Source organism: Procambarus clarkii, chromosome 82 (assembly GCF_040958095.1).
Source record: "Procambarus clarkii isolate CNS0578487 chromosome 82, FALCON_Pclarkii_2.0, whole genome shotgun sequence".
NCBI classification, from domain to species: Eukaryota; Metazoa; Arthropoda; class Malacostraca; order Decapoda; family Cambaridae; genus Procambarus; species Procambarus clarkii.
In genome coordinates, this window is record NC_091231.1 from 2,649,958 (window position 1) to 2,719,611 (window position 69,654).

At 40.6% G+C, this 69,654-nt stretch overlaps 2 protein-coding genes and 2 long non-coding RNA genes across 7 annotated transcripts in view; 2 read left to right on the forward strand and 2 right to left on the reverse strand.

The window, feature by feature from the left end:
• bsk (mitogen-activated protein kinase dJNK) overlaps positions 1–23,627 on the reverse strand; it is a 242,262-nt gene extending 218,635 nt beyond the window's left edge. Inside the window, exon 1 of one of the 2 annotated variants that reach the window (XM_069315810.1) lies at positions 23,363–23,627. The gene's annotated coding sequence lies outside the window, so the exon portion shown is untranslated. The remainder of the gene's footprint in view (positions 1–23,362) is intronic. The other variant, XM_069315811.1, reaches the window with a different exon arrangement.
• A 9,913-nt stretch (positions 23,628–33,540) lies between these two features.
• On the forward strand, positions 33,541–38,000 carry LOC138358223 (uncharacterized). The gene is made up of 2 exons (XR_011225248.1): positions 33,541–33,732; positions 34,958–38,000. It is a non-coding gene; the product is annotated as an uncharacterized lncRNA (long non-coding RNA).
• On the reverse strand, positions 36,867–56,617 carry LOC123764275 (ankyrin repeat and SOCS box protein 13). 3 transcript variants are annotated; one of them, XM_045751841.2, is made up of 6 exons: positions 55,893–56,617; positions 54,995–55,176; positions 50,091–50,241; positions 45,587–45,727; positions 44,440–44,563; positions 36,867–39,548 (listed from the first exon to the last, which is right to left on the reverse strand). In XM_045751841.2, the coding sequence occupies exons 1-6, from the start codon at positions 55,927–55,929 to the stop codon at positions 39,356–39,358; spliced, it is 828 nt and encodes a 275-aa protein (XP_045607797.1). In that variant the 5' UTR covers positions 55,930–56,617; the 3' UTR covers positions 36,867–39,355. The 3 variants fall into 3 exon arrangements, with proteins under 3 accessions (XP_045607797.1, XP_069171914.1, XP_069171915.1); XM_069315813.1 differs by having other exon boundaries at positions 56,528–56,615; XM_069315814.1 differs by having other exon boundaries at positions 56,560–56,611.
• LOC123764276 (uncharacterized) lies at positions 39,420–42,088 on the forward strand. The gene is made up of 2 exons (XR_011225249.1): positions 39,420–39,556; positions 40,637–42,088. It is a non-coding gene; the product is annotated as an uncharacterized lncRNA (long non-coding RNA).
• Positions 56,618–69,654: the final 13,037 nt, after the last annotated feature.

A 69,654-nucleotide genomic window follows, 5' to 3' on the forward strand; every position in this document is an offset into this window, starting at 1 on the left:
GTCGTCTAGGTTAAAATATATACCATATATATAATAGGAGCAGCAGCAGCAGGCGAGGCAGCAGGAGCTAGAGCTGACTCTCCAGCAGGCAGTGTTAGGTAAGCCACAATAGCAGCAGCAGCAGCAGCAGGTGACCTGTAAGAGGACCTTCACCCCGCAGACACGGCCCGGGTCAACACTTATCGACACCTGCCTTTAATAAAAACTGGGAGGAGAGGCGTGAGTGTTAGTGCCATCCAGGTCCTGATGGCAGTCTCCCCCCCCCCCCTCACACCTGACCCCGGGGGTTACCTAGTCACCCGCAACACACAACCCGTACTATTGCTGGCAGGCAAACGCGCGCGCGTGTACACCAACCCCACCATCCCTGTAGGGTGGCGGGGATGGGGATGGAGCTTCGCGTCACTCCCCTTCATTAACACCATTACGGGTCTTGAAAGCCATCCTCTCCAAACTATCCATCCCTCTCATACCCCACCCACCTCGCCTAGCCTCTCTCCCCCTCCCCCCCTACCCCCAAAAAAATGTTCCCCACAATATGGACGTCGTCAGTCACGACTATAACCCTTAATACTGGTAAGATATGCAGTCAAACTGTACTTGCAAAATTATTGGTAATCTGGGCGTGTGAACGGGTACATACACCACAAACCCATCCCCCCCCCCTCCTCACACTTGCAGGCAGGTACCTGCCGTGTAGCGGCGGGCAGACGGGGCCTGCCGCTACGCAGGCCATTCACAGACAACTATCCGTCTCAGGGCTTGTCCGCCATCCTCCTAACAATGGAAAACGTAACACTGGGAGGCGGAACAATACGGCTCTCATCACCACCACCACACACATTGCTAGTATATACGTGCGTGTGTGTGTGTATATATATATATATATATGCGAACAAGCCTGAATGGTCCCCAGGACATATGCAACTGAAAACTCACACCCCAGAAGTGACTCGAACCCATACTCCCAGAAGCAACGCATCTGGTATGTACAAGACGCCTTAATCCACTTGACCATCACGACCGGACATAATGAGGTGATAGCCGAGGCTATTTGAACCACCCCACCGCCGGCACTCGGATAGTTATCTTGGGCATAGCATTTTACCAAATCACCTCATTCTTTGGGGCAACACGTGAGGAACACAAATGCGAACAAGCCTGAATGGTCCCCAGGACATATGCAACTGAAAAGAATGAGGTGATTTGGTAAAATGCTATGCCCAAGATAACTATCCGAGTGCCGGCGGTGGGGTGGTTCAAATAGCCTCGGCTATCACCTCATTATGTCCGGTCGTGATGGTCAAGTGGATTAAGGCGTCTTGTACATACCAGATGCGTTGCTTCTGGGAGTATGGGTTCGAGTCACTTCTGGGGTGTGAGTTTTCAGTTGCATATGTCCTGGGGACCATTCAGGCTTGTTCGCATTTGTGTTCCTCACGTGTTGCCCCAAAGAATGAGGTGATTTGGTAAAATGCTATGCCCAAGATAACTATCCGAGTGCCGGCGGTGGGGTGGTTCAAATAGCCTCGGCTATCACCTCATTATGTCCGGTCGTGATGGTCAAGTGGATTAAGGCGTCTTGTACATACCAGATGCGTTGCTTCTGGGAGTATGGGTTCGAGTCACTTCTGGGGTGTGAGTTTTCAGTTGCATATGTCCTGGGGACCATTCAGGCTTGTTCGCATTTGTGTTCCTCACGTGTTGCCCCAAAGAATGAGGTGATTTGGTAAAATGCTATGCCCAAGATAACTATCCGAGTGCCGGCGGTGGGGTGGTTCAAATAGCCTCGGCTATCACCTCATTATGTCCGGTCGTGATGGTCAAGTGGATTAAGGCGTCTTGTACATACCAGATGCGTTGCTTCTGGGAGTATGGGTTCGAGTCACTTCTGGGGTGTGAGATATATATATATATATATATATATATATATATATATATATATATATATATATATATATATATATATATATATATATATATATATATATATATATATATGTCGTACCTAGTAGCCAGAACTCACTTCTCAGCCTACTATTCAAGGCCCGATTTGCCTAATAAGCCAAGTTTTCCTGAATTAATATATTTACTATAATTTTTTTCTTATGAAATGATAAAGCAACCCTTTTCTCTATGTATGAGGTCAATTTTTTTTTATTGGAGTTAAAATTAACGTAGATATATGACCGAACCTAACCAACCCTACCTAACCTAACCTAACCTATATTTATAGGTAAGGTTAGGTTAGGTAGCCAAAAAAAGCTAGGTTAGGTTAGGTAGGTTAGGTAGACGAAAAAACATTAATTCATGAAAACTTGGCTTATTAGGCAAATCGGGCCTTGAATAGTAGGCTGAGAAGTGCGTTCTGGCTATTAGGTACGACATATATATATATATATATATATAAGTATATTTTGGTAGCAGTCTTTCCTGTAGACATATATTATTAAATATGACCGAAAAAGTAAGATTAATATTTCTAACACGAATTTTCTCTATTTTTCTTACGTTTCTTTTCACTGTTGATGGTAATTCAAAGATCAATTCTCCAAAATTCATTTTTATTTCTAGTCTGACGCCACACTTGAGCGCGTTTCGTAAAACTTATTACATTTTCAAAGACTTTAGTTTACAAACACACAACTGAAACTGAATAGAGCTTTACACATCTTCGAGTTTATATCTACATTTGGGTGAGGTGGATGAGGTGAAAAACTTTCAACAATGGGTATTGAATGGGTATTAAATTCAAACACAAGACAGAACACGAAACAATGGGTATTGAATGGGTATTAAATTCAAACACAAGACAGAACACGAAACAATGGGTATTGAATGGGTATTAAATTCAAACACAAGACAGAACACGAAACAATGGGTATTGAATGGAAGTAATTGTAGGGATAACGTTTCTACTGACAATATTTTCAGGACCCTTTCCTCCGTTTTATGGGCTGTGGAAAAGAAGTTCCTGTAAAATAGTCTAATAGGGGGTATAGGTGTTGTGTTAGTTGTCTCTTCAGAGGTTGCATGGCGTTTCACTTTCCTTCTTATGATGTCTTCCATGAAACCATTGGAGAAGCCGTTGTTGACTTTTCCACAGCCCATAAAACGGAGGAAAGGGTCCTGAAAGATATTGTCAGTAGAAACGTTATCCCTACAGACAAAAATCAGAAGATACAACTGACGATTTACTATAAAACCAGAAAAACGGCCAGCCTACTCATGAGAAACTCTCCAGACACAAAGCAGAACGCTTTAAAAAGAGACCAACGTCGTCTATGCCTTCAAATGCCCTCTTGGGGACTGTAAGCCTCAAAAAACCCAGTATATAGGCAAGACAACAACATCTCTTTCCAGGCGTTTAACGATGCATAAGCAACAGGGCTCCATTAAGGAACATATAATCTCTTCCCACAAACAAACCATCACCAGAGAAATCTTAGCAAACAACACAGAAATCATCGATAGATACAGCGATAGCAGGCGGCTTGACGTCTGCGAGGCACTACACATCAAGAAGTCAACACCAGCAATCAACAGCCAATTAATGCACAACTATATTCTACCCACTTCAAGACTCCGCTCCAATATAGAAGCATCAAGAAATATGGACCAATAGGCTTTCTACAATTACTTCCATTCAATACCCATTGTTTCGTGTTCTGTCTTGTGTTTGAATTTAATACCCATTCAGTACCCATTGTTTCGTGTTCTGTCTTGTGTTTGAATTTAATACCCATTCAATACCCATTGTTGAAAGTTTGTTTTCACCTCATCCACCTCACCCAAATGTAGATATAAACTCGAAGATGTGTAAAGCTCTATTCAGTTTCAGTTGTGTGTTTGTAAACTAAAGTCTTTGAAAATGTAATAAGTTTTACGAAACGCGCTCAAGTGTGGCGTCAGACTAGAAATAAAAATGAATTTTGGAGAATTGATCTTTGAATTACCATCAACAGTGAAAAGAAACGTAAGAAATTATATATATATATATATATATATATATATATATATATATATATATATATATATATATATATATATATATAATTAAACTTTTTTGTAACAGTTTAAATATATATATATTTAAACTGTTACAAAAAAGCAGTTACATATTGGGTACAAAGATGATTATCATAAGTTGTCGAGTTCCTCCAGCTCCTCAGATGGCAGGCAGGAACCCTGGATGTAGTGTGCAATTCCCCCTCTGTATCGCCACGCTGAGGCGCTGGAAAAAGAAGCTGGCAGCTCTAGGGTCCTTTGTTGTTTCAATTAGCCTAGAACCCAGTTCCTTAAAAAAACTGGTGGCACTCTTACCCCAGGCACCGATTGTCTCAGAAGCAATGACGACAAAATTGTAGTGGTGATCCAGTTCTCTGCACCTACGGGACTTGGCTGATTCCCTGTGTGTGGCAGCGCCATCCGGTTGTGCAACCCTGAAGTCAATGTAGGTGTTAGCCAGGGTTGTTTCACACGTGTAGTCCCATACCAACTGCTTGCTTCAGTCTCTGTTCGATTTCTTCAATCTCCCTGTTTAAATTATTCCTCCTTTGTATGGAAAGTCGTGTCTGCTTCAGTATTTGCGTTAACTTTTTTCTTCTTTTGTAGTGTCGTCTGCGTTCTCTTTCTACGTTCGACCTCTTTCTGGATTTCCTCAAAGGAACATTTTTCGAGTTGAACTCAAGTAGTCATTTGTTGGATCAGTCACACACTCACTCTCTCACCCTTCTACTCTCTCTCTCTCTCTCTCACTGTGTATTTACTATTTGTATCTACAATATCGAGTTATTAGCTCTTGGACCCAGCCTGTCTAATTTTTCCTCTATTTTTTCTACATATATTTCTCTCTAACCAACCTCGACCAGGAGACCTGGTCGAAGACCGGGCCACGGGGACGTTGAGCCCCGAAATCATGGCAAGGTCCCACCCACCAGCTACGAAAGCCATCACCGCCACAAACATGAATAACAAGCCAGACGGCTCAATAACAGTCCGGCGTGCAGGAGACGAGTGCAGTACATCATACAGAAACACCTGTGTAACACCACATGAATCACTACTAATGACAACACAACCAACACCACCACTTACGGCAAGAGCAACACACGCAAGAAGGCCCTTCGTTAAGTACCAATCTCAGAGATGTGTTTTATATCGTGCACCAGCAAGTTTCTCGGCGTGGCACAGTAAAGCGGGATTATATTAAGCAAAGCTGCAACGGCCCAGACGCGCCCTCTGAACACCTTAACGTTTACCGCAGCTCTCAGTACTGCCTCCACACAATACACCTGGTTGATGGGGTTCTGGGAGTTGTTTTACTCCCCAAACCCGGCCCGAGGCCAGGCTTGACTTGTGAGAGTTTGGTCCACCAGGCTGTTGCTTGGAGCGGCCCGCAGGCCCACATACCCACCACAGCCCGGTTGGTCCGGCACTCCTTGGAGGAATACCAGTTGTGCACATGGCAGTTATAACGATACTCTACCACACTGGGCGGTTATCTCCTGGGAAAAGATGTCATCAAGCATCCACACATACAAAAAAGCCTTTGTACACAAACTATATCTTACAAGTTTGTTGTATCATCGGGCAACAGCACGTTGCCAAGGTAACCAATCAAGGTAAAATATTATTGACCCATACGTGGCAGCTCCTATTTATATCGCCCCAAACTAATTCATGGATATGTCTACCCTACGCTTGAAACAATCATGGACTCCGTCTATTATGAAGACTAAACCACCCACCAGACGATGAGACGACCACGACGTTTCGGTCCGACCTGGACCATTATCAAGTTGCTTTTGTCACAATCTACTTGAGAATGGTCCAGGACGGACCGAAACATCGTCGTGTCCTCATTTTTTTTTTTTTTTGAGATATATACAAGAGTTGTTACATTCTTGTACAGCCACTAGTACGCGTAGCGTTTCGGGCAGGTCCCTGGAATACGACCCCCACGAAGATTAATTTTTACAACTAAGTACCCATTTTACTGTTGAGTTAAAGCAGAGGCTACAGTTAAGGATTTGCGCCCAGTAAATCCTCCCCGGCCAGGATACAAACCCATGACAAAGCGCTCGCGGAACGCCAGGCGAGTGTCTTACCACTACACCACGGAGACTGGTGAACGGAGACGCATCATCTTCTAATGTGTGGTTTAAGTATTCATATCTTCAACCACGTTATTGTGACTCATCGTCTGCCTACTTCTATTATGTTACCTGGTAATTGGTTCCACAAATAAAGAACCCTGTTTCCAAACCTCTTATCTTTTTTAATCAGTCGTTCATATGGCACTGTAACACACGTTGTGCCGAAGTCAACGTTCACATCACCACAAACCTTTCTACCATCAACTGCCTCAATTATTCTGGAATTGAATGATAGCAAATTTGTCAAACAAGAGAATCATTAATTTATTTTGTTAGAAGATGAAGACAAATGGTTTTTGCAATTATCGATTCAAGCATCTCCCCCGCCCCCTTTTGGACGTTAAGCTAAGGCCGATAGTTCGACGCAAGTGATCTATCTCCTTTCTTGAAAAATTGGTACCACATTAGCAACCTCCACGACGCTGGCACTGCCTCAATAATGATTTATTAAATATGGTAGACAATGGCTCACAAAGCTCCTCTTTGCAGACTTTAAGCTCCTTGGCAAACACTTCGTCTGGCCCTGGGGATGTGTTTGGCTTGGGGCTTTTTCCATTTGTTTAATAGCATCCTCCCTGGTAACTATTAAACTAGTCAACCTGTCTTCTTCGACGCCAATATAGACTTGTTTGACTGAAGGCATAATGTTAAATTCTTCCTTAGTAAATACAGACAAAGTATTTACTGAAAATACTGTTCATCGCCGTCATGAACAGTTATCTGACCTGTCAGTTTTTAATAACATACCTAATCTTTCCCTAATTTTTGTTCGATATAATTTAATGATAAAAGTTTTCATTGTATTATATATGATTGCGATTTCATGTTATTTGAGTCAAAACGACCATAGAAATTTGATCAAACTAATCTATCTGAACCTCACATAAACTAGCATAATTAAGTCATTATATCAAGTTCCTAATATATTATTATTGTTAGAAAAGAACCAACTTTGAAACAAAATATTTTAAAACACCGAAAATTGTTCTGACCATTATGCAAATTAGGGCCTTACATACTAGGCCAAGTAGTGTAATTCTGGCTATTACGCACCATAATTTATATAAAATAAATTTTATTATATATATATATATATATATATATATATATATATATATATATATATATATATATATATATATATATATATATAAAAGTTTGTGAGGGTACCACCTCTGGTGCCAATGTGGGGACCCATAGCCTCGGCGAAGAAAATAAAAAGTATTCAGAGGAGACCTTGTGGTTTCTCACTGAACACTAATATTATCTTCTACCACCCCCATTCTTTTGTATGTACACATATATATTTACTTTATTTGAACTTTGTTACAAAAAAGGAGTTACATATGGGTTACAAAGATAGGTTGTCATAGGTTGTCGAGTTCCTCCAGCTCCTCAGGATGGCGGGCAGGAACCCTGGATGCAGTGCGCATTTCCCCTCTGTATCGCCACACTGAGGCGCTGGAAAAGAAAGCTTGCAGCTCTCGGGTCCCTTGTTGTTTCAATGAGCCTAGAACCCAGTTCCTTCAAAAAACTGGTAGCACTTTTACCCCAAGCGCCGAGTGTCTCAGAAGCGATGGGGACAATATATATATATATATATATATATATATATATATATATATATATATATATATATATATATATATATATATATATATATATATATAATATTTAGTTTATTTTATATTTAGTTTTCCGTTTTACACCGAGGTTTATATTAGTTTTTGTATAATAATACCTAGTTTAGATTTGATTAGTTTAGGTTAGGCTAGGTTATTTAAACTAGGCTGTTTGAATAAGCTAGATTAGCTAAACTAGGCTACTTAAGCTATGTTAGGGTTTGATAAAAGTTAGGCTAGCCTATGTGTAAGGTTAGGTTTGACCAGTTTTAACACAATGTGTGATGCAGTGTAGGAAATATGTCTTAAAAATGCAGACCACTTGCTCTAATAACTCCCCCTATAGCCTTCCCTTTACCTCTCCCTTTTTACTCCAATTACCAAAAATTTAACCAAGCTTCCTTAATTTATAACATGAATTCTCATAGCCTGGACATTCAAATTAATGTGTCAATTAAAAGACAAATTTAACCATTTGTGAAGAAAGACATGGAACTTTTGTTGACAAATTGTGGTGTGGCTGGCAGTGATGAAGCGACGCCTACCACCACTCACGCCAGAGGTACAACCGCCAGCCCCCTACCACCACTCACGGCAGAGGTACAACCGCCAGCCCCCTACCACCACTCACGGCAGAGGTACAACCGCCAGCCCCCTACCACCACTCACGGCAGAGGTACAACCGCCAGCCCCCTACCACCACTCACGGCAGAGGTACAGCCGCCAGCCCCCTACCACCACTCACGCCAGAGGTACAACCGCCAGCCCCCTACCACCACTCACGCCAGAGGTACAACCGCCAGCCCCCTACCACCACTCACGCCAGAGGTACAACCGCCAGCCCCCTACCACCACCAACCCGTTCTCGCAAATTTAATAAGTCAATATTGACTTATTAAATATGTGCATAGGTGACATACTAAACATAATAGATACCCTTAAAAAGATTCATAGAAAACACCGACCTTACCTAACCTTGTTAGTATCTTAAGATAAGCATCTTATTGCTTCGTAATTACAATTATTACCTAACCTATAATAGGTATAAGTTAAGTAATAATTGTAATTACGAAGCAATAAGATGCTTATCTTAAGATACTAACAAGGTTAGGTAAGGTCAGTGTTTTCTATGAATCTTTTTAAGGGGTATCTATTATGTTTAGTATATCACCTATGCACGTAGTTAATAAGTCAATATTGACTTTACGAATTTGCGAGAACGGGTTGCCACCACTCACGCCAGCCCCCTACCACCACTCACGGCAGAGGTACAGCCGCCAGCCCCCTACCACCACTCACGCCAGAGGTACAACCGCCAGCCCCCTACCACCACTCACGCCAGAGGTACAACCGCCAGCCCCCTACCACCACTCACGGCAGAGGTACAACCGCCAGCCCTCCTTGGTACCTCTACACCAAGACCTTCGCGCTCTCCCTTGGTACTGTCACCACTTCTTTCCCTTGATACCACCGCCTCATTTCCTCCCGGGTTTAAGATAAATTAGCGTTTGATAAATAAAGTTTAATCCTTTCACCCCTGAACATGACATTATATCCAACACGACGCTAGGTTCTGGTGACGGGCGAGAAGAGACGGGGTGACGGGCGAGAAGAGACGGGGTGACGAGTTTTCTCACTTAATCATCCTGAAGCTTTGAACGTTATCGTCTGATTTAATCACACACGACATGTTGGCAATCTTTCACACTTGGCTGAGCCGTGAGGCATCTCGTCTCGCCCTGATATGAAACACGATGTTAAGATAAAAAGCTCTTGCTAAATATGTATGTGTTGAGAGAGCACACATTCCTAGCAACTGCCACAATTTGCCAAGTTGTGAGGCCAGAGGTGTGAGCCAAGCGCACTTCTATATGACAACCCTGTCAGCCGCTCCACAACTACCTCCTCTTCAAACACTCATAGAAATCTGTTATCCCTTACATCTTAAAACACATCTTACGCAAATATCATTAACAAAAAAGGGTTCAAAGACACACTACTAAGACTGCACAAGCTACTATGTGGCTTACGGAACTTCAAAACAAGAGCTACGAGAAGAGGCTTGAGGCGCCAAATATGCCAAAGCTAGAAGACAGAATTAAAAGAAGAAGTATGTTTACCACATAAACAGTGACAAGCAACGCACTTGACGAAGATAATTTTTGCAAACCTGCAACTTCAAGAACAATACAGATATAGATTCAAGCTAAGGAAACAATACGAAATTTCTCTTTTGCAGAGCCAAATACTTGGGCTGGAAGGTAAAGCGACGGTCTCGCTTCTTGCAGGTCTGCGTTCAATCCCTGACCGTCCAGGTGGTTGGACGGTCGGGGATTGACCGCTGAATGATGCCTGATGATGGGATGGTACAGTGGGGATTCCTCCCCCCCCCCCGTCCCATCCCAAATCCTTATTCCTTTCCCATTGCATATAGTCCTAATGGCTTGGCGCTTTCCCATAATAGTTCCTTTTCCTTCTCTTGTAGAGGTATTGACGGGTGGAAGAATTTAAATAAGATAGATTAGATAGGAAAAATTATTAGTACTGTAGCTCGAAAGCGTTATTTTCCTAATAATCTTTGTCATATAAGAACATAAGAAGAAAGGTAACGGCAGAAGGCTTATTGACACACGAGGCAGCTCCTATGGGCCTATGAGGGCTACTCTAGCGCGGGAGACATCTCCCGCCACGCAGGGTGCAGTCGCACCTCCACAGATTTCCAGCATCATCTATTGATACTGGTAATGGCTCAAAAGGACCACCACTTACGGGCTATTCATGCCCGTGCCACCTTTTGGGTGGCTTAATCTTCATCAATCAATCAATCGGCTACTCTAGTGTTCGATTGAACACTGGGCGTAGCTCTCATCCTGTAACACAACCTGTCCTTATCAACGAAGATCAAACCCTCTTTCATTCAGCCGTCTAGTCCCCCCCCCCCCCCGCTCCCGTTTATGAATGAAAAACGCTTTGCACCCAACTGATGGACGTCCTGTCGTCCTCTATTCCAATCGCAAGTCTATAAATGTTTCACCCACATGAGGCATTTACAGACCACCACATAAAACACACAATTTGCCAAGAGAACCAAAACTCTTAACATTTGCTTAACTATACATTGAATTTTATTAAATAATAACATTAATTTATACAAGAACAAGTCTGTCGACGAGTCACAAGGTGGCTGAAGGTTTGATGACCAAACCGCACACCAGGAGACGAAGAACGACATCTCGGTACATCATGGACCATTATCAAGTATCACATACGAATTGATAATGGTCCGGGACGGACCGAAACATTATCGTTTCTTCGTATGTGGTTTGGTCATCAAGGAACAAGCCTATTTTTATTTCACAGTACTGTACATTAAAATTGATGAACGCATCTCTAGGGACGGTCGCTGCTCTACCGAGCCTGGGGTCAGATTCACAAAAGCACTTACGCAAGCACTTACGAACCTGTACATCTTTTCCCAATCTCTGGCGACTTTGTTTACAATTATTAAACAGTTAATGAGCTCCGAAGCACCAGGAGGCTGTTTATAACAATAACAACAGTTGAATTGGGAAGTTTCATGCTTGTAAACTGTTTAATAAATATAACCAAAGCCGTCAAAGATTGAGGAAAGATGGACACGTTCCAAAGTGCTTGCGTAACTGCTTTCGTGAATCTGGCCCCTGGCCTCAGGATAGGTTGCACCACCACCAGCGACGACACAGCTCAGAAAGCTCCAGGATTATCTTATCATTACCTAGATTGTAGTGCAGGATAAAGGTGTGTACATGGTGTCCCAGATACTAAAATATACACCAAAGTCTGTAATAGGAAAGTGAAGTTACAAATATTGAAGACAAAAACGATATACAAACCTGATAAACTTTGAGCAAGCGCTACCAGAAGCAGACGACAATCAACAGTAGCAGACTTGACTCAACCTGTTCTCTCAACAAGAAAATTTCGAAGGTTTAACTGAAGAACAAATAAGAAGGGTTGCTTGGCTGGTTAGTGATTTGCTAAAGATTCATGAAGCAACATTTTTTACTCTATGTACAGTGAATGAAAATCTTTTAAAGTAAAATTGTCCTTCTACAAAGTATTTTGCAACAACAGAAGTAAGTTACTGGCTTGACTGATATGGTAAGGAGGCAGGACCAAATTAAGGTTCTAGTGAAAAAAGAGACTTGGGAAAACAAAAGAGACGAATTTAAAGAAGTTAAACAGAAAGATAGATATATTTTGAGAAAACGTGTATTAAAGCTAGCCAAAATTAGGAGTTCGGCAACAAATTCCTGGGTAACTCTGATGGAAGAAGTTACTAAAGGATAAGAAAAGTGTAAAGAGGAAATAAATGAAACATGCACAAGTCGTGAAGGAGAAAAACAATCCAAGAAGTATGTTTGGAAGTCAAACACAAATGAGCAGTCAGGAACTGACAATAAACAAGCAATTGGGTAAGAACTTGTAGCGAGTAATCCTTATACTCGCTCCATTATCTCATTATCTTAATGGCGTAACTAATTAGCACTAACTACACAAGCTATAATACTATCCCTAATTACTGGTAACAGTTCTCACATCCTCCTATCCTAGTAGAGAAAGGTGAGGTGTAGTCACCAAATATAAGGAAGCGATATCAGAATAGACAACCACACCATCTGGTCACCATTTGATCCTGGAGACATCTCCCGTCACGCAGGGTGCAGTCGCACCTCCACAGATCTCCAGTATCATCTATTGATACTGGTGATGGCTCAAAAGGGGCCACCACTTACGGGCTATTCATGCCCGTGCCACCTGTTGGGTGGCTTCATCTTCATCTTAACACATTCACAAGGGAGACATCTCCCGTCATGCAGGGTGCATTCGCACCTCCACAGATCTCCAGTATCAGCTCCTGATACTGGTAATGGCTTAAAATGGCCACCACTTACGGGCTATTCATGCCCGTGCCACCTTTTGGGTGGCTTAATCTTCATCAATCAAGAAGATATGCCACACTTGGTCCGGGAGACATCTCCCGTCACGCAGGGTGCAGTTGCGCCTCCACAGATCTCCAGTATCATCTTTTGATACTGGTAATGGCTCGAAAGGGCCACCACTTACGGGCTATTCATGCCCGTGCCACCTCTTGGGTGGCTTAATCTTCATCAATCGAATAGACAACAGTACAATTTCCAGTCAAGACTGTAGCACTCGGCGTAGGCAGTTCTAATCGACCCCAAGACGCTACAGCTTCGACACAACAGGCAGCAGACTAGGACCCCATCCAGCTACAACGCTCTCCCACAGAGCTCCGCGACTCTGGCCCACACTCAGCTCTCTGCTCTGCTCCAAGCTCCGTCTCAACATCTATGACACTGCTGTATCCAGGACTATTAAATAAATATGAAACTCACTAAACACTGTATCTAACCTACCCAACAACGTAACATAATCGTACGTTACAAACTGGTTACCAACAGTAAATTAGTACTGAACACTTGATAGAAGTCTATAATAATCTTTGGGTGTTTAGGAGGCGGCGATATTATCTAGAATGGAAAGAACAGCAAAAGAGGAAAACAAAATTTAGAAAATAGTAGATTCAGGCAATGGCCTCTCAAACAAAGGAAAATCATTGATTTTTAGAGTACTGTATAGGCAAATATGTAAAAGGTAAGACTCGCCACATAAGGGTGACGTTAAATGGAGTGAATCAAATGACAGAAGTACTGTATTTGGTACTTCTGCCAGAAGCTAGTGAGATGGTACTTGGGAAGCCGGTGAGATGGTACATGAACAGACAACACAAACGAGGAAAGGGGGGGGAGGCAGGCGCACCGCTCCTGTGCCAGGTAAGTTCACTATGGGCTCATCATAGCCTGTGCTACTTGCCCTGCTCCTGTGCCAGGTAAGTTACGGGCTCACCATAGCCCATGCTACTTGGAACTTGTTCCGAGTAGCTGAATCTATAACAACAACAACGAGGAAAGGGGGAGTGAAAGGCAAAGAGGGAGGGAATATACTCCTGAAAATGCTAAATACTAACATAGCGTAAGGTAAAATAAAAAAATGTGGTTAAATTATATGATACAAGCCCAAGATGCCAGATAGTTACACAAGCAGACAAAACTGCAAGTAAAAATTTTAAATAGGGTGGTATTCCAAATGGCCTTCACCATTTGGAGACATGATGAAGATCGTGAAGGTGGAGGAACCACTAAAGGCAGGATAATTATTACTTGACAACCTTCAAGAAGTAGACATAATGCCAATGAAGATCTCCAATCAGAATAAACTGATGGCCATTACTGCCTACAGTCCAACAAGCAACACATGGACTAAAGAACAACTAAATGACAAAAGAGAGGGGCCCTTACAATAAAGATCAATACATCATTATTAGTGAAAATGAGATCCAGCATGTTCTCCTTCCTAGTTGGTTCTACTATTTGCTGGTTTATGGCAAATCCGTCGCACATCCGTCGCAAGTCATTTGCATGTGACTGTTCATTTAGGCTGCGTCCCAAAATTCTCTCTGATACAACTGTATTAGCTGGTGTCTTCAACCTATGGCACCTGAAGTGGAAGTCCCCAAGCTGGATGATGTTTGGTGCTGGATTTGTGAGGTTTTCTAAGCAGTGTTCTATTTTCATTAGTTGTTCTTTAAACTGCTGATGATTTGCCTCCAGTGACTTGTATACAAGGACAATAACTACATTTAAGATCTTTATTTTGATTATCAGCACTTATATTGGCAATTTAAGTGATTCATTATCCATATAAGGAACTAATAATGGTTTTCTAAAAGCTTTGAAAGTCATTAGTTTATACCAAGTAACCAAAATAATGCATGCCTTGTTTCACTATATTTGCAAAGCATAATCAAGGGCTAAAAAAAAATTCTAATCAAGGGTTAGAAAAATGCAAGTGGAAATGTATCAAAGAAATATATCACAAATACTGATATGAAATTTTCCAATAAATTAACTCTGTATTTTTACAATTTAATAATACAGTACCTACTGTACTTTTAATAACCCATTTACAACATTATATTTACAACTACAATACTTTTCATAGCACAAAGCTGTTGAGAAGAATGTTTATCTGATAATACACTGGTAAGTGCTCTTCAGTATTTGCTAGCACAAGATGAAAAATAAGTACATAAGGATATACAGCACTTCCACAAACATTTTTATTTGCCAACATTCAGGGTATAATAAACATGCAAATCTAACAAAATGCACTTCATAGATGGCCTCTTACATGAGGCAAATGCAGGTGTTTACAGCCCTAATGGAAATTCACACCAAGGACTACCACGATTGTGAAATATGGATTTACGAGTACAATCTTTTCAGATATGACAGGAAACACAGGCTACAGGGTGGGGTCAGCCTGTACATCAAGGACACACTCATCTGCACTGAGCTGCTAAACACCCCAAACGATATGGTGGAAGTGCTGATAATCAAAATAAAGATCTTAAATGTACAGTAGTTATTGTCCTTGTATACAAGTCACTGGAGGCAAATCATCAGCAGTTTAAAGAACAACTAATGAAAATAGAACACTGCTTAGAAAACCTCACAAATCCAGCACCAAACATCATCCAGCTTGGGGACTTCCACTTCAGGTGCCATAGGTTGAAGACACCAGCTAATACAGTTGTATCAGAGAATTTTGGGATGCAACCTAAATGAACAGTCACATGCAAATGACTTGCTACGGATGTGCGACGGATTTGCCATAAACCAGCAAATAGTAGAACCCACTAGGAAGGAGAACATGCTGGACCTCATTTTCACTAATAATGATGAATTGATCAGGAACATAAAGATTATAAATACCTGTTACTCAGATCACAACTTAATTGAAGTTCTGACAAGCATGGGGAATAGACCATTCAATACCCATCCCGATTCCCGGTGGAGGAGATTTGAGCAAATTCAATCTCAATAATAAACAGATAAACTGGGAGCAAATAAACCAAGACTTCACTAATAATAAAGCTGGGAAGAACAGCTAGAAAATGCAAACCTGAACCAGTGCCTGGAAAAAAGTAAGCTCAGTAGCACTAGAAATATGCTCAAACCACAAACCCCTAAGGAAAAAAAAAAAGATGAGATGCAGATTGGAACGCGAACGTCATTCCCTCTATAGGCAAAGAAAACGAATCGTGGAACAACTGGAGAGTTGCACCCTATCTCAAGAACGGCAAAAAAGGTTAGGTAGCGAAATAGAAACAATTGAACTAAAGTTACAAGAATCATACAAAACCCATGAGAGGCAAAGAGAGCAAAAGGCCATCAGTGAAAGAGAGAAATCCAAAATATTTTTTTCTTATACAAAAATCAAGATAAAAAACTACATCTAATATCGGGTCCCTGCGAAAGAGAGATGGAACTTTCACAGATGACAACAAAGAAATGAGCGAAATACTGAGGAATCAGTACGACTGTTTTCAGGGAGCCACTAAACACACTAAAGATTGATAACCCAAATGAATTTTTCTTGGATATGATACAAACATTAAATCATATATCAGATGTCACCCTATCCCCACTGGATTTTGAAGAAGCCATAGACAGTATGCCTATGCACTCTGCACCAGGCAATGATTCTGGAACTATATTCAAGAACTATAAAAAAAACACTACCAGTATTGCAGGCCCTTCACATTCTTTGGAGACAAAGCCTAGATACTGTACTGGCTTTATCCCTGACATATTAAAAACAACAGAGATAGCACCACTCATAAAGGAGGAAATAAGGCAGAGGCAAAAATATTGCAGACCAATAGCACTAACATCGCACATCATAAAAATCTCCTGAGTGCTAAGAAGTAAGATCACAAAATACATGGAATCACAGCATCTCCATAACCCCGGACAACATGGTTTCAAAACAGGGAGCTCTTGCCTATCACAGTTGCTGGACCACTATGACATGGCATTAGATGCCATGGAAGACAAAAAAAATGCTGATGTAATTTACACAGATTCGCAAAAGCCTTCAACAAATGTGACCATGGTGTTATTGCACATAAAATGCGTTCAAAATGAATTACTGGAAAAATAGGCAGATGCATCTACAATTTCCCAACTATTAGAACCCAATGCGTAATAGTCAAAATAAAATCCAGTCCATCAACAGTGAAGACCTCAGTCCCCCAGGGTACTGTGCTTGCTCCAGTACTTTTTCTCATCCACATATCGGACATACATAAGGACACAATTTATAGTACTTTATCATCCTTTGCAGATGACACTGGGATTTTTATGAGAGCAGATAACAGAGGACATGGCAAACCTCCAATCAGACGTAAATCAGGTCTTTCTATGGGCTACAGAAAATAATATGGTGTTTAATGAAGTTCCAGCTCATGCGCTACGGAAAAAAGGAAAATATAAAAATGGAAATCACGTACAAATCGTGTCAAATCAAGTCAAATCATAACATAGAACAAAAAGGCAATGCAAAGGCTTTAGGTGTATTCATGTCGGAAGACCTTATATTTAAAGAACACAATAAAGTAGCCGTGACAACTGCAAGAAAAATGACAGGTTGGATAACAAGAACCTTCCACTCTAGAGATGCTATACCGATGATACTTTTCAAGACGCTAGTGCTCTCTAGAGTGGAATACTACTGCACAATGACAACCCCTTTCATAGCTGGAGAAATTGCTGACCTGGAGAGCATGCAGAGATCCTTTACTGCTAGAATCCACTCAGTGAAACATCTAAACTATTGGGACTGACTAAAGAGCCTAAATCTGTATTCTCTTGAATGCAGACGGGAGAGATACATAATAATTTACACATGGAAAATAGCAGAGGGGCTGGTCCCAAACCTGCACACAGAAACATCACATGAGACCAGAAGGTATAGTAGAATGTGCAGAATACCCCTGTTGAAAAGCAGAGGTGCAACAGTTACTCTGAGAGAGAACTCTATCAACATCAGAGGCCCGAGACTGTTCAACACGTTTTCACTACACATAAGGGGCATAACTGACCGATCCCTCACAGTGTTCAAAAGAGAATTTGACAAACACCTCCAAAGAATACTTGATCAACCAGGCTGTGACTCATACGTCAGGCTGCGAGCGTCGCGTCCAACAGCCTGCTTGACTAGTCCAGCAACAAGGAGGCCTGGTCGCCAAGCCCTGAAATCACCTCAAGGTAACCTCAAATTAAGATAGGCAATTAGAATGTGGTAAGCAATACTTCTATGATCATAAATCTTATATCTGTGAACACTAGATATCCACATATGTGAGCGAGTACCACAGGGTTCAGTTCTTGGACCGGTAATGTTCATTGTCTACATAAACAATCTACCAGATGGAATACAGAATTATATGATCATGTTTGATGATGATGCTAAGATAATAGGGAAGATAAGAAACCTGGATGATTGTCATGCCCTTTCAAGAAGACCTGGACAAAATAAGTATATGGAGCACCACTTGGCAAATGGAATTTAATGTGAATAAATGCCATGTTACTGAATGTGGAATTGGAGAACATAGCCCCACACAACCTACAAATTATGTGAGAAATCTTTAAAGAATTCCGACAAAAAAAGGATCCAGGGATGGTTCTAGATAGAAAATTGTCACCTGAGGACCACATTAAGAACATTGTGCGAGGAGCCTATGCTACACTTTGTAACTTTGGAATTGCTTTTAAATACATGGATGGAAAAATACTTAGAAATTGTTCACGACTTTTGTTAGACTAAAGCTGGAATATGCAGCGGTTGTATGGTGCCCATATCTTAAGAAGCACATCAACAAACTGGAAAGACATGCCACTAAGTACCTCCCAGAACTGAAGGACAAGAGCTACGAGGAGAGGTTAGAGGCATTAAATATGCCAAAACTAGAAGATAGAAGAAAAAGAGGCGTTATGATCACTATGTACAAAATAGTAACAGGAATCGATAAAATTGATAGGGAGAAATTCCCGAGACCTGGAACTTCAAGAACAAGGTCATAGATTTAAACTAACGAAACAAAGCTACCGGAGAAATATAAGAAAATTCACTTTTGTAAACAGAGTGGTAGACGGTTGGAGCAAGTTAGGCGAGAAGGTGGTGGAGGCTAAAACCATCAGTAATTTTGAATTGTTATACGTACAAAGAGTGCTGGGAAGACGGGACACCACTAGCATAGCTCTCATCCTGTTGCTACACTTAGGTAATTACACTTAGGTAATTACTAAAATTAATGCACTATGCTGTATTCTACTGCAGGCTAAAGCTATCACTTCTGAAATCTATTGCTAAAATCAAATACGGTAATTATTATAGAAACTGTACAGTACTGCATAAAGTCTCATATATAGGTTGTAAGTTCAAGTACATGAAAATAATTTGCTGCTGCTGTTTTTGCATATAATATTTACAAATATTTCATATGAAATGTTTTATTTAAACATATTACTCAGGGTTTCTAACTTCATATAAATACATGAATTTATAAAGAATACTGGCTCTGAGTTTTCCGAGAACAAATGCATTTTAAATTTTGTTTCAATGGTCATAAATTTCTATACCTGCATATAGTTTCCTGATGTCAAAGACAGGAAGCCTGTTAAGGTTAATGATTTCCTCCTAGACCAATTACTGATCTTTCCAAAGTTGCAACCCACAACAGTTTCTCCAACTTCTGGGTTCCTCTCCTACTTTCCTGCTAGGTGAACAGAGGCATCTGTTATGATCTGGCCCCTATAGTTGCATGTACGAGCCAGTATTGTATGGAGATCCGAATACCAGATTGTTTACATACATGCTGTAAGGACCCTTAGGTTAATTATTATTGTGATAACATATATTCACACATTACAGGGCTGTGAGAATGGTACTGGGGAAATTAGAGTTAGTTATATAAGCTAGGTTTAAGGAAAGTGTTTTTATGTCTGTAGGGATAGGTAGACATTTTGGCTTCTTATTTGAACATGGTGGGCTGTTAGTCCCTGCCAGATGTAAAATAAGTGGATGCTCCTAGCTAGTTAGATACACTAGCTAGACTACAATAGATACACTTCACTACATTAGATACTACTACACTAAGATCCAAATGAGCCACAGGGGTGTTAGAAAGAATGTTTTCATTGTAAGTAGTTAACAGAGTGAATGCATTAGGCAGTGATATGGTGGAGGCAGATTCCATTCACAGTTTCAAATATAGATAAGATAGAACCCAGTAGGCTTAGGAATCTGAACACCTGTCGATTGACAGTCGAGAGGCGGGACTAAAGAGGCAGAGCTCAACCCCTTGCAAGCACAACTAGGCGAGTACACTGTGGTGATAATTTGTGTAAGTGTATTGTAAAGCTAGGATGTTATATTTATACTAGGAATTGAATGTTGGCAATTTAATATTATATTTAGAGATCAAGTATATTTTTACTGGACGGCGAGTTGGATCGAGCGAGCACCCAGAGTGGTGGGTTGCCGGCCAACTCTGTCTTCTTGTCTGGGAAGGACATCACGGCTGGACGTGGTTAATGAGGCTTCCTCCTTTTTACCTCCTTTCCTCCTCTAGTTTCTCAAGGTTTATTACCAAGATAAATACCTCTCTGTTTACGTGCCACCCTTCTGTTTTAAGGGTGTGTGTATTATCCTGGTTACACACACATCTTGTCTGTGTTACCCTGGTTAGAACCTGGAGATTCATGTAACTAAACCCAGGTCCTGGCCAGAGAAGCATGCGTCTGATATACATCCATATTTAGGGTAAGCGAAACGTAGACTTTACCACTACAAGTAGTTGCTGGTATGTGAATCGAGTCTCCTGCCTATGTGGTGTCATAAGAGTTAACATAAAGTAGATGTGGTAGAGTATCCTGATGTAATTGGGGGTTTAGCATTTTAATAGTGTAAATTTTAACTGGAGTTTATCATCCCCTCCCCCTTTGACTAGGGTTAGGCGATCTGCACCTAGACTGCAGTCTATTGTTTATTAGAATTTCGGGAACTAATTCCCTGTAGGCCGGGCTAGCCTAACCCCTATGTGGTACTCCCAGGTACTCCCAGGCTAGCCTAACCCCCCTCTATGTGGTACTATGTGGTACTATTGGTCCTCTAACAGGTCCCAAATTATAACAGCATCAGGTGTATGGAAACACACACAAAGGCCTTGGCCTGCTCTGGAATCTAATATCAACATCATTTGGTTGCGAGCTGGCTACCATGACCACTGTGCAAAGGTCATCACACAATCCATATTTGTATTACTTGTTAACAATGCAGTAGAGGGGTTATCAAGGCTAAGCACATTTTACATAATGATCAAAACTAGAGTGCCAAAGTTTGTGGCTTGCATAATTATGCAAGCCACTAAAGTCATTAATTATATTTTAAACAAAACTGTCAAATCTAATATAAAACTTTGCATTACTTTTTCTGCCAATCAACAAACATGTACACTTTCAAAGCTGGTTACTCTTAAAACCACACAAAGGTTCAAATGAATATTCCATTCATGTTGTCTACATCATTTAAAATTAACATTGTTATGCCTTACAAACTCACTATACCTTGTACACTGATTGAATCTATCCACATGAAGTGCTTCATACAGCAATGGCCTCGCCTCTTGAAGGATCAGCGATCAGCCCAAGTAGTTGGGCACCATGCCTTCACTACAGCTCAATCCACAATGTATGACAAATATTTTTTCCACCCATAGAGTTATAAACCCATAGAATTTCCTTCCCAATGAAACTGTAAATGCTAAAACATTACTCCAGATGGAAACATCCTCAGGAATAACATGGAAAACCTTCGTACAGGCTGCTGGCTTCCTGCCCCTGTCAAGGCCACTAGACATGCATGTCTAGTGGCCACTAGGTATGTGGGTTGAGTTATTAGTTTAGTAACTGAAATTATAACACTTTAGATCACCACCTAAGCTAAGGTGGTGGTCTAAGGTGAATAATGAACCCTAAGCTAAGGAGTGAACCCTAAACTTAACGAGCGTTGATGTGCTCATACAGTACCGTACCCAATATACTGAACCACAGTCAGGGACAGGACGTCCTGGTCGGCCTAGCCAAGCTCAACATTTTGCTCCCTGTTACCTACCCAGTTAATGACAATACCCCATAAACAATACCCCAACTACACTTTACTAAGTACTGTGCCCATCATGCACCACACCCACAGTTCTACATTATTTAGATACCGGCTCATGGTAACACTGCCATACAGTCTGTTTACATTCACTCCCTCAACCCTCACTAGGTAACCTGCATTTTACAAGCTCTCCATTAATACTCTTTTATATACAGTATGTTTATTTTTTTTACATAAATGAGTATAGCTACTAATGTTTTATACTATATCTAAATAATGCAGTGCCCCCATGGGCCTGAATCCAAATTGCAGTGCCCCCATGGGCCTGAATCCAAATTGCAGTGCCCCCATGGGCCTGAATCCAAATTGCAGTGCCCTCTGTGCCTATATCTAATATACTGTATAAATATTACATATCTAGTTAAAATCACCAGGGAAATTGGGGGACCGTTGACATGCCGCTGGCTTCCTGTCCTCGTAAAGGAAACTAATGTGTTAATGGCCCTCGGGTAAATACACATTTCCTTTAGGCTAGTCAAGAGTTATTATTCCGACGATTCTCTTTTCTCGTTATCGAGAAGTACACAGAATAAATCCTGTATATGAGCCTAACTATAGAAAATTCTATAATGTAGTTAAAAAGATTTTCTCAGTGAAGGAGGCATAAGGAGGATCAAAATACAAGGTAGTGTAATAATCGAGAGGCCCAGTTGGTGGAGGCAACGGTGCTTCACACACAATTACAACCACACAACACTTAAACAATCAAGATATTTGTCAAGACACTCACATAATATCACTGCCATCATTGCTACCAGCACAGTGAGGCGAGTGACTACACAAGTTTTAAGTTTTAGTCTTTAACGTTTTTCCTGCCCGAAACGCTTTGCGTAATAGTGGCTTTAGGCATTGTATGTACCTAGCTCTATCTATAAACCCAGCAATTTTTGTAAAAATCTCTTGTATGTATGTACCTTACCTGAATAAACTATTTATTTATTTATAACCTGTCACAGTGAACTGTCACCACAGGTGTACTGTATAACATAGGTGCAATGGTATTATTGATTGATTGATTGATGTGTTAGGAGGCCCAGCCACCCTTCCCCCGCCGCCTCCCCTCCTCAGTACTAGTGGGTGTTAGCGTGGTGTGTGCACCCGACCTCATAATTAGCCACCAATGAGGGGGTATATACTGTGGTGTGAGCCACAGCCAGTACACGTCTGCCTCCACCACCACAGCTCACCCACCACCACCACACAACTACAACTTCTCACACAGTTATGGTGACAAGCCACAACCACCGAGTCACTCCGATATATACACCCATAAATCCCGCACTTGGCCAAATGGCTCCAATTGTTACATATTGAGTGAGTGAGTGAGTGAGTGAGTGAGTGCGTGTGGGAGAGTAAGGTAGGAGGCAGAGTGTCCCTGGTCCTCCACCAGCACACGCCCACCAACACCCCGCCACACACACACTAACCAACACTGCTATTCATCACCTACCTGACACACACCACTTGACGTGAGAATGTAAATAAAAGGAAATTCACTTGACGTAGCAGACGGCTTTACCACTAACAGCTGAGCCGCCAGGAGACTGACCACCACTTGCCACAAACCTCCCGACTCACTTTCATCACCTCCCTTTTTCTCCACCTATTCCGCCATATTCACCCAAACCGTGCGGCTAAAACAGTAATATTTACTGTAGGTATTGTACTGGATAATTCATGGAGGTTAAAACGAAGCAGTGATGGGTAATATGGGTGAGTAAAATGTGTGTGAGGCGAGCAGCGGCGTGCGTGACGTCATAGTGGGTGCTGCACCCTGGCTGGCCCGCCGCGCACACGCCCGCCAACTTTAAACTCAACTTTAAACACTCACCACCCACCATTGTTAACACCAACACCCCCACACACTCTCAACACCCACCATTGTTAACATCACCACCCCCACACACACTCACCACCACACACTATCACCACCCACTATTGTTAACACCATCCACCATTGTTAACACCAACACCCCCACACACACTCACCACCCACTATTGTTAACACCACCACCCCACACTCTCACCAACACCAACTAGGTCCAGGACTACCTGGACCTGGTCCAGGACAAGCTGCCGCCCAGTTGGGTGGGTGTGGAGCAAGACTAGTAACTGTGTGACTCACTATAGATGTAAAGTGCCTTGTATAGTGACTGTTGTGAGCCTCTTGTTGAATCACTTGTGACACAAAGATTATTGATGTGTGTATTTGTGTGGGTGATTAAATATGTATGTGTATATGTATACGTATGTACATGTATACATGAGTATGTGTACATGTATATATAACATTAATAATTGTGTAACTAGCGTCAAAAGATTGTTATTTGCTTAGCTAAACAAACTAGAGGGTTCAGTTCCTGAACCGATTATGTGCCTCTAATTCTTTACACCACCGCCCACGGGATGGGTATGGGGTGCATAATAAAGACAAACTGAAAGAAATTGAATTCTGATATGAATGCTTCAGTGTCTGCTCGACTTCTTAAATCTCCGTTTAAATTATTCCTTCTTTGTATGGAAAGTCGTGTGTGCTTAAGCATTTCCGTTATTTTTTTCCTTATTTTGTAGTGTCTATGTTGGTCCTCTTTCTGACTTTCCGCAAAGGAACATGCTTCAGAAGTCAGTTTTTCTATTCCTTCTGTAGGATTTTTATTACTTAGAATAGTTTCCCATGAAATGTTTGTAAGTTTCCTGTTTATTTTTTCTCATTCAATCTTTTTATTATTAAAATTGAATTTACTGAATAACCCCTCTCACTTGATCATTGGTTTAGGTCTATTCTGAGTATTGATGTAAATTTGCACTTCAATGAGCTTGTGATATGAGTATGTGGTATCAGAGCTTGTGATATCCCTGATTGTCTTCATTGTTTGTAAAGACCGGATCTAGAATATTTTCGTTCCTAGGTGGCTTTGTTATCTGCTGGATGTGTGAAAAATTGTCACTGAATCTAAGTAGTTCTCTAATCTGTGGTTGGTTATGTCCAGATAGATGTCCTAGTATAATATTATTGTCTGCTATTCTCCATCTTAGACTAGACAGGTTGAAGTCACCTGAGAAGATGGTATCAGTTATTGGCTTTGCCAGATTATTGGTTATTCTCTTATTTTGTTTATCTGTTCTGTGAATTCCTCAGCCGTTGCATCTGGCGGTTTGTATATTAGAATAATAACTAAATATATTTTCTATTTTTACTCCTAGTACTTCTACCACCTCATTTGTAGAGTTAAGGAACTCCGAGCATATAAGGTCTTCTCTAATATACAGACCCACTCCTCCATGTGACCTATTTACCCTATCACATCTGCATAAATTATATTCTGGTATCCAGATCTCATTGTCCAAGAGTTCCCCTGCATGGGGTTCTGAGAAATCTCCAAATACTGCATTTGACTCAGTGAGGAGGCCATTTATGAACGGTATTTTGTTTCATGCTCCTGTTTTTAGTCCTTTTATGTTGACAAAGATGAATGAGGTTACCCTATTTGGGGTAGTTTGACTGGGAGACACTCGGACTGGGCACTGGTCAGAAGTGATTTGTTCTGACCAGTGCTAATTGTTGCAGGGTTGTTGCCTGTCACAGCTGTAGCTCTGTTGTGGGGTGTAATTGTATCTCTGATTCTGGTATGCAAGTGGGTCTTTCAGCCAGATCCATACATGCTCTCTGTTCCAGGAGCTGTTATCACGGCTTCTGCGGATTTGCTCATTGATCCATCACGAGTGTGTGATTACTCTCTGATTATTATTATTATTATTATTCAGAAAATCCATAGTAACCGTGATGAGGATTCGAACTTATGCTGTGGGAGTTCCCACGAACACGCCCTATAGTCAACTAGATCACGACAAAGTCAAAAGGATTGCAACCTGGATTTCTACTGAAATCATGAGGGTTTCCTGGAGCCTGTCCGCCTACAAAAGAACGTCGGTTTTCGCACGTATGCGTTACATAAGGCCAAAAATTGTCGTACTAGAAAATGGAAGTGACTCGCGAAAGTATCAAAGTACTGTCCCATTTTTTTGTTTTAGGTCTTCTAGATTAGTCTGGTAGGTTAGGAGAGGACACTTTAAATTGACGTTTTCTTGACGTTGGGAAACCTTAGGAGGCCGGGCTGTTGCCTGAGGCTTCCACTGAAGCCGGACCACCAGTTTCACTCAATCCCCCGCCCCCCCCCCCCCCTGCACTCTGGCTCTGTCGCCCAGGAATGTTGCAACACCTCAGACTCAGTACACAGTACTCAGTACACAGTAGTCAGTGTACTCAGGTGTTGCAACAACTCTCTCAGTACACAGAGTAATCACACTATCGTGATGTGTCAGTGAGCAAATCCGTGGAGGCCGTGTTGAAGATTCGAACCTATGCGGTGGGTGTTCCCAGGCACACGCCCTAGTCCACTAGGCCGCGGTGAACCAACCTATCCGGTGGGAACACCCACCAAATAGGTTCGAACCCTCAACACGGCTTCCACGGATTTGCTCATTGACACATCACGGCCCCTACAATTTTCTCATTGATACATCACGTTAATGTGATTACTCGCTAATTATTATTATTAATTTTATTATTATTACATGTAACTAGCAATTATGGTCATATAACACTGTTGGAGTGCAAATTAGGTGAGGTATTCATTTATAATTTGTAGTGAATATATAACTCTGAAGAAGTACAGTTAAACTTAAATGAACCTCTTAAAGCTGGTGATTGAGAATGTGCAATAATTTACAAGTTAATATGAGTACAAACTAATATTAAGATGTACTGTATATAAGACTAGTGGGCGAAATGTCCAGTGAGTATTAGTATTGATTTCGAAGTTCCAAATGAAGGATTGTCAATATTAAATTAAAACAAAATTAGAGCACGTCTTATAGTTATTAATGAAGCATTATATTGATGAACGAGTTATAAGTTTATATATGAGAGTGCTAGATACACCTGTAGCAGGTTACCTATTGGGTGGAGGGGATTTAGCAATATACAGTTCCCTAACGAGGCTTGGATAGTTAATAAAACTACACAGGAAGCTACAGGAACACCTGGACAGACTACAAGACGCTACAGGAACACCTGGCTAGACTACAAGACGCTACAGGAAGACTTGGACACGCTGCAACATTGGTCTGACAACAGGAACCAAGAATTTAAATTAAAATAATGCAAGTTGTTGAAGAAGTGGAATGAATTACCATGAAAATGTGTACGTGTTCTTCCTATACACAGTCAAAAGTATTCATACCAGAATGCTGAGAGTTCGAGAACTAATACACCAGTGGATAGAAGTTCAGAGGCGGGAGCCAAGAGCTAAGGCTTTGTGGGTAGACAATCTACTCGCTAGTGTGAATGATCAGTGTAAAGCGGCCAGTGTGGCGCGGCTCGTGGCAGCACCTTCCTCTCTCTCTATTTATAACAAATCCAGGGTGTTTGTGAAGCTTTTAATGCATACCAATTACTTCATGCATATATATGAATACCTTACTAGTTTCTATATTAAATTCTTAATTAAAATGCTATTGACTTATATGACGTTCACAATTATATTTAGATGAGAGGAACGAGAATGCGAATGCGACGAGTTCCTCACTTACATAACTATTAACCTGGATCAAGAGCATCGCGAAAACTCGCCTGACACCCACTCATCAAGGAGATCAATATATTATTATTGTTGGTTCTGACTGAACTTGTCCAGAGCTGAAGACCTAAGGACAGGTCTCCGACAGAGCTGAAGACCTAAGGACAGGTCTCCGACAGAGCTGAAGACCTAAGGACAGGTCTCCGACAGAGCTGAAGACCTAAGGACAGGTCTCCGCCAGAGCTGAAGACCTAAGGACAGGTCTCCGACAGAGCTGAAGACTTAAGGACAGGTCTCCGACAGAGCTCAAGACCTAAGGACAGGTCTCCGCCAGAGCTGAAGACCTAAGGACAGGTCTCCGCCAGAGCTGAAGACCTAAGGACAGGTCTCCGACAGAGCTGAAGACTTAAAGACAGGTCTCCGACAGAGCTCAAGACCTAAGGACAGGTCTCCGACAGAGCTGAAGACCTAAGGACAGGTCTCCGACAGAGCTCAAGACCTAAGGACAGGTCTCCGCCAGAGCTGAAGACCTAAGGACAGGTCTCCGACAGAGCTCAAGACCTAAGGACAGGTCTCCGACAGAGCTGAAGACCTAAGGACAGGTCTCCGACAGAGCTCAAGACTTAAGGACAGGTCTCCGACAGAGCTGAAGACCTAAGGACAGGTCTCCGACAGAGCTGAAGACCTAAGGACAGGTCTCCGACAGAGCTGAAGACCTAAGGACAGGTCTCCGACAGAGCTCAAGACCTAAGGACAGGTCTCCGACAGAGCTGAAGACCTAAGGACAGGTCTCCGACAGAGCTGAAGACCTAAGGACAGGTCTCCGACAGAGCTCAAGACCTAAGGACAGGTCTCCGACAGAGCTGAAGACCTAAGGACAGGTCTCCGACAGAGCTGAAGACCTAAGGACAGGTCTCCGACAGAGCTCAAGACTTAAGGACAGGTCTCCGACAGAGCTGAAGACCTAAGGACAGGTCTCCGACAGAGCTCAAGACCTAAGGACAGGTCTCCGACAGAGCTGAAGACCTAAGGACAGGTCTCCGACAGAGCTCAAGACCTAAGGACAGGTCTCCGACAGAGCTCAAGACCTAAGGACAGGTCTCCGACAGAGCTGAAGACCTACTTACCTTGCTACCTCAACATCCTCGCGGCCCGGTCGTCGACTAGGCCTCCTGGTTGCTGGACTGGTCAACCGTGGTTTAGCAGTCTCCGTGGTGTAGTGGTAAGACACTCGCCTGGCGTTCCGCGAGCGCTATGTCATGGGTTCGTATCCTGGCCGGGGAGGATTTACTGGGCGCAAATCCTTAACTGTAGCCTCTGTTTAACGCAACAGTAAAATGTGTACTTGGATGAAAAAACGATTCTTCGCGGCAGGGGATCGTATTCCAGGGACCATAGGATTAAGGACTTGCCCGAAACGCTACGCGTACTAGTGGCTGTACAAGAATGTAACAACTCTTGTATATATCTCAAAAAAAAAAAAAAAAAAAAAACCAGGCTGTTGGACGCGGCTGCTCGCAGCCTGACGTATGAATCACAGCCTGGTTCATCAGATATTCTTTGGAGGTGTTTGTCAAGTTCTCTCTTAGACACTGTGAGGGGTCGGCCAGTTATGCCCCTTATGTGTAGCGGAAGCGTGTTGAACAGTCTCGGGCCTCTGATGTTGATAAGAGTTCTCTCTCAGAGTACCTGTTGCACCTCTGCTCTTCAACGCGGGTATTCTGCACATCCTGCCATGCCTTCTGGTTATAAGCGATGTTATTTCTGCGTGCAGATTAGGAACCAGCCCCTCTAATATTTTCTACGTGTAAATTATTATGAATCTGTCTCCCCCAGCGCTCTAGAGAATACAGATTTAGAGCTTTTTAATCGGTCCCAATAATTTGAATGTTTCATAGAGTGGATTCTAGAGTTAGTTTAGTTCATTTATTATGCACCCCATACCTATCTTGTGGGCGGTAGTGGAAAGGGTTACAGAGGCACATAATGGGCTCAGGGACTGAACCCCACAATTCATTTAGCTAAGCAAGTTACAATCTTGATGAGCTAGTTACAAAATTCAATATAAGTTATCACATCAACAATGGGTTCGAGATCGACCACAAGTACAGGTTCTAAATTAAGCAACTGACATATGTGGAGAGCTAGTGTCACAATTGATATGTTTGTCCTGCACACCGCCCCCCATCCAGTGGGCAGCGGTGGATAGGTTACAATCACTTAGTTACTACCTACAGTTAGCAAACTGGGGATATTTGGCTAAAATTTCTGGTAGCAGAAAAAAAGTAACATCATTGGTGATTGAAAATGTACCATCGACAAATGTGACCATGGAGTAATGGTCAGTAGTGTGTGTGTGTGCGCACAAAATGCGGTCAAAGGGAATTACTGGCAAAGTAGGGAGATGGATCTTCGACTTCCTAACGAACACAAGGAAGCTACGTGGCCATTTGGGAAGCCGTGGCTACCTGGGAAGCTATTTATATTCTAGTAATTATTTTGAACTCAAAATTTGTTACAATGTACTTTTAAATACTCTTAGTTTATCCGTGAGATTAACGACCTGCCTGACACACTGTGTGTTAGTGGCTTTGTGAGAATGTAAGAACACCAGTGATATGTTCTCTCACAACACAATATACCTTCTTTTATCTAAATATAAAAATTGTACTGTTAGATTTTAATGTAGCATTTCTGTTTGTTTTTGGCACACGCGTGTGTATTCACCTAGTTGTGCTTGCGGGGGCTGAGCTCTGCTCTTTCGGCCCGCCTCTCAACTGTCAATCAACCGTTTCTAACTACTTCCCCCCCCCACACACACACCCCAGGAAGCAACCCGTGACAACTGACTAACTCCCAGGTACCTATTTACTGCTAGGTAACTGGGGCATAGGGTGAAAAAACTCTGCCCATCATTTCGGGATCGAACCCGGGACCACAGGTGTGCAGGTGTCCAGCATGCTGTCCGCTCGGCCACCGGCTCCCTACTGCGTGTGTGTGTGTGTGTGTGTGTGTGTGTGTGTGTGTGTGTGTGTGTGTGTGTGTGTGTGTGTGTGTGTGTGTGTGTGTGTGTGTGTAAATACACGTTCATATTAAGTGTGAGTGCTGTTCAAGGCCACCTTATATGCAAATCTTGCTAGAGCATATAATGAAAGACAAAATTAATAAATAATTATAGCCTAGTGCAAGCAGGGCGATGTAAACACAAACTGTGTACATTTATGTTCATGTCAATATTGACGACGTGTCAATGGCGCGTTGTGGACATCTGTGCCACCTGCACCGTTGGTCCCACCCACCTGCACACACCCCACCATAGGTGCTTCCTCACCTCATCACCTTCACCTCATTACCTTCACCTCATCCCGTTCACTTCATCACCTTCACCTCATCCTCGGGTAAATATCATGCAGCAAGACAATTTGAAATCATTCCAATTCTACCTCTGACAATGTTAACAAGAGTTAACAAAAAGCAATTCTTTGCTTCGCAGCTCTGGTCTAAAAAAGAACACATTAAAAGAGACCAACGTCGTCTATGCCTTCACATGCCCACTTGGGGACTGTCAGCCCCAAAGATCTCAATATATAGGCAAGACGACAACACCCCTCTCTCTCTCTCAAATGGATATTAATAGGTTATTACATAGCTATTAATGGATATTAATAGCTATGTAATAGGCTATAATAGGCTTTGTAATAGCCTATTAATATCCATTTTGTTTCATCCACTTGTTCATCTCAATCATGTCCTGTACCATCTCACCCCAAAAGAATATAAGCTTTTGCAAATGCATGATAAATTTGTCTTTGAAAATGTCAGGAGTGCGTTGCAAAACGCTTTCTTAATACACCTGTAGTGTGAAAAGGAGCTTTGGAGAGTTACATTTTTCAACTTCCCTCAACAGTGAAGAAAAACATAAGAAATATTGAGAAGATTCGTGTTAGAATCATTAATCTTACCCTTTCGGTCATATACGAGAGATACGAAGTACTGCACCTGTAGGATCCACAATAAGCCGATGGTGTTGCAGGAAATCCCTCCCAAGAATGGGTTGTTCCACATCCGCTAGGAGGAAAGTCAACGTAAAGCGACCCAGAGGCGAAATCGGGTCCCATACGTCGTATGACGTCGTATAAAGCCGGTCTGCCAGTAGATGGACGTCAACACTTTCCCACGGGAGACATCTCCCGTTATGTAGGGTGCAGTCGCACCTCCACAGATCTCCAGTATCATCTCTTGATACTGGCAATGGCTCAAAAGGGCCACCACTTACGGGCTATTCATGCCCGTGCCACCTTTTGCGTGGCTTAATCTTCATCATCATCAGATGGACGTACCATTGGCGGCACGTAAGCCCAAACCAGGAGTGCGGGCTGGTTTGATCAGTGAGGGAGTCAATACACTAGCTGCTGCACCTGTGTCAACGAGGAAACGGCGTTTGGTTACGATGTCAGATATGTAGAGTAGTGCAGGGTTGGACTTAGCGGGGGTTACTGGCCGTTAACAGTCCCCGCCGAAGTAGCTTCCCGACCAGGAACAAGGAGCCCTACAGTTGTGGGCTTGGTGTCCGAACCTCTGGTGGTAAGAACAAAGCTCTCCTTGGTGTTCTCGCTGTCGCCTAGAGCCTGATACTGGATTCGCGTGGTACGTCCTTCCAGGGCGGAAGAAACGCCGGTTCTGGAGGACGTCGAGTTGTTGGGTGTCTGTAGTCTGCTGTGTATCACTGAGGTGGGGCATCGTAGTTATCAGACGTCGTGTACAGCCGGCCTGCCAGTGTAGCCAGCTGTAGTAATGGGGTGTCATTATCCATACTGAATAGGGCCGGTTGAATGTGTTTTGGACAATTGTATCCAGAGTGATCGCACAATTTCGTTGGGGGCTGGGCCATGTGCAGTATGCATTACATACTGAATATGCCGCAGAAGCTGGGCTGGTGTTTTGTCTGCTAACCTTTTGTCAGTAAGGAGTTGGTCCCGTTGTTGAATACGGCGTTTCATCGCTGCCTGTAGAAGAGCGGCCTTCAGCGTTGTGCACGTCCTGGTGTCTGGTGATGGGGCGTTGATGACAGCGGAGGCGGCGAGCATGGCCTCCGAGGGAAGTGTTGGCAGGGTACAGGCCAGGAGATACTGACATCCTTCCTCCATAATTGGAAAACTGAGTATGTAGGTGTATATGTATGCATGTGTGTATATGTGTATGTATGTATGGATATATATGTATATGTAAATATGTATATATACATATGAATATGTGTATGGATGAGTATATGTATGTATACATGTGTATATATGAACAACTCGATAAATAATAATATGTATGAACAACTCGATAAATAATAATAATAAAATAAAGAGCCTTAAACAGAACAACATGACATCCATATATGGTGAAACCATGTGTGAAGAACCTCTCACACACTCACAGCTCCCTGACAAGAGGGAGCCAGTTTAGCTTAGCTGCCAACACCCACGCATCGTGTCAGCAAGGCGGACAGCCCGCCTGCTTTCATACCTCTCACTGTATTTCCCACTTCTATACTTCCCTTCACCTATGCCTCTTCTTCCTCTTTACTTCAAAAAAAAAAAGTGGCCAGGTGGGGCTGGAGGCCCCGGGGTGCTGTTGGCCGTGGGGTAGGGGGGGGGGTGCTAGTGGCCCTGGGGGAACCCTGCTGGTGGCCCTGGGGGGAGGATGCTGGTGGCCCCGGGGGGAGGGTGCTGGCGGCCCTGGGGAGGGGTGGCCCCGGGGGGAGGGTGCCGGTGGCCCTGGGGGAGGGTGCTGGTGGCCCTGGGGAGGGTGCTGGTGGCCCCGGGGGATGTTGCTGGTGGCCCCGGGGGAGGGTGCTGGTGGCCCCGGGGGATGTTGCTGGTGGCCCCGGGGGAGGGTGCTGGTGGCCCTGGGGAGGGGTGGCCCCGGGGGGAGGGTGCTGGTGGCCCTGGGGAGGGTGCTGGTGGCCCCGGGGGATGTTTCTGGTGGCCCCGGGGGAGGGTGCTGGTGGCCCCGGGGGGGTGGCCGGGTTTACCCCAGCAGGTGGGCAGTGATGGCGGCGGCCCCCAACACTCACCTCCGTCACCACTCATCATACAGCTTATACTCTTACTAAAGCTTACATGACTGTCATATTGGACCACAGCTCACCTTCATGTGTTCACTTTCCTCCAGTTGGGCACATGACGCGGCTCAGGCTCACGCACATGCCCCATAGCCACTGTTACTACGCAAAATGCCCTTGACATAGTAAGTAAATTGGGCTAAATTTTATTTGTGCACATTGTCAGTCATGTTTGAACATGGAAATAACACGTAACACGGGGTCCGTCTAATTACCACAAGCGACCACAGGCTACACAAGCTTCAGAAAGCTTCCTGGCAATACGTTAGTAATGAATAAATATGATATGTTAAGTTAGGCTGACCTAACCTAACTAAACCAAACCTAACCTAACCTAACCGAAGCTTGGATCGTCGACTTGATTTGGCGTCACCAGCTTTTTATTTTCGTCTAATTTCTTTATAAAAAGATACTTTTTCAGATTAAAATTGTTTTTTCGTGTTTTACATTCAGCACCAACATTATAATGAGTAAATATATCATATTTATTCATTACTAACGTATTGCCAGGAAGCTTTCTGAAGCTTGTGGTAATTAGACGGACCGATTGTAACCTATCCACCGCTGCCCACTGGATGGGGGGCGGTGTGCAGGACAAACATATAAATTTTGACACTAGCTCTCCACATATGTCAGTTGCTTAATTTAGAACCTATACTTGAGGTCGATCTCGAACCCATTGTTGATGTGACGACTTATATTGAATTTTGTAACTAGCTCATCAAGATTGTAACTTGCTTAGCTAAATGAATTGTGGGGTTCAGTCCCTGAGCCCATTATGTGCCTCTGTAACCCTTTCCACTACCGCCCACAAGATGGGTATGGGGTGCATAATAAATGAACTAAACTAACTCTTTGACTTTAAGGAAAAGGTGGTGGTGGTGATTCAATTATATAAATCTCTGGTGAGTCCCCACTTGGATTATTGTATCTAAGTAAGACTTGATCACCAGTTAGTTTTTAGTTTAGTTCATTTATTATGCACCCCATACCCATGTTGTGGGCGGTAGTGGAAAGGGTTACAGAGGCACATAATGGGCTCAGGGACTGAACCCCACAATTCATTTAGCTAAGCAAGTTACCAGAAAGACAGCTCCTATAGAGAAAGTTTAAAAATCATTTCAAAACTAAGTCGACTCTCACACCAGGAACGGTTGAGGGTCACGTGGCTAAACAGGCATGACAGGGCGGATCTCATCGAAACTTTTAAAATACTGTACTGAACAATTTGGAGGATGTTGATCCGGACAATTTCTTCAAAAGGTCAAATGTCACACAAACAAGGAGAAACGGTTTCAAACTCAATAAGCCACAATGTAGGACTGAAAATAGATGCTTTTTCATCCACAGGGTTGTAAACCATGGAACTGCCTACCCGCTGAAGCTGTAAATGCCAAAACTATTCCATTTAAAAAAATAAAACTGGAAATGATCAAGACAAATGGGGGGAACCTTTGACAAGCTGCTGGTTTCCTGTCCTCATTAAGGCCACTGGTGTTAATAGCCCCCAGATAAGTAGTACATTCTTGCAAAGCCACTAACACACTATAAATGTCTTGGCATTTATGCTCTATATATATAGACAATACTCACAATACTGCAAAAATTATTAGGAATAATTGAGGGGACTTTCTAACAAGATGCTGGCTTTCTGTCCCTATTAAGATCATTAGCGATGGTCACCCTTTGGTAAATTTTGATAATTTTAAACACTTAAAAAGCTAAATTTTCAATGACACTGAAAATTAGAATATTCTATGAGAGGTGCCACTATTAGTGAGGCAATGCAGTTCTGACATTAAGATACATATCTTTATTTATTTATTTATATATTTATATACAAGAAGGTACATTGGGTTTATGAGCATTGATGTTTTTACATTCTTGTAAAGCCACTAGCACGCATAGCACTTCAAGCAGATCTTTGCTCCAATAAGCACCCACGAGTTAATCTTATGGCCGTACAGTACTTAGTGGAACAAAAAAGAGAAGCAGGTTCAGCAGAGACTACATGTGCTGGGCTTGATGACACAAGGCAAAAGAGTGAGGGGAAAAGAACCAGGTGAAACCTTCGGTGATGTGGGCTGCACTCTGATGGCAGTTAGACACATCAGTCAGCTCATGATGGGTATTGGGTGCATAATAAATGAACTAAACTAGAGGGTCAGAGTATATACTGTACCTTGCAGTAATGATTGATTGTTTACCAAGTGTGCTTAATTTCCTTAAAGCAGTCACAGGTTTAATACTTCATTGTCAGGGATCAGACAGCCACTTTATATATACAGTACATGTTAGGCTTATATTGAGGTTCCCCCCCCCCCCACCAAGGGTCAAATTACTGATTCTCCCACAGGATGCAACCCAACAACAAGCTGACTAGCTCCTGGGTACCTATTTACTTCTAGGTAAACAGGTGCATTAGGCGATAGGAAAAGCGCCCAACTATTTCTGTCTCACTCGGGATTCGAACCCAGAATTCTTGATTGTGAGTCAAGAACAAACCCAACTGTACTACTAGCTAAGCTCACTTATCCAAATTGTATGGGAAGGACCCCCTACTGGATAGGCCAGACATTCAGATAAGCAGAATTCTACCAGAAGTCCAAAAATTACCGTATTTTTAATTTTTTGTATCACAACCACCATAATTTTTATTTCCACACACACTATAAATAAAAAATATAATTAAAAAAAAAAAAAAATTGCTGCTTTGTTGTAGTCTCTTTTCTTGTGACACTGTAGTCTCTGGTCACCTGAACTTCTGTCCGGATACGGCGAAGTTTTGTAGAAAATTATCTGAAGCCGATTTTGGTCAGATAACCCAAATATTTGGTTTAGAGTGCTTTCTATAACCGAGCTCATACAGTACCTTGTTTTGTTTGTACCTGAATCTGGTTCAGATTCTGGTCCTGGCTCCTGGTAGGCAACAGATTATTAATCTCGCAGGCCTGGCGTGTTAAACTAAGGCTTGGTGGTACCAGATATAAAGCTCAAAAACTCAGGAAACCACTGAGGTCCCTTCCCAAAAACAAATTGTGAGAGTCTACCCAGTAATTAAAATTTAAACATGAGGAAATGGTATATAATTTGATATTTCAAATATGCTTCGTTTTGTTATTACTTACACCAGAAATTCCAGAAACAAAACCTTGTGAAAATTTTACTGATAGTTTGTGATTTATACAGCTTTTTCCTGTATTTAAAGATAAAGATTTATGTGGCATTTTAGAGGCTAACAGAATAAATACTATTGATACAATAATACAAGTGTTTATTCAGTCTACTAAAGTAAGATATTATTGTGGCACCTGCTTTATTGTAAATGGAAATCTCAAATTTCTACAATCTAAGGAGCAGTTGTACACCTGGGAATTTACTTTTATCTTCTACCAAAAGCTATTACATACTGTATATGTATACTATAATGAAAGTACAGTACTGTACCTACTTAATTTTGTTTGATAATTTCTTTAAAATCTTGGCATCAGAACTCTAATAAGCATAAAATAATGGCTGTAGAAATGTCATAAATAATATACCCTATACTGTATATTATAGATCATCAAAATATTTACATTGCCATGACACACACATCCCAGTGGGCACCGTTAGTTGAAAGCGACCAATGTTACATAATGTTTACTATGTAACGTTCGGTTGCTTTTAACCAATGGTGCCCGCTGGAATGTAGCATTTGCCATGAGTAACTGCAGTGTGAACAGTAACTGGCAGTAACTATATTTGAAAATGATTGCTGGCTAATCAGGTTTCATATTTCAGGGTCTGAAGACTCCTCCTAGGCATCCCAATGACAGGTATATGTGTGTCAACATCTGGTAAGTACTCATTGCTTTAAATCAGAGGTTTGAGGCAATGAGCAAGACAGCAAGCCTAGGCAGGCTAATATAAATAAATAAATAATTCATATAAATAAATAAATAAATAAATAAATAAATAAATAAATATAGAGCACTTGCCCTAGGAAAAATGTAAGAGATTCATTTGGTCTAAGATACTTTGTGGACACACTAATTCCTCATGACTCGGTAGGATGCAGAAATGACTTAGCAGACACTTGAGAGACTAGGACTAGGTTATACCCAAGTGGTGAGTCTGTGGAGAGTCATATTTCCCCATTAGTTGCATGAAATTAGTAGTGCTTTGGCTGTGTCCCACATCTCAGGAAAAGAGCAACTTTATAAGCATCACGGACAATGTCTTCACAACTGGAAGCAATCTAATAACTGTAGGATGTGCTTGATGACCTTGCCCTTTGAGTCAAGCACACTCAGTGTGTTTGTGACTTTGGGACACTACAAAATGAAAAGTTAACGTGTGTTAGGCGAGTGATTGTGCATACACTATACTGTACTTGAAGGCTTAAGCATTTTTTTATAAATGGATTCAGTCTGTATAAAGGCATTAAGTCAGTATTCTGGAATAACATAGGGGATTTTATAGTCTGTGTGCCATTTTACATAATGGCTATACTTCTTTCCTTTACAGGGATTACATTACTCTAGAATGTTAAGGGATGAGGAGGAGTGCAAGGATTTTCTGAGTATTAAAAGATGCAATATATGGTACTCATCCTAATGTCTTAATGTGTGTGACAGTGCAGCCTCTCTGCTGCACTTTTGCACCATTTACTACCAAGTACTGCTGTCTTGGTACAGTAGTACCAAGTACTACTGTACTTGGTTCTATTTATGTCTTTAATTCCCATCCTTTAGCAAGACAGTGCCTAACAGATGCCAGGGAAGTGTGTTGTGACTTTGACTGTTGGTATATTTCCATGTTCTTCAATAGCTTTACAACCAAAGGTCCACACTCTGTAACATTACAAACTTAAATATTGCTGCTGTGTGTTCCTGGCCACCATATGTAGTTTTCCTCATCTTACATTATAGATGAGAGTCTAAACACCATTGTGTGTTGACTCTGGAAACACCAAATATCATTTACATACATTTTGGTAAAGCTTATTTATTTTTCCACATGCAAAAAACTTATAAAACTGAACTCGTGTTTGTTCTGATTCAACCTTGATATAGTTTCCTCACTGAATTTAGTTTCAATAACACTAAAAGTATTTGGAAACACGACAAGTTGAATAAATGTCACTATAGAAGCAGATAAAGATTTGACAGCATTTCAAAGAAACAGGACAATCACACTTCATCAAATCATCCACAGCAACACTTCACTAATTTCATAACATTAGTGACTATTGCCTTACACACACACACCAGGTCTGCTCCTCTTTTCCTTGGCCTGCCACTCTTTTCCCCTCAACTCAGATTTAGTCCAATATACACACTTCAAAACCTACACCATCATTTAAATACTTTCTTAAAAAAATATCATTCCATAATACTCATGGTTTATGTTTTCTTAGTTTAAATTATGCTGGAATATGTACAATGTGGAATTTTATGACTTACCATAATCGAATCATTCAAGGTGCTCCCCAATATTCAGTCAGGACTGGTGCAGGTGTATTTGGTGGCCTGGGTAAACATTCAAGCTTTGCACCCCCCACCCACCTCTTCACTGTATAACAAAATTTGTGTTGTTTCATAGTTCACAAACAAAATTTTGCAGCTGCCTAGTTTGCCAAGCACTTGCAAAGTACACATACACAGCTTTATGCTTAGAATATATATTTCACTATACACTTTATATTCAACAGAAATCTTTATTCTGTCCTTTTTAAAACATTTACAGTTATCATGCTAACAGGAACTACTGCAAGAACCCAATCAAAATAGGTGGTGCTTCTAATTTGTTAATCAACTGAAGACGGCTTGGACCAAGTTGTGAACGTATGGTAAGTCGACAACATTGAGTTAAGGGTCGAGGGTCCTTTTCATTTGCAACGAGAAGATGTGCCAGTGCCGAAGAGGGTCCAGCTATGTCTCGTGCAGTACGTCCCAGACTGTAGTGGTGAGATTTAGTTTAATATTTGTTTATTCAGTATAGTATTTATTTATTTATAAACATGGTCATGCACACACACACACTCTATCAAAAAAATTTAGAAAGTTTTCTTTTGCAAACAGAGTGGTAGGCAGTTGGAACAAGTTAAATGAGAAGGTGGTGGAGGACAAAACCGTCAGTAATTTTGAAGTGTTATATAACAAAGAGTGCTGGGAAGACGGGACACCACGAGCATAGCTCTCATCCTGTAACTACACTTAGGTAATTACACTTAGGTAGTTACACACACACACACACACACACACTCTGAGATGGAAGGTTGTGTCTGTTGGCTCATCAGACTGGAGTAAAGATCTAACTAAAAACATAAGATCAATTATGTTTGCTGTTAGTGTTATAATACCTACTAAGATCACTGTGATCAGTTAAAAAAAAATGTAAAAAAGCACAAAATTAACAAAAGAGTTATAGCCATCAGGCTCACAGAGTAGGTGAAGGCCTTCTTTGTTTACAATAGAGCCAAAGCAATACATGAATGTGTCAAAGTATGGAACAAAAAGGAGAACTTCAGAGCATTGGAATAGGACCATGGGCTGCAGGAAAATGATGTCAATTTAATGTATGCAAAATTTTGAGAGATACAGTACTGTACATGGAAAAAGACACTCAGCTGTATGTACTGTAGCGAGTAGATTATCCCAATAATATACTCGCTCCAAATATAGTGTTAATATTCCTGTCAACCTTTGGAGATGAATGAGGTGAGGCGTTGCCCGGGCAACACGGTGAGGTGTTGCCCGAGCATATAAGCAGCAAGAATAGCAAACATTAACTAGTCTACTTTCAAGTGTGGTCTAGAGCAGACACTTGCGAGATACTGTACCAACGCTCAGTGCGCTCAACTCACACCAACGTATCACCTGTGTACTTCTGTATATTCGACCAAATATATATATAGTATCTCAGTGTCTGTGTTTATTTGTCACCATACTTTACGTAACAATAGAACCGTTACATTGGTGACCCAGTGAGTGAAAAAGAACACCTAGTCACAAACTAGATCTTCGTCATTGATTTATCTACCAGGTTTCCAGCATACAACATGGACTCTCACTGGACCTCCACTGCTGCTGCTTGCTGTGGACCGCAGCCACCTGTCATGGAACGTTGCCAACACCCTTGCCACAGCTATGATTTTCATCGCGATCGTCTCTGCATTTTCATCTACTACGGCTTGCTGCTCCACGATCACTACTCACTCATCTGGCAGCCTTATCAGTAACTACATAATGTGTGATCTACAGCCTGTCCTGCCGACTCTCCGTCGCTGCCAGGGCACTGCTTGTTCTACAGGGGCGCCCACGAAAGCTGCTCTTTCGTCAGATTCATCTACACGTTCACTGCATTCTGATACTCAGCCGACTCAAGCACTTTGCGCAGTACAGGACTTACAGCTTGCGTTTCCGACTCTTCGTCGCCTCCAGGACAATTCAGCTCTAGCAGTGATTACCTCGTTGTCCTAACTACGTGCCTACATTACCTCCTAAATGTCCTGGTGCCCGAGCCCATCCGCCCCGGATCTAAATGCTCCACCAGCGACCCAAGGACGCAACAATTATGCACATTCTTCTCTCCTGCTACACCGAGCTTGTCCACACACTGCCTACATCTTTTGGTACCAGACTAGAATTTCCACAGTTAACAATGTAGTACTCGGCGTGTACAGTCCTAATCAACCCAAGACGCTACAGCTTCGACACAGAGCAGACAGCAGACTACGACCGCATCGAGCCGCCACGCTCTCGCTCCCCGAGTTCAGACACTCACAATTCTCAATCGAGCCGCCACGCTCTCCCACATAGAGCTCCACGACTCCGGCCTCACTCAGTTCTCTGCTCTGCTCCAGGCTTCGTCTCAACGTCTGCGACACTGCTAAAGCCAGAGACACATCCGCCGACTACGCAGTTCACTTTTCGACCACAGTTACCAGCAGCACCGCCACCTACGACAACGGACGATCCTGTACGACCTCCCATGTTACAACCCCAGTTACCAGCCGCACCACAACCCGATCCTACGACGATGGACGATCCTGTACGACCTCCCACCCTACGACCCCAGTTAGATGACATCAGCGAAGAGGAGGAAGTTAACTTTGATGGTTATGTAACGCGAGCAGGGCGTACAATTCACCGACCAGCTAAGTTCCTTGATCAAGTATTTTTCCTTTCATCCCCTGGGAGGGGGAGTTCTGTAGCGAGTAGATTATCCCAATAATATACTCGCTCCAAATATAGTGTTAATATTCCTGTCAACCTTTGGAGATGAATGAGGTGAGGCGTTGCCCGGGCAACACGGTGAGGTGTTGCCCGAGCATATAAGCAGCAAGAATAGCAAACATTAACTAGTCTACTTTGAAGTGTGGTCTAGAGCAGACACTTGCGAGATACTGTGCCAACGCTCAGTGCGCTCAACTCACACCAACGTATCACCTGTGTACTTCTGTATATTCGACCAAATATATATATAGTATCTCAGTGTCTGTGTTTATTTGTCACCATACTTTACGTAACAATAGAACCGTTACAGTACAAAAGCCAGAAGAGACAATAAAATAAGACTGGTATAACAGGGAATGCTGGAAAGCTATAAAGGAAAAAATGTATAAAGCTGGAAGTATTACTGGACACAACAACCTCCTAAATGTATTATAAAAATACAAAGCCAGAAATAAGTATACTCAGATGAGAAAACCAGAAGATAAAAACTTTCAAAAAGGTGTTGAGGAAAATACAAAAGCTTCACGCAATGAAACACCCCCTTCCCCTCCTTTCCCCCCCCCCCCCTTCTGGCTGGCACCTCACTAGTGACCCGAGCTTAGGGCCACATTAGTCATGTTTTCTTTTGTGATATTCTCTGCCCATCAACTTGACCCCTCCATGGGGCAGGAAAAATGTGAGATCAAAGATCAACCCTCTACCGAGATGAACAATGTGATTAGTAGCTGTATAAAAAACACAAATATCTATTATGAAATCACTGTACAGTAATCAGATCCTCTCTAATTTTAATAAATATTATTATTATGACTGTCCTTAAAATTAAGTGTTAAAAAACACTGACAATTGCTAGTGATGGTCATGCACTTCACCAATTGGGAGTTATTTACCCCATTGAAATTATTGTTTACATTATAATTCATTCATGTACATCTTTTTTTCTCAAGCTGTTCCTTGTTTTGATGAGTTTATGATCTCTGGAGGGATATTTTTCTTGGTAGTATAATAATCTCGAATTTCCAAGCTCCTCTCTTCTCATACAGAGCCAGATTCAGGCTATGCTCAAGGAAGACAAGGTTGGGTCGTAGAGACCGGTGCGCAGCTTGGCTGGATCAGTGCTTAACTCAGGAATTTACTGAGGAGGCCTCCTAGAAAAGGCAAAACATGCCAACATCAGAAATGATGCAATTCGAATTTTGGAAGTGCCATTGTATATATAAATAGACTGACTCTTCAATTCTCCAATGATCTGCTTCCCTTGACTCGCCATGGCGAGAATTTTTAGCTTTCCTAGCCGGCTGTCCAAATCACCATATTCGAGGTTATTCTACACTCATATTTCTTGGCACTGTACTTTATTAAAAATGCTGTGCTAAACTTTCTGTAATCATGTTAGCTCAAAATACAGGAAATGTGCCAATGAAGACTTCTACTAACAGCAAAGCCAAGAAGAAATGTTCTGTGAAGAATTTGGAGCAGAAAATGGAGAATGGCATCCATGTTTGTGAGTGCTAAAAACCAAGCGACTTTTTTATATTTTGAACGCTAAGAGCTTTTCTTGTTATGTTCAGAGTGAAAGTAATCAAACAATGCACTACAGAAAAACATTCAGTTAGGCTGTAACTAATGTAAGGTTACAGTCTCCATGGCGTAGTGGTACGATGCTCGCCTGACGTTTCACAAGCACTTTGTCCAGGGTTCGTATCCTGGCAGGGAGGATTTACTGGGCGCAAATCCTTAACTTTAGCCTCAGTTTAACCAACAGTAAAATGGGTACCTGGTTGTTTAACAATTTGGTGGGGTCATTTTCCAGGAAACATAGGATTAAGGACTTGCCCGAAACGCTGTGAGTGCTAGTGGCTGTACAAGAATGTAAGAATTCTTATTACATTATAAATAAAAAAAATTGAGAACGTGGGGAGTGGTCCCTAAAAGTCTCAAGTAACATGAATACAATGTTAGCAAGGCAATTCTTTTTGTATACTTAAAGTGAAAGTAAGAAGGCACTGCACCAGGGTAAAGTACATAAGGCAGGCTAAACTGTGCTTACAATGCAGTGTGGGAGTGAGTACAAGCAAAGGTGGGGTGAAATAAACACAACCAGTGCCAGGATGGCTGCTCATAGAGCAGGTAAAGCATTTCCCTTAGTAAATAATATTAAAAACTAAATGTCCATTAAGTGAGCATCAATGAGCAGTGTTTGTTAAGTGATGGGAAGGGGATGCCTAAGGCACTTTAAAGTAAGTTGATGGAACTTGATCCTAACTCTATAGAAGTTTTAAATTCTCCCAAGTCTACCACAACAAGCTTAACAATCATACATGGACATTATTCCTAGATTAAACTGATCAGAAGGATAAAATTTAAGCCAATTACCATGAACTGAAACCAAATTATTATTTAGTGTTTTATTTGTATACAATGCTGTACTGTAAGGTAAATTCATACAAAATTACAACTCTACACCATAAATACAGTACTGTATAATGACAGCTAAACTTTATTTTTGAAGTAACAAATGGTTAAACATTTTCTAAATTCAAAATATTACCTCAATTAAAAATACTGTAAATTGTAATTTACTGTAATATATCTTCAAATATAGCTTACTTATCCTTCATGTAGACATCAGCACCATATGCTAATAACAGCTGCGCAGCTTCGTCACTCTTGCTAAACATGGCAATGAGGTGAAGGGGTGTTTTGTGATTCTTTATGGCATTCACATTAGCACCTGAAAAAAGAATGTACACAGATATTAACAACGACTAATGCAATCTAAAGATTTTAATCTAAGAACATTCAGAAGGTGGGGCTAGGAGCCTATCTCGACTCTGCAAGTACATCTACATGAGTACATCTAGGCATGTACATTCATACATATGATCATCTAAACATCCAAGATCAACATTGAGTAAGTCCGACACTGAGAGATGGGATTAGGTTGCCACACACTTTCATACAATAAATTTGTTCAGTGCACAAAAAAGGGTTACAATGTAGATATTAAATTTATTTCCAGTTTTCTGTATATTTTGGATCCAAATTTATCATCCTAGAAAGAAAAAGAGCAACAGTTTCAAGCTCAACAAGCCACAATGTTTATAGCCCATAGGGGTTATAAACCCATGAAACCGCCTACGTACCGAACCCATAAATGCCAAAACACTGCTGAATTTCAAAATCTAACTTGATAAAATCACCAGGAAAAACGGGGTTAATTTTGACAACCCGCCAGCTTCCTGGCCTCGTCGAGGCTACTAGAGAGACAGTAGCCATAAGGTTAATTCAGGTAAACTGATAGCCACATTTTAGGGGGGGTTAATGATCATGTCTATGTTTTCTTTCTCTCAGCTCAGTATCCCGGGCTATGTTGGCACTGAGCTTCTTTGAATCATGACATCTTCCATACTGATATGCTTGATACAGTATTAATCCTGTGGTGCAGCACTCAGTTTAGTTGGGTCACTGCAGAAAAGGCCCAGGTTTAATTCCCATTGAGGGGACAAAAGCATTCGTCACTCAGCTGGGCAATGGGCAATGCTGGGCAATGCTTCCTTTCACCTGATGCTTTTGTACCTGGAAGTTAGAAACTGTTGTGAAGAGAGAAATCAAACAGGAAATCACATGCAGTTTACGTCTTGCTACCAATAGACGTTTGAAAGCTCTTAAAATACTGTTCTGCTTTCACATCATGCTGAAAGCAATAAACCCACTACAGCAGTACAGGATGAAGAAGACTGCTTCATGACCTTACCAGATTTAAGGAGGAAACTGATGCATGTCAAGGATGGAAACTGCATGGAACATGCAGCATGTAGTGGTGTTCCATAATGAAGATCATTAACATTCAGTTTTGCTCCAGCAAGAATGAGGACAGTAACGATGTCGGTGTACCCTGAAACAAGGTAAAGTAATTATAAAATTCACCTCTACTAATGTAACACAAAATATAAACATCATTTCAACATTATAAACAATGTAACAATATGATGCTACTTATGCAACCAAGCCAACCAACCAGCTGACAAGTCACAAAGTGAAATTCAGATGGATTCCATCTCGTGTTGGAATAGTGCTCAACGAGGTGGTGGATGAACTGGCCAAACACACCACATCAAGATCACAAGTTGACATTGAATGTGTTTTAACCATGAGACAAATAAGAAGTAAAGTTAGAAATATTCTGGCACAGGCAGAAGTGACGAGGAGAGGTATAATGTATGAGAGAAGTCAAACACTCCATGTATCCATGTATGTGTCAAAACATCGATTTCACTTATGATAAAAGGAGAAATACTTAAGAGTGATCCTGTACACATGTGATTCAGGCTTACAACAAGGTAAGCAGCATGTACCTTCTTGTATATATAAATAAATAACATAAAAATAAATTATAGAGGTTCAGGGAAGCTGCAGCATCATCATTTTCCAGTAATTTCCTCCTGTGTTGTGGTACTAAGACTGCTAGCAGTCAAGATGAGACTATTGCAGTGTTTGAAGCCACCTGCGATCACACTGATAGAGGGTATGATTGAGGAGCGAGTGTGTGTGTGTGCTGGTGTGAATTTATGTAACAATTGTCTCACATTTGAAGTAACCCATGTGGTAGCCCAGTTCAATTCAATTGCAAATGGCTGCAATAGGTATGAAATCTGTAAGGCTTGAGAGACTCTGAACTCAAGGCTGGTGCGAACAGCTTGAGTGATGACATCTCATGAGTCACTAAGCATGCATTTTTAAGTGATTATTTCATGTGCGTAGATTATATGATTCTGTATGCAAATTGACATCCCAAGTTTCCCCATTGGAACTCCTGTAAATCCTTTGAAATTGCAGCAGTGAAAGGAAGTCGTTTAGTGAAGTGTGGCATATAAATGCAGTGTTAAGATAGGGTATATACATATACAGTAATAATAATAATAATAATAATAATATTTTATTTAGGTAAGGTACATACATACAATAAATTTTTACAAAGATTGGTTGACTTATAGGTAGAGCTAGTACATACAATGCCTAAGGCCACTATTACGCAAAGCGTTTCGGGCATGATAAACTTAAATGACAAGCTTAATACTAATTGAGCATAATGAGTAGATGAAAACAAGAAATGAAAACATAGATGAAAAAGCAGCACAAATACAAATATGTCGACAAACAGCGCTCTTTAAAGAAAAACAGACATTGGTTGACAATAGAAGGGTAAGGTAGGTTACAGGGAATTTATTAGGTATAGCTTCGTTTTTAACTTAAACTGGTTGAGAGAGGTACAGTCTTTAACATGGTCGGGAAGGTCATTCCACATTCTGGGCCCCTTGATTTGTAGAGCATTTCTAGTTTGATTAAGTCGTACTCTAGGAATATCAAAACTGTATTTCTGGTGTGGTGCTCATGGGTTCTGTTACAACCTTCTATGAAGCTTTTGAGATCAGGATTGGCATTATAGTTTAGCGTTTTATATATGTATAATACACATGAGAGAATGTGCAGAGACTTAATGTCTAACATATTCAGAGATTTGAGTAGGGGAACCGAGTGATGTCTGGGGCCAGAGTTGGATATTGTCCTAATAGCAGCTTTGTGTTGAGTAATTAGAGGACGTAAGTGATTTTGGGTAGTAGAGCCCCAAGCACAAATACCATAGTTGAGATATGGATAGATAAGGGAGTAATAGAGATTCACCAGGACAGGGCGTGGTACATAATATCTGATCTTAGAAAGAACGCCCACAGTTTTTGAAACTTTTTTTGATATATTAAGAGTGTGTCCCTGGAAATTCAGCTTGTGGTCAATGAGAATGCCAAGGAATTTGCCATCTAATTTGTTACAAATTTGGGTATTGTTTATTTTGAGATTTATTTGATTAGAGGATTTATTGCCAAACAGAATATAGAAAGTTTTGTCAATGTTAAGGGTGAGTTTGTTGGCAGTTAGCCAAAGATGGACTTTATTAAGCTCAGTATTTACTGTGACATTTAGAGCAAGGGGATCAGGACTGGAGTAAATGAAGGTTGTGTCGTCAGCAAATAGAATTGGTTTGAGGTGTTGGGAGGCATTTGGAAGGTCATTAATGTAGATGAGAAAGAGGAGAGGGCCAAGTATGCTGCCCTGAGGAACACCAATGTTGATGGGTAGGGTGGGAGAAATTGTATTATTCACAGAAACATATTGGAGCCTGTCAGTAAGGTAGGATTTGAGGTATTGTAGGGAGTGTCCTCTGACTCCATAATGATGTAATTTAAGAAGAAGGTTTTGGTGGTTGACAGTATCAAAAGCTTTACGCAGGTCCACAAATAACCCAACAGGGAACTTATTTTTATCAAGAGCTGTATGAATCGAGTTAAGCATACTAATAAGTGCATCGTTAGTGCTTTTTTTGGGTCTGAAGCCATATTGGCAAGGGCTAAGTATATTGAGTTTGGCTAGATATGAGTAAAGCTGCTTATAGATTAGTTTTTCAAAAATTTTTGACAAGTTTGGCAGGATTGATATAGGTCTGTAGTTGTTAACATCTGTGAGATCACCACATTTGTGGACAGGCGTTACTCTCGCTTTTTTTAGAATATCTGGAAAGGTTTGGAGTTCAAGTGACTTGTTGAAGAGCAAAGCAATAGCAGGGGCTAAAGATTTGGAGGCTTTTTTGTAAATTAAAGTTGGTATCTCCTCAAGGGCACTAGACTTGGTTTTAAGGGAAAGGATTATCTCATTGACGTCAGTGGAATTAATAGGCTTTAGGTACAGAGACTGTGGATAGTTACCTGTAAGATAGTCCTTAATGTCAGTACTGGAAGATGGAATATCATTTGCAAGGGATGAACCAATGGAAGAGAAGAACCTATTAAACTCAATAGCAGAATCAGAGGCTGAAAGCTGACCATCGTTATTAGACAGGAGAGTCGGTTTGTTATTTAAAGACTTCTTTGATCCCAATATTTGTGAAATTGTGCTCCAAGTTTGTTTAATGTTGCTCTTTATTTGGGTAAATTTATCTTCGTAGTATTTAGTTTTGGCTCGTCTAATTATCTTAGATAGCAATAATGAGTAATTCTTTGAGAATTCTTTGGAGACAATTCCTAACCTATACTTCTTCTCAAGGTCATGTTTTTTATTAATAGATTTAAGTATTCCCTTTGTAAGCCAGGGATTGTTAAGCCTTTTGGTTGTGACTTGTTTTGTAAGCATAGGACAGTGGGTATTATAAAGGCTAAGAGTTTTTTGAAGAAAAGATTGCACTGTTAGGTTGATGTCCTCTATGTTACCTAACTCAACATGATGTTACCTAAGTGTTATACAGTGTTAAGTATTGGAATACTAAAAGAGGTTTAAGTATCATTCTGTGGGACAAGTACAGATCACTGTGATTAGCTATGTGTATGATGTTTCATAGGGTAAAGAGAAATCCCCAAATCATATACTGTATGTAGAATTCAGCATCCATATTTTGGCTTTATGAGACATTCAACCATCCACAGGTGGACCTATTTTCCTCTGCATACAACTGGCAGCTTCTGATGTATGTGGTGCCATTTCTCAACTGCAAGGTGTTCACAGTGGATGCTTTTCAGCTGGACTGGGGCCAGTAGTCTTACGTTTACCTTTTTTCCTTAGGTCCAGTTGCTGCTTCCCATGTTGACCAAGTCGAAAACTCTTATGGGCCGCATTCTTCAGTTTGCTCCTATGTCGTCGGTTCAGCCCTGGTTCCTGGACCTCTTGCCATTTCTCCCAAACTCCCTCCTCCCCTTCCCAAGGACCCACCTCTCCCAACTCCCTCCCCTTCTTGAGGATCCACTACTCCCAACCTCTTTCCCTACCCGAGAATCCACCTCTCCCAACCCCCTCCCCTTCCTTAAGATCCACCTGTCCCAGAGGATTGGCAGCATGACCTCATGATGGGTCCCCCAACCAATAAGTTCTCTGCTATTGCCTCAAACCAAACTTTTTTACTCCAATATGTGAATTTATCTCAAATTGGAGAGGGAAATCAGTACATAATATTTAATATACCGAGTAATGCTTACAAGATTTATATAATTTTGTAGAATAAAATTATTTTTAAGAGTTGTTGTGATATAAGGAGTGACTAAAATAGTGTGAGGGCACTGAAGTCCTTTTAACTAGATGTATGTGCACCATTACATTATGCTTGGCAAATAGGAGAAAATATACTATTCATTAGGTCTTAACCAACAGTTGTTATAATATTATCTCTTACTGTTACTACAGTATTATTAATGAGCTGTACTATATATATGGCATACCTCTAAGAGCTGCTTCATGCAGTGGTGTTGAAAGAAGAAGAGGTGGATTAACAAATGCTCCACGATTCAGTAACATTTTCACACACTCAACATTACCTCCAGCACACGCATCACACAGGGGCGTACTATTGTCAATACTCTGAGCATTAACCTGAAAGAAAAATATAGTTGAGCATTACAGTACAGGTACTGCCTATCTAGTGAATACATTTTAACACTTTGAAATGGAAAAATCATAGTACTGTACTAAATATAATGAAACCGGTTTTTGGGAAGGAATGTCCAGTAATTCTTCCATGCTTAAGCACTGGTAAACCCAAGCCTTGTGGAATCCCACCAGGCCTCTCAGACCCACCTGACCAAAATGCAGCTCACTATATACGACGAGCCTTGATGGTTTAGAATTTTACCTAAAACCAAGAAAAACACCACCAGTATGGTTAGGCACAACAAAACAAGTGAATGCACAAAGGAAAATAATGACCCTAATGTAAACAAAGTAAACAATCGTTTGGCGAGAATAACCTACCATTATGTGATGCACACAGCTGTCACCAGATGGAAGCCTCGGTTATCTGAGATCTCAGACAACCACACACCTCACTAAGAAGTCACCAGAACGGAACCCCAAAACTCCCTCAGGAAAGTTTTTGAGGTTTTGAGGTTATAGAATACTCCTATAAAGTATTTGTTGCTTAATTAACACCAATACTGAGAAAAACTCCCTCAAACTTCCCCTTTGTCATGCCTACAAACCAGGCATGATGGGGAGGATCTCAGTGAAACTTTTAAAATACTGAACAAGTTAGAGAATGTTGATCTAGATATTTTCTTCAGGTCAGATGTAACACAAACAAGGCGCAACGGTTACAAGCTCAATAAGCCATATTGTAGAACTAAGAACAGGAGATGCTTTTTCACTCACATGGTTATTAACCCATGGAACTGCCTACCAGCCAAAGCCGTACCTGCCAAAACTGTGTTAAGTTTTAAAATATACCTAGAAAAGATTAAGGCAAATAGGGGGACTCTAGACAAGCCACTGGCTTCCTGTCCTCATCGAGGCCACTAGGGTTAGTGGCCCTCGGATAAATCAGGTAAATCAGGAAAGAGGAGATCAAGGCTGGAATGAGGGAGGCTATGGAGGGGCCCACCAGAATAATACATTACTGTACATTCAAAGCTTGATTTCCGAGAGGGCACTAAAGCTAATTTCCCAGCAGTGTCTCAGTAGAGGATGATGGTCTTTCAGAAAGAAAATAAAGAAACCTAAGGAACAGAATGCCAGAAAGGGCTGATTCATGGATGATAACAGCAAAAGAGTAGGAAATAGGTTAGAGGAGCAGAGGCTTGATGTCATTTCTTAAGGCTTGGCAATACTGTACCTGTTCTGGGCACTACTGACGAGATCTTCTCTTAAAGATAACTAAAAATATATATATATTTTTTAATTACATTTATACATTAATGTTTATGTAAACAACCAAAATTATTGTTTAAATATTGTCAAAATATGCAGAAAAATGATTGTATTCAATAGTTTTGAGACATTTCAACATATGGTGATAAATAGCTAAAAAGGGCAATCATTTGGATATTTGGATTATTTATACACAGTACTGTATCTGTATTGGGTAGAACAATATGATCTAGATTTTGGTGGGCCCACTGAACTGCAAATCTAAAAATAAATAATTACACTGTAAAACATCCTCTACAATGTACTAATAGACAATAGGACATTACTCCTTGTTCATATCCCTTTAATTCTTCTCTTATATAATTTCCAGCTAACCTTTGTTCAAGTTTGCACACTGAGCCACCTCAGCCACTTGCCCCTCCTGTTGACCAGACCATACACAATACTTTAGCCACGTTATTGTAACCCATCGCCTGCTTGCCCCTCCTGCCTTCCTTCGTACTTTCCACTTTAAAATCCATTGTCCGTCTTTCCTCCGTCACCACGCTCAATTGTGGGGTTCAGTCCCTGAGCCCATTATGTGCCTTTGTAACCCTTTCCACTACCGCCCACAAGATGGGTATGGGGTGCATAATAAATAAACTAAACTAAACTAACATGTTGCATCAGAACTGTACAATGCTTTAATTGTTCCAATGACTTCTTCTTGTTGATGGTTCAGGGGGTGGTGGTGATCTTAAGATTGCATGCACCTGAAGTAACCAATTTGCTGTCTGGTGAATAGTTACTGTATCTTTGTACAGTATTATAATTCAGTACCATTTGATCCCCCTCACAGGTACAAATTGCAATAAATATCCAATTCTCCATCTTTGTCATTTTTATCACTGATATCAAGACATACTTACCATATAATACATATTCTGTTCTAAATTAGAATACCTTCAACCTTAATTTTACATTAAGGAATTACCCTTGATTAAATGTGTGTCTTTCCTTAGCCAGACACAGAAAAGTACAAATGAGGAGCCTGCAGTGCATGCAGAGCTGCCTGTGGACAATACTGTCCCGTAGATACACTGCAATATTAAGAACTTTTGTGACTTTATTTATGGAAGTGTCTTCAATATAAAACTGTAACTAATAAAAAAACAGAAAATAAAGTTTTTTTTAATATAATAAAGGATGACATAGAGCATGTAGGGGAAGAGGGGTGTAAGGGAGAGAATGGGATTTAAGGGAGAGAATGGGATGTAAGGGAGAGAATGGGATGTAAGGGAGAGAATGGGATGTAAGGAAAAGGGCGAGTAGAGGATGAGGGTTTATGAACTTATTCCATAAACAATACTGTACAGTAATCTGAGCATTTTTCCTTATAATGACAAATCATTAATACTATGCAGTATGACATTTTTCAAAATATTCAACTATTTAAATGAATGAGCTACTGTACTATGCATGTGAATAAAAAATTATAGGTACAAATATAGAAAAATATTTGAGTAAATCACGGTCAATAATCATAAATTATTCTGACAATACCTTCAATGATTTCAGGCTGAACTGGTTAATGCACTTACTGCAAGCTAAAGAAAACATATTATTATTAACTGCACTAAATAATTATGACTATGATATTACAGTAGATATATTTTATTATGAAATACATTAATGTAAAGAATTATTAACTAAAATGATTGTGATATAGTACTCTATCATATTATAATGCACATAAAAGTATAATATAAATGCAGTGCTGTAAAAGTACAGCCATTCACCTGGTACTGTATTTGTCTTTTTTCCAACTAGCCCAAGGCTGAAAAACCTTTAGAAAAATAATGTTTTAAATGGTTTTGCTAGCATGTCTGTCTGATGCTTCTCAGGCTCAGCCCAAGAGGTTAATTCCTTAGTAACTGGTCAGAGACCAAACCAAGGGGATACTAATCCTCGGAATCTTCAACAGGTAGATCATTCAATATCTTTAGTACCCATAACCATATCACCTGCACCTGGCTTACCAAGTGACTCCAACTCTTCACTAGAAGCTCGAAGAAGCTCTAGTTCAATAAATACTGTATATCTGCTTCATTTGAAAGTAATGCTACTTGAACTATATAATGAACCAAGTCTCTGAGCTGAACAGTAACATAATGAAACCTTTGATATGTTGTCAAAGGTTCCTGTTGAAACCATTAGTGAGTGACCCTTATATAAATTCAGGTAAATTCATTTTGGAGGTTAGTTTTTTTATGTTCATTTATTAAGCACCCTACATGCTTCCTGTGGACAGTAGTGGAAAGGTTACAAAGGCCCATAACGGAGTTGGGGACTGAACCCCAAAATTCATTTAGCTCAGCAAGTTACAATCTTGATAAGCTAGTTACAAAACTTAATGTTTATTGTTATATCAACAATGGCTTCAAGACCAACCACAAGTACATTCTCTAAGCTAACCAACTTACTTATGTGGTGAGCTAGTTTCATAATTGATATGTTTATCCTGCCCACAACTCCCCATTCTTACAAATTTTACAAAACAGTACACATTTAGAGATGGACTGAATAGCTATTTGACAATATGAGTTAAATTTTCTGACTTGCCTATGGCACAACAGTCGGATAGCAAGTGAACAGTCACAATGCCACTGTTGTCAGTCTTTATGGCATATACAGTACATGAATTAATGACTGTACTTTATTGTGATTAAACATTATATAAAATTATTTTTCTAGCCTTGGAGGCTCATACCCCATGTTAAGGGTTCATGAAATAATGGGTATATTTGGTCTCAATAAAAATACTAGCTTTAATGACAATAACAAAATAATATACATAAATATATGTATTTATTATCTTAACATATACAGTACAAAGAACTTTCAAATAGGATATCTCCTTTAAGATATAATTTCTTTTATGGTATAAATTCCCTGAAGATCCTATCTGGCATTATTAAAGAAACTACTTCCTCCATGCTCAAATCTTATCCAGTATGCTAACATTAAAATAGTTTGGTCAGAGGTCTATACTGTTTGCTTCAAAATTTCCAGGTGGAATAATACACATGCAGCATTTGTTATTACATACTGTACTTTGAAACTATAAATACATAATCTCAAGCTTATGAAAATTGTGTAACTGTACCCAAGGATTGGTAACAGAGTTAAATATTTAATACAGCAGTGATGTTCAACATATTAATATTAAGTTAATGAAAGCATTTAACATGCTGCTAACTAGTTTAAATTAACCCCTTAGCGAGAGCAATTGTTCCAGCCCACAATACCTTGAAGATCAATGTATGATGATAACTGCACTCTTTAAAAATATAAAAACAAAACAAGAATACTCCTATAAAGCATTTATTGCTTAACACGAATTATCAGATCCCCAGTCTAATACTCCTGGTACAGTATTATTTAATTTGGCTGCTAAATATATACTTGTGCTGAGGTTATACTGAAATTCACAATCTTCTCTCACCCATGCTCCTTTCTGAAGGAGGAAGTCCGTAATCTGGACATCGCCTGTGAGACAGGCCATGTGAAGTGGAGTGACGCGGTCGTAGTGTTGCTCATTTATATCATGACCATCTGCTACTAAACTTTGAACTTCCACAAAATTTCTTGATGCAACTGCATTGTGCAAAGGAAACATTTGAACCCCTGCAAATAAATAATGCAATAAATAATAAAAGAAAGTTATTGCTGTTTCTTTCAAAGTTAATACAAAGTATAATTTCAACTACATAACAGTATAAGATAAAACAAATCACTGCAAATATTGTAGGTAAAAAGATAAATACAGTATTTTTGTATTAATTTGTGAAAATAAACAGAGGCTACTATATTAGTTAAGGACTTATTAGGTCAGACTTCATTTTATCTTCCCCTTTAGGTAAGTAATGAAGATAATGTCCATGCTATGTAGCTGTTAATACATTACTATTTCTAGATTTAGTTACAAAGCACAGATGTGTTTTTGCCAAAGACTCACAAATAGCAAATACAGTATAATTGGTAAAATGAATACAGTACAGTATAAAGGAAAAAAAGTTAATGCTTAAATGGCAAGTTGCCAAATTTTCAACTTTCTTCACCTAACACAAAAAGCCCAGAAAATTTTGCCAAACTCGAAAGAATGAATTGAAAATAATGTAAGGCGATTCATTATGATCTGCTGATTTAAGTTTTGTCGGCCAAGTTGCTTTGTAAAAAACACAACAGAGGCATATACCGGCTAACTAATCCTTCTATAACCTGTCGATATTTTAATCGATTATAATCATTGATTAAAAAACATTTTATTTATCTACCTCAAATGTCATTCAATCTTTAAATATATACAAAACTATAATGTTGGCAAAATAATTATGGCTTACTTGAATAAAGTGTATTAAGGACTGGTCCAGAAGCCATAATAAATACGTATGAAGACAAAAGAGATGCAGAACACCAGATTTAGCAAGTCCTGCTCTTGTCTGCTGCTACCAGCTATGTCGAGGAATCGCAACTATGTCAGGGCATGGTGCATGTGGCACACTTGGCACCTGTGTGGACCTTTGGCACAACTGTGATCCTCTTGACGCAATGATGGATCAGACAGCCATGGTCCAGCTGGACAGAAATTTATACAATGACGGATCCGCCTACCATGGACCAGCTGGACAGAAATTTATACAATGACAGACCCGCCTGCCATGGACCAGCTAGACAGAAATTTATACAATGACAGACCCGCCTGCCATAGACCAGCTGGACAGAAATTTATACAATGACAGACCCGCCTGCCATGGGCCAGCTAGACAGAAATTGATACAATGACAGACCAGAGCGTAACAGACCAGCTGGACAGAAATTTACGCAATGACGAACCCGTCTGTCATAAATTGAACAAATCTGACGAACCAGCGGGATATAAATATATACAATGATGGACACGATTGCCACAGACCAGCAGGAAAGTTCCTTAAACAATAACGAACGTTCTGTAGAGTTATGTAAGCAAAAAACGGACCATGTGGGACAGATCTTCAAGCAATGACAGACCCGTCAGTCACAGACAACTGTTGACGCAATCGCCACCCGCCAGGCAGCGTTGCCAGACCCGAATTGATGAAAGTAGCGAACTGACGGTCTATAAGTAGCGAATTTGAAATTAAAGTAGCCCAATATGAACAAATATTTTTAATATGAATAAATATAACATTTGATAGCTCAATATTTTCTTTAGCGACTGATTCGGTTTTCAGAGTAATATATTTTATTACATAGAGAAACACTACTTGATTCAGATCAGATTCAGATTCAGATGTTTATTCAGGTAAGGTATATACATACAAGTGATGTTACATTAAAGGATTGATATATAGATAGAGCTAGTACATACAATGCCTAAAGCCACTATTACGCAATGCGTTTCGGGCAAACTTGATGTTTTTGTTCTTGATGGCAAACTTACACTTGATGTAATGGTTGCATTAATATTATCACTCCGTGTATAATAATAAATATGATAATAGGATAACAGCAATATTTATTTATTTATATATATACAAGAAGGTACATTAGGATTGTGAGGATACATAGCATAGTAATTACAATCTTGTAAAGTCACTAGTACGCGCAGCGTTTCGGGCAGAAACGCTTCATATTTATTTGCTTCATGAAGCATAGTTGAAGTTCAAATACATTTATTGAGACAAGAAAATACATCTCAAAGGGATAAAGTAGCTTAGGTTATTTCTACCCCCCAACCAGGACATAAAGCATAATGGGTGTGGAGTCCTTCCACGTCTTCACAGTTGAAGATTGTCAAGATCTTCTTCTGTATCCACAACCTCATTCTTGTATATTGCCGTATGACGAGAAAAATAGGTGTTAGTGCAGTCTCTCTAGGCAGATGGAATGCCAGTCACATAAATAAAAAATAAAGCAAATGAAAAAAAGTTAAGACAGCAATTTGTCTTCACGGTGAGGTAACTGTAGGACAAGACAGAGGGAAAAAACATGTAAAAATACTTTACTTTGATAGAAAACTAACGTTAAACAAATTAAACATAAAATAATATCCAGGCTTGGCTCTAATTCAAAGTGTGCAAAACACACAAGATGAACAATCAAATTTACGTTAAGTTAAAGTGCAACTAAAATATGGTGCTAGAAATGGTCACTGCTTGCATCACAAGCGGGGATGTTTCTGGCGGGGGAGAAAGAAACAATTGCGCAGCGCGTCCCGCGGCGTTGCGCGGGCAGTTTGGGGTCGTATAAATACGGGCGCACAATAGGGCTCCGCCTCACTCCGCCTGCCCTCGCCGCTGCCCTCGCAACCACTCCCCGGCCGCCCGACTTTGCACGAGATGGACAACACGCCAGCTGCCTCGGTACCTGACCTCTCTCTCACGGACATCCTGGGGCCCTCGACACCCCAGACTGTTCCGGCAGGGCCCTCCTGCCCTACACTTTTAAACCCAAGGTGAGGTTTTCTGTTCAATTCTAGTCAGGTCCTCCCCCAGTGCGGCGTGTGCCTAGCGCCATCCCCTCGCGGTACGTGTGTGCCGCCTTAGTTAGTCCTTTGGGCTCTCTGCTGTTGCTCCCGGAGAGCTGGGGCGCCCTCCTTGGGCCTGCGCCGGGCGCCCCCGTGCCGTGCTGGTCGCGTGGCTGGCTTAGGGTCGGCGTGCCCCGGGCCGCGTCCCTAGTGGCCTGCGTTTGGTCTCCTCTCATGTGGGGCCCCGTCCAGCCGTGCCCGTCCGTGTCCAAGGGGCCCCGCAGCGCGGCGTGCCTAGGCGCGCGCCCTGCCCGGGGCCCCCCGTCGGCGGCCAGGCGTGCCCTTGCCGGCGTCGCCGTGTGGCCAGGCGTGGTGGGCCCTACGCCCTTTGTGCTCTGCCTTGGGGCCCTTTCCCTCGCCGCCATCGACCACGTGTCTGGGCGTGCCTCGGCGTCCTTCCCGCCTTTCCTTCGGGGCTCCCTGCCGCCGGCCCGCCGGTTTCCCTGGGTGTCCCAGGGGGCCAGGTTTCGCCTTGTCCGAGGACATGTGTCGCCGTCGGCGACGGATTGTGGCCAGGTTCGGTCCTACGCCCGGGGCGCATGTTCTCGGCGGCGGCGGCACGTGGCCAGGCGTGGGCGGCCCTATGGCGGGCCCCGCCTTGGGGCCCATGTATGCCTTGCCGGGTCGTCACGTGCCTGGCCGGCAGGGCGTGCTTCTGCGTCCTTCCTGTTTTCCCTCGGGTGTTCCCTGTTGAGCCCTACTTGTAGTCACACCCCCTTCTCCTTATCCATTAGGTCTTTTACGGCCTCTTGGCCGGGTACATTACGTGTTATGTGGTCTCTCACTTATTAGTTATTCTTTGTGTCCTGCCTGTTATATCCTAGTGTTATATAATTACTACACATTTGCACTCGGCCTTAATTCTAGTACCAGTTAACCTTTAGGTTTCTGCAGAATTAGTTTCCATGTCACTATAGGCTAAGGTCTCATACTTACTACGGGTGTACCTTTTAAGTTAAATCTAGTCCTTGGAATTGTTACTGTTAATTCTTACTTTATAGATTTACTTTATATTTACTTTATATATTTTAATATAAACGTTATATATTCCTTAAATTATATTTGAAACTTTGTATATTTACATGTTCAATATTAAGTTTTATATAATATCAACTTTGTTAAGTCTATAATATAAACCGTGTTTAATATAAACTTTATATAATTACTTACTTTATGTGAACTTTATATATTTACATGTTCTGCAGAATTTAATCTTCAATAAACTTTAACGCCCCATACTGCCAGTATCTTTCTCCCCCTGGTCAGAAAATGGTCACTGCTTGCATCACAAGCGGGGATGTTTCTGGCGGGGGAGAAAGAAACAATTGCGCAGCGCGTCCCGCGGCGTTGCGCGGGCAGTTTGGGGTCGTATAAATACGGGCGCACAATAGGGCTCCGCCTCACTCCGCCTGCCCTCGCCGCTGCCCTCGCAAAACCCCACCCTCCCCCCCTTTGCAAGCGGCTCCTTTTGTACCCCCGTCATGCTTTGCACAGTTGTCCCGATTGTCTCCCCACTGCATGTGGGAAGGGGGGTGCAGCGCCGGTCCCCAAGTGTCCCGCTGTCCGCAGCTAATACTTTGCCCAGTCTAGGTGCTAGTAAGCCCTACTTGTAGTCACACCCCCTTCTCCTTATCCATTAGGTCTTTTACGGCCTCTTGGCCGGGTACATTACGTGTTATGTGGTCTCTCACTTATTAGTTATTCTTTGTGTCCTGCCTGTTATATCCTAGTGTTATATAATTACTACACATTTGCACTCGGCCTTAATTCTAGTACCAGTTAACCTTTAGGTTTCTGCAGAATTAGTTTCCATGTCACTATAGGCTAAGGTCTCATACTTACTACGGGTGTACCTTTTAAGTTAAATCTAGTCCTTGGAATTGTTACTGTTAATTCTTACTTTATAGATTTACTTTATATTTACTTTATATATTTTAATATAAACGTTATATATTCCTTAAATTATATTTGAAACTTTGTATATTTACATGTTCAATATTAAGTTTTATATAATATCAACTTTGTTAAGTCTATAATATAAACCGTGTTTAATATAAACTTTATATAATTACTTACTTTATGTGAACTTTATATATTTACATGTTCTGCAGAATTTAATCTTCAATAAACTTTAACGCCCCATACTGCCAGTATCTTTCTCCCCCTGGTCAGAAATACTGTGAGCCAGACTGAATAACTGTTACCACACCAAGATATGTCAACAGGTCTACTCAGTAGAGCACTCAGGAGTAATCTGAATCGTGGTGGGCTAGGTAGCCCTATATATATATATGGAACATTGGTCGTCCAGGTGGTGCTGGAATCGTACATAGCTATGAATCGGTTCACGTTAACTGCTTGTTTCGGCCGATGGCGTGAGCTCCCGGCAACCAGGTGAGGGGGGAGTGACGGGCCGTGGTGTAGGGGGGAGACTGGTGGTACTGTCTAGACGTCTGGAAAGTAGTTGTTGCTCTGGTGGCTACAGTTCTTTAATATATATACATGGTATAGTAGATTAGGTGATGATGGAGCAGGCCGAATCTCTTCCTAGAGTACCGTGACACGCCGAGACTCATTTTATCACTGACATAGGTGTTTCAAATGATTAGCAACAAGTGTTTTAACCTTTTTTAAACAATATTTTTTAACTTTTTGAAACTTTCAGCATTACATACTAGAAATGCAAGACAAATTTTATGGCATCTTTCTTGAAAATTTTGAAGCTTTTCTGGTTTATAGCATATTTTTGTTTGTCCACCTTATCCAGGGGCAAATAAATGAAATTTAAGTCCAAATTAACATCAAGCTTTGCATGGTTAGGATGCAGGATTTTTTCGAGTAATGGAAGAGTGAAGTTTTCTAAGTCAGTGTGAAGGCTACACTTGCTGCTTCATATTTTTGATAAACTAAATTCATCCTTTCAAAATCCTTTAGGATTGGTTTGAGGAATGTGAAATATAGCTTATTAGCGGGATCAGAGTACATTGAAAATAGTTGCCTTGCAATATACTTAAAAAGAGGAAGAAGAGATTTGGTAATGAGTTGTTAAAGAATCCCGCTGATCTAACAGACGCTCTACACTGAGGTGTAGTCATCGAATATAACTGAGCGAATTGCGAATAGTCGACAGTACAATTTCCAGTCAAGAATGTAGCACTAGGCGTAGGCAGTTCTAATCGTCTCCAAGACGCTACAGCTACGACACAGAACAGACAGCAGACATGTGGACTGCATCGAGCTACAACGCTCTCCCACATAGAGCTCTGGGACTCCGGCCTCACTCACCTCTCTGTTCTGCTCCAAGCTCCGTCTTAACGTCTACGATAATGCTGTATCCAGGACTACTAAATATATATGAAACTCACTAAACACTGTGTATCTAATCTACCCAACAACGTAACATAATCGTACGTTACAACACTATTGTTTATTTCCAACCATCGTGTTCCTAAAAAAGGTATCAACCCAGCAAACACAGAACGTTTGTGGACGTTTTTAAATGGTTCCACAAAGGTAATACTGTAACTTTTGACATAAATACGTATATCTGACATTCTTAAAACCAAAGGATATAACTAAAAACATATATTCTTATGACACAGTTTTTTAAGATTTATGTAAAAATTTAAAAATAATAGTAAATGCTATGGTATTATAATGTTTTCATGCTTTATATTTAAGAATAAATAATTTTCAGTCAACATTTAGTTTTTTTTGTTTACTTTCTGTAAAGCTATCCAATTTACGTTCTTATAACATAAATATAACATTTATATGACGTCAGTATAACGTTATTTACACGACATCATTACGTTATTATGATGTTATATTAACGTATAATTCCTGTGTGAAAACCAGAATATATATTGAACTTTATGTTTTAAACATTGTAAAGTTATCATAAAACTTGGATTAGACGGTAAGCATGCTTTACTTATGAAAATATACAAACAAATCAACAAAAACATTTTAACATAAAAAACATAAACATAACATAAATTAATTGCATGCATGGGAGTTAACTGGAACTCTGTAATATTGCATACATGAACCTTAAGGTACAAACCCAGTGTATTTACTCATACAGTTCTTTCCTAAATCTAAATTTTTCCAATTTTTACACTTTGTTTCGAGTTCTGTCTTGTGTTGCTACTTTTAATACCCCATTAATGTCCCCTTTGTTATGTCCATTCATCCCATTGTGCACCTCTACCATATATCACTCCTAATTCTTTGCTTTTCTAGAGAATGTAATATAAGCTTTGACAATCTTTCTTCATATGACAGGTTAACAGGTAGAACAAAGATTACCATTTATATATGGATAACCATTATAAGTCGGTTTGAATGAGTGAATTGCTGCTTGAAGATAGGTATATACACGTGTGGTACTATCAGATTGCATCGTGGTGAGCCTAAAACCCTTCAGATCCAAGCAAAGGGTAAAATGCCAGCAGATACAATTGCGAACACATTGATACCAAAATGAAAGACATATGACGAGAATTGAGGTAACCAAAGTGAAAAGTGTGTTCACATTACATTGCACTAGAGTGCTCCCAGGTTACTTTCTCTCACTTTCTCTGTTTTGTGTGGATGGTCCGCCGTGCTTTCATCACGTCAGCGGGTGGAGCACGCTGCTGTTTTTGACATTTCATGCATAAATTCCGGTTGGAAATTCTATTGCGAACACATTGATACCAAAATGAAAGACCTAGGATGACAATTGAGGTGACCAGAATGAAAAGAGTGTATACATTTTATCGCTCTTGTGCGCTCCCTGGTAACACGCTCTCGCTTTCTCTGTTTGTTGCGGATGGTAAGCCGGGCTTTTGGAGTTTATATGCCTTTAGTCCTGTAGAGAATTCTATTGCGAACACATTGATGCTAAATTGAAAAACCTAGGATGAGAATTGAGGTAACAAAGTTGAAAAGGGTATACACTTTTCAGTATTATCACGCTCAGCTTTCTTTTTCTGGTACCCTTGGCCTACATTCATCTTGTCGGCGGGTGGAGCGCGCTGCTGTCTTTGACATTATATGCACATAGTTCTGTTGGGAATTCTATTGCGAACGCATTGATACCAAAATGAAAGACATAGGACGAGAATTAAGGTGACAAAGTTGAAAAGAGTATACACTTTTCAGTATTTCCGCACACTACCAGGGAATGTCCAAAAAAAAATGGAGAGAGTGGAGGGGTAACTTGCTCAAAACGCGAAATTGTTTGGGGAGATTAACTTTCGTTCAATACTATTATGCAAGAGGAGCGACACATCTATGGTTCATCCAATAAAATCAGCAGACTTCTAGATGTTACTACTGCTCGGCTTAGACTCGGTTACAAGTATTTCTGGGAATTCTCATTATCTGCCGATGTAGACCTGACCAAATGTTAACTGTCAACAAAATTATTCGCACACCCTCCGTCACTATGTGATAGTGAATTCAGAGACAATTTTATAACCAATGTACCAACGATGTGTCAATATTTCATTCAAAATTATCTGGTACCAGAAATTTTAGCCAAATATCCCCAGTTTGCTAACTGTAAGTAGTAACAAAGTGATTGTAACCTATCCACCGCTGCCCACTGGATGGGGGGCGGTGTGCAGGACAAACATATCAATTGTGACACTAGCTCTCCACATATGTCAGTTGCTTAATTTAGAAACTGTACTTGTGATCGATCTCGAACCCATTGTTGATGTGACGACTTATACTGAATTTTGTAACTAGCTCATCAAGATTGTAACTTGCTTAGCTAAATGAATTGTGGGGTTCAGTCCCTGAGCCCATTATGTGCCTCTGCAACCCTTTCCACTACCGCCCACAAGATGGGTATGGGATGCATAATAAATGAACTAAACTAACTTTAAGGCATCCTGAAAGAAAGCTTGGAGGGTTTGAAAAATTGCAGAACGAAGCCGTGAGGATAATCCTTGGGTGCCCTCGTACCACAAAGATACTTAATATGAGAAAGGAACTTAATATTCCGAGCGTTGTTTATCGTGTTACTGAAAATAACTGTCAAATTGGTATAAAAATGCTTAGGCTAGCTCATCCTAACCCTTGCACAGAAGCCCTCCAGAATTTCTTTATTGAATGTTGAAAACAACCCTCAAGTTGACTATTTCCGTAACAGCATGCACTCCTGTATGCTAATCCCCACAATCACCAAGCCCACCCGAGTCACTCAAACATCTGCCACTACCCTGGATCACCTTTGGACTAATATAACAGCTCCCCTTACATCTGGGGTAATTTATGACAGAACAACTGACCACTATCCTACTTTCCTCATAGCAAACATTGACACATCACCACCAGAAACCAAAAAACTTTCATTCAGGCTACATAGTGAATCAGCTTTAGGCAATCTCTCTAATGCACTTCACAATATTAACTGGGAATCTGAATTTAATAATTCACAGGATATAAACTCATCAACTAACCTCTTTCTCTACAAAACTCTAAGCCTCTACAACACTCACTGTCCCCTCCTTACCAAACAAGTAACTGATAAAAGAAAAAATAACCCGTGGCTCACAAGTGGCATAATTAAATCAATCAACAAAAAACATGAATACGAAAAGAAATTTAGGAGTGGCCTAATTCCAATGGAAGTAGTTAAAAGGTACTCGTCAGTGCTTACCAGTATCATAAGAAAAGCAAAACTTTCATATTATGAGACTAGATTCAAAGAAGCAAAAGGCAACATGAAAAGCACATGGAATACCATCTCTAACATCCTGGGAACTAAACAACACTCCCACAACCAGATAACACTCTCTAAGGATGGCCTTACACTGTCATCTGACTTAGAAATGGCGAATGAATTTAATAGCTTCTTTTCATCGATTGGTGCTAACCTTGCAAGTAAAATCCCACAGACTCAGACACATATCAACACATATCTCTCAGGCAGCTATCCAAACTCTCTTCTCCTCTCACCAGTCAGCCCGTCAGATGTTGTGTCCATCATACATTCACTAAAAACCAAAGCTGGGAACATCAGTGAAATCCCATCCATTGTATACAAGAGCGCCTCCCATATGCCCTTGCACCACCTATAGCTCTGCTGTTCAACAAATCCCTTGAGTGTCATACATTCCCTGATATCCTTAAAAACGCAAGAGTAACGCCAGTTCATAAAGGAGCTAGTGGATTATGTTGCATCTCTGCTTGCCTTGATGACTGAAAGAAAGCTTAAAGGGCTTGAAAACTTGCAGAACGAAGCCTTGAAGATAATCCTTGGATGTCCCTAGTACCACAAAGATACTTAACATGAGGAAGGAACTTAATATTAACTTAATAATAGAATATGAGTGCATATTCTACTGCATTACTATTTGTAATGATCCTCATATTGTGCTTCAGTAATCCAATGTATAACCCTGAGATGTTTTCCTAATTGTACTTAGGATTCCTTGTTCATTATTGTGTATTGTTCTGATCTGCTTTTGTGTCAAATTCTTGCATCGTACCTGTAAACAATTTTTTGACAATTTTACTGTAATTATCCTACTTAAAATCATCTGTACTTGTAAAGTAAAGCTGTAATGTACCTGTTAAACACTTTTTATCAATTTTACATTTAATTATTTCTCTAAAACTCTGTTTAAGAATTTGCTCAAAGATTAGTTTAAGGACTTGCCCGAAACTCTATATATGCAAGCTAGTGGTTTTACAAGATTATAATTCTAACTTAAGCTCTATGTTGTGTCTTAACCCCCCAATGTACGTTCTTGTATATATATAAATAAATAAAATAAATAAATAACGAGGGATCGAGGCATTAATGCGCAGTACGTGCTTCCCTCATCTGTGACGTCACAGCGCCATCTGACGACAGCATAAACACAGGCGGCCATTTTATGTTCCACCAAGATTAAAAAAAAAAAAATAATTTTGCCCCGAGGGGCGAGTTTATTGGGCAGCGCCCAATGTGTTCGCAATAGAATGTTCTACAAGAACATGTATAAAATAAGTGACACAGAGATTATTGATGTGTGTATTTGTGTGGGTGATTATAAATATGCATGTGTATGTATATATGTATACGTATATATATATATATATATATATATGTACATGTATGTATGAGAGTGTGTACATGTATATATAACATTAATAATTTTGTAACTAGCGTCAAAAATTGTTATTTGCTTAGCTAAACAAACTAGAGAGTTCAGTTCCTGAACCCATTATGTGCCTCTGTAATCCTTTACACCACCGCCCACGGGATGGGTATGGGGTGCATAATAAAGAAAGATATTGAAATAATAAGGGTATGAAATGTATCAACATAAAACATTAATGTTAATGGCCATCAGGTAAAATCAGGTTATTATTTGTAAAGAATTTAAATGAGTTAAACTAAATACGAACTTAATATGTTTTGCTAACGCAAAAATATATTCCCGAGGTATTGTAATTGCAAATAAATATTTAATACAATTATTTGTATCATTTTTTTTATTTTAGATTTCCGTATTGCTTGATAATATATAATAGCGTTTAGATAATGCTAGCGCTGGACATTCTTTAGGCTCGTTGCATGTTGTGGTAGTCGCCGCCATTTTAAAACCGTGTCGAGAGGGACGGCTGCTGGCTTATCCACAAAATCCTGCTGCATCTTCAATAGTTAAGGTAACTGTTTTCTTTTATTTGCTCTTAGACATGTGTAGTATATATATAAGCTTGTGGTGGTAGGCTGGATGGTGTGTTGATGGCCCTGGAGGCGTGTTGATGGCCTGGAGGCGTGTTGATGGCCCTGGCTGGATGGTGTGTTGATGGTGGTGTTGTGTTGATGGCCCTGGAGGTGTGTTGATGGTGGTGTTGTGTTGATGGCCCTGGAGGTGTGTTGATGGTGGTGTTGTGTTGATGGCCCTGGAGGCGTGTTGATGGCCCTGGCTGGATGGTGTGTTGATGGTGGTGTTGTGTTGATGGCCCTGGAGGTGTGTTGATGGTGGTGTTGTGTTGATGGCCCTGGAGGTGTGTTGATGGTGGTGTTGTGTTGATGGCCCTGGAGGTGTGTTGATGGTGGTGTTGTGTTGATGGCCCTGGAGGTGTGTTGATGGTGGTGTTGTGTTGATGGCCCTGGAGGTGTGTTGATGGTGGTGTTGTGTTGATGGCCCTGGAGGTGTGTTGATGGTGGTGTTGTGTTGATGGCCCTGGAGGTGTGTTGATGGTGGTGTTGTGTTGATGGCCCTGGAGGTGTGTTGATGGTGGTGTTGTGTTGATGGCCCTGGAGGTGTGTTGATGGTGGTGTTGTGTTGATGGCCCTGGAGGTGTGTTGATGGTGGTGTTGTGTTGATGGCCCTGGAGGCGTGTTGATGGCCCTGGAGGTGTGTTGGTGGCCCTAGCTGGAGGTGTGTTGATGGCCCTATATATTATATTAGGAATATCAGAGGTCCCAGGACAATTATTGTGCATGTGTAGTATGTATATTTATGTAGTATATTTGGCATATTTAATGGCATTTAGTTAAGGCCACTTAGTGGCATGTCTCTGCACCGTTTCCAGTTTGTTGATATGCTTTCTAAGATATGGGCACCATACAACTGCTGCATACTCCAACTTTGGTGTAACAAAAATTGTGAACAATTTCAAAATTTTCAAAATTTCAATTTCAAAATTTCAAAAAATGCATTTTTATATCATTAGTATTGAATAATAATAATGCAAATAATTGACTTATAAATGATGTACAATTAATTGGTAGGTGATATTATATTATTAATATTTTTTCATTCTTGCAAAGCCTTAACAAAGCCATTAACATGTTAATATAAACTTGATCACCTTCCACTTATTTTCTCATGTGCTACCTACATGTACAAAACCTTATTCCTAAATGCATATTTTGTTCTGAAGCTTGTCCTTTATATGTTGTGTATCACCATCTCTGGAGAGTTTTATCTGATTGATGTATAAATTACTTTTAATTTTACAGAATATTATTGTTATACTGAATTTATTATTATATAAATAACTTAATTTTACAGAATCATCTATCAACGCACATCCACAAGTTGAGGAGGAGGATGTGACCTTCCAGATTTCTCAAGTACTGAAACATAGACCAAACAGGCCTGGTGGATCTAGGTACAAGGTAAAATAATTTAAATTTTTTTTTTTTTTTTCCTAATTGTCCGATATATATATATATATATATATATATATATATATATATATATATATATATATATATATATATATATATATATATATATATATATATGTCGTACCTAGTAGCCAGAACGCACTTCTCAGCCTACTATGCAAGGCCAAATTTGCCTAATAAGCCAAGTTTTCCTGAATTAATATATTTTCTATAATTTTTTTCTTATGAAATGATAAAGCTACCCATTTCATTATGTATGAGGTTAATGTTTTTTTATTGGAGTTAAAATTAACGTAGATATATGACCGAACCTAACCAACCCTACCTAACCTAACCTAACCTATCTTTATAGGTTAGGTTAGGTTAGGTAGTAGAGAAAGTTAGGTTAGGTTAGGTAGGTTAGGTAGTCGAAAAACAATTAATTCATGAAAACTTGGCTTATTAGGCAAATCGGGCCTTGCATAGTAGGCTGAGAAGCGAGTTCTGGCTACTAGGTACGACATATATATATATATATATATATATATATATATATATATATATATATATATATATGTGTGTGTGTGTGTCGTACCTAGTAGCCAGAACGCACATCTCAGCCTACTATACAAGGCCCGGTTTTCCTAATAAGCCAAGTTTTCATGAATTAATGTTTTTTCGACTACCTAACCTAACATTTTCAGCTACCTAACCTAACCTATAAAGATAGTTTAGGTAGGGTTGGTTAGGTTCGGTCATATATCTATATTAATTTTAACTCCAATAAAAAAAGAATTGACCTCATACATAATGAAATGGATAGCTTTATCATTTCATAAGAAAAAAAATAGAGAAAATATATTAATTAATGAAAACTTGGCTTATTAGGCAAATCGGGCCTTGCATAGTAGGCTGAAAAGTGCATTCTGGCTACTAGGTACGACATATATATATATATATATATATATATATATATATATATATATATATATATATATATATATATATATATATATATATATAGTTATAGTTAGTGTGTGTGTAAATACCTAAGTGTAGTTACAGGATGAGACCGTCTTCCCAGCACTCTTTGTCATATAACGCTTTGAAACTACTGACAGTCTTGGCCTCCACCACCTTCTCACCTAACTTGTTCCAACCGTCTACCACGCTATTTGCGAAAGTGAATTTTCTTATATTTCTTTAGCATCTGTGTTAAGCTAGTTTCAATCTATGACCTCCTGTTCTTGAAGTTCCAGGTCTCAGGAAATCTTCGCTGTCGATTTTATCAATTCCTGATACTATTTTGTATGTAGTGATCATATCACCTCTTTCTTCTGTCTTTTAGTTTTGGCATATTTAATGCCTCTAACCTCTCCTCGTAGCTCTTGCCCTTCAGTTCTGGGAGCCACTTAGTAGCATGTCTTTGCACCTTTTCCAGTTTGTTGATGTGCTTCTTAAGATATGGGCCAACTTCTGTTGTTGGGCA

Coding starts and splice junctions, on each gene's coding strand:
- LOC123764275 (XM_045751841.2), bottom strand. CDS start 55,929: ATGGCTTCTGGACCAGTCCTTAATACACTTTATTCAA. Junction 50,242..54,994: donor TCCTTCAGAAAGGAGCATGG/GTGAGAGAAGAT, acceptor TTTTTCTTTCAG/GTTAATGCTCAGAGTATTGA. Junction 39,549..44,439: donor GATGTCTACATGAAGGATAA/GTAAGCTATATT, acceptor TCACCACTACAG/TCTGGGACGTACTGCACGAG.